General features: G+C 41.5%; 2 protein-coding genes across 2 annotated transcripts; one reads left to right on the forward strand and one right to left on the reverse strand.

The window, feature by feature from the left end:
• Positions 1-1,273: 1,273 nt before the first annotated feature.
• RBM42 (RNA binding motif protein 42) lies at positions 1,274-8,720 on the forward strand. The gene is made up of 10 exons (XM_075329104.1): positions 1,274-1,430; positions 2,014-2,143; positions 2,241-2,328; positions 4,310-4,444; positions 4,525-4,649; positions 4,913-5,038; positions 5,430-5,540; positions 5,613-5,733; positions 7,817-8,011; positions 8,268-8,720. The coding sequence occupies exons 1-10, from the start codon at positions 1,375-1,377 to the stop codon at positions 8,378-8,380; spliced, it is 1,200 nt and encodes a 399-aa protein (XP_075185219.1). The 5' UTR covers positions 1,274-1,374; the 3' UTR covers positions 8,381-8,720.
• Positions 8,721-10,558: 1,838 nt separating this feature from the next.
• LOC142257130 (Friend leukemia integration 1 transcription factor-like) lies at positions 10,559-48,038 on the reverse strand. Its single transcript, XM_075329227.1, has 9 exons — positions 47,909-48,038; positions 20,856-21,040; positions 20,207-20,364; positions 15,358-15,561; positions 15,194-15,271; positions 15,044-15,106; positions 14,889-14,933; positions 13,568-13,615; positions 10,559-11,381 (listed from the first exon to the last, which is right to left on the reverse strand). The coding sequence occupies exons 1-9, from the start codon at positions 47,924-47,926 to the stop codon at positions 10,906-10,908; spliced, it is 1,275 nt and encodes a 424-aa protein (XP_075185342.1). The 5' UTR covers positions 47,927-48,038; the 3' UTR covers positions 10,559-10,905.
• Positions 48,039-72,089: the final 24,051 nt, after the last annotated feature.

Genomic DNA, 72,089 nt, shown 5'->3' on the forward strand with positions numbered 1-72,089 from the left:
AAAGGATGAAAGCTGAACTCTTATTGGTTGCGATGTGCCTAGAGGTTTAAAGGATGAAAGCTGGACTCTAATTGGTTGCAATCTGCCCAGAGGTTCAAAGGATTAAAGCTGGACTCTTATTGGTTGTTATGTGCACAGAGATTTAAAGGATGGAAGCTGGACTCTTATTGGTTGCTATGTGCCCAGAGGTTCAAAGGATGAAAGTTGGACTTTTATTGGTTGTTATGTGCACAGAGATTTAAAGGATGGAAGCTGGACTCTTATTGGTTGCTATGTGCCCAGAGGATTAAAGGATGAAAGCTGGACTCTTATTGGTTGCTATGTGCCCAGAGGATTAAAGGATGAAAGCTGGACTCTTATTGGTTGCTATGTGCCCAGAGGATTAAAGGATGGAAGCAGGACTCTTATTGGTTGCTATGTGCCCAGAGGATTAAAGGATGAAAGCTGGACTCTTATTGGTTGCTATGTGCCCAGAGGATTAAAGGATGAAAGCTGGACTCTTATTGGTTGCTATGTGCCCAGAGGATTAAAGGATGAAAGCTGGACTCTTATTGGTTGCTATGTGCCCAGAGGATTAAAGGATGGAAGCAGGACTCTTATTGGTTGCTATGTGCCCAGAGGATTAAAGGATGAAAGCTGGACTCTTATTGGTTGCTATGTGCCCAGAGATTTAAAGGATCGAAGCAGGACTCTTATTGGTTGCTGTGTGCCCAGAGATTTAAAGGGTGGAAGCTGGACTCTTATTGGTTGCTATGTGCCCAGAGATTTAAAGGATGAAAGCTGAACTCTTATTGGTTGCGATGTGCCTAGAGGTTTAAAGGATGAAAGCTGGACTCTAATTGGTTGCAATCTGCCCAGAGGTTCAAAGGATTAAAGCTGGACTCTTATTGGTTGTTATGTGCACAGAGATTTAAAGGATGGAAGCTGGACTCTTATTGGTTGCTATGTGCCCAGAGGTTCAAAGGATGAAAGCTGGACTCTTATTGGTTGCTATGTGCCTAGAGGTTTAAAAGATGAAAGCTGAACTCTTATTGGTTGCTATGTGCCCAGAAAGCTGGATACTGATTGGTTGCTATGATGACAAGGCCCTTCTACTGTTTTAGAGAACACAACACGTTCAGTGTCAGGGCTGAATCCAGGGGTCTATTCTGTGCATTTATATTTAGAACCTCACTCAGAAAAACATGCCCTTACTTTGCCCCAAAACAAAATGGCGGCGATCTGCTCTCATCACGCATGCTCAGTAGGAACGCGCAACTACGCCTGGCCGGAAAGGGAAGTGACGCTGAAACTGTGCGCCGGGACGAAACTCAGTGTATGTTCGGGAAGAGGAGAGGAATTTCGGGACTTGTGCCTTTTCCGTGAAGCGGCGCCATGGCCGGGAAGAGCGGGGAGGAGAAGCTGAAGGCGATGGAGGCGGAGATGGCGCTGTGAGTGGTGTCCGGCGGGCTGGGGGTGACTGGTGTTGTTTTGCTGGCACTTGTAGTCCCTCAGCCATAACTGAAGTGCCTCAGTATACCGGGTTTGCCCATTTTAGGGTGACCTTTATCTTTTTAGGCCCTTTTTTTGCTTTTCTTCACACAGCTGAGGGTTTGTAGCTCTGTGAACAGCAGCAGACTGTTACAATGTGTCAGTGCGGCGTTCCAGGCTCACAGGGGATTGTCTGGGCCGGATGGGACTGAAACAAACCCTCAGCTGTGAGGAGCGCGGGGCCGGGGAGGTTTATGTCAACCATCGTATTAAGTGAAGTGTATACCTAGGGTTGGGGGTCCAGTGCGGAGATTGGGGGGCTTCACAACAGGCGTCAGGTTGAGATGCAATGTGTCATAACTGTACAAGATGGGAAACCCCTTGAAAAGCTCAGTGCTTTATATCGGGGGTCACTCAGATGGGAGAACCTGCCGATATCTTCACCGAAACGTGTCACGAGGTGCTGATCTCGGGGTACAGTTCCCCCCCCCACACCCCTGTGCGTTTCTATGTGTGTAACATCACTGGCTTTCTATTTTGTAGGTTCGAGCAGGAGGTGTTGGGCGCCCCCGTAGCTCTGCCTCCCGGGGATCCTGTTCAACTCCCCGTGCCTCTGGCCATCACGGCTGTCCCTGTCATACGCCCCGTTATTGCCACCAACACCTACAGCCAGGTAAGAAGTCATTACAGGATAAAGACGGGGCTGCACGAAAACTTCAGCGACAATCCACTGCACAGCATTCAACAACGAACGTGTTCTTACATCACAGGTGCAGCAGAGTCTGGAGGCGCGAGCAGCCGCTGCAGCAAATGTCGTCCCTCCTTTAATGGTTCCTCCTGTGCAATTTGTTGGACCAGGTTAGAAAAAAACGTTTGTCTGATAATTATACTTATAATGATCCTGAGTTACCTCCTCTATACTCCAGAGCTGCACTCACTATTCTGCTGGTGCAGTCACTGTGTACATACATTACATTACTGATCCTGAGTTACCTCCTGTATTATACTCCAGAGCTGCACTCACTATTCTGCTGGTGCAGTCACTGTGTACATACATTACTGATCCTGAGTTACCTCCTGTATTATACTCCAGAGCTGCACTCACTATTCTGCTGGTGCAGTCACTGTGTACATACATTACTGATCCTGAGTTACCTCCTGTATTATACTCCAGAGCTGCACTCACTATTCTGCTGGTGCAGTCACTGTGTACATACATTACTGATCCTGAGTTACCTCCTGTATTATACTCCAGAGCTGCACTCACTATTCTGCTGGTGCAGTCACTGTGTACATACATTACTGATCCTGAGTTACCTCCTCTATACTCCAGAGCTGCACTCACTATTCTGCTGGTGCAGTCACTGTGTACATACATTACACTACTGATCCTGAGTTACCTCCTGTATTATACTCCGGAGCTGCACTCACTATTCTGCTGGTGCAGTCACTGTGTACATACATTGCATTACTGATCCTGAGTTACCTCCTGTATTATACTCCAGAGCTGCACTCACTATTCTGCTGGTGCAGTCACTGTGTACATACATTACATTACTGATCCTGAGTTACCTCCTCTATACTCCAGAGCTGCACTCACTATTCTGCTGATGCAGTCACTGTGTACATACATTACTTATCCTGAGTTACCTCCTCTATACTCCAGAGCTGCACTCACTATTCTGCTGGTGCAGTCACTGTGTACATACATTACATTACTGATCCTGAGTTACCTCTTGTATTATGCTCCAGAGCTGCACTCACTATTCTGCTGGTGCAGTCACTGTGTACATACATTACTGATCCTGAGTTACCTCCTGTATTATACTCCAGAGCTGCACTCACTATTCTGCTGGTGCAGTCACTGTGTACATACATTACTGATCCTGAGTTACCTCCTGTATTATACTCCAGAGCTGCACTCACTATTCTGCTGGTGCAGTCACTGTGTACATACATTACTGATCCTGAGTTACCTCCTGTATTATACTCCAGAGCTGCACTCACTATTCTGCTGGTGCAGTCACTGTGTACATACATTACTGATCCTGAGTTACCTCCTCTATACTCCAGAGCTGCACTCACTATTCTCCTGGTGCAGTCACTGTGTACATACATTACACTACTGATCCTGAGTTACCTCCTGTATTATACTCCAGAGCTGCACTCACTATTCTGCTGGTGCAGTCACTGTGTACATACATTACTGATCCTGAGTTACCTCCTGTATTATACTCCAGAGCTGCACTCACTATTCTGCTGGTGCAGTCACTGTGTACATTACATTACTGATCCTGAGTTACCTCCTGTATTATACTCCGGAGCTGCACTCACTATTCTGCTGGTGCAGTCACTGTGTACATTACATTACTGATCCTGAGTTATCTCCTCTATTATACTCCGGAGCTGCACTCACTATTCTGCTCATGCAGTCACTGTGTACATACAGGATGTAACTCAGGATCAGTAATGTATTATACTCCAGAGCTGCACTCACTATTCTGCTGGTGCAGTCACTGTGTACATACATTACTGATCCTGAGTTACCTCCTGTATTATACTCCAGAGCTGCACTCACTATTCTGCTGGTGCAGTCACTGTGTACATACATTACTGATCCTGAGTTACCTCCTGTATTATACTCCAGAGCTGCACTCACTATTCTGCTGGTGCAGTCACTGTGTCCATACATTACATTACTGATCCTGAGTTACCTCCTGTATTATACTCCAGAGCTGCACTCACTATTATGCTGGTGCAGTCACTGTGTTCATACATTATATTACTATTGTTTTGCAGTCTATGGCTTTTTACTTAACTGTTTGTTGTTGTTTTTTAGCCTCGATCCCGCCCCCCAGACCCCCTCTTATGAGGCCCAGTTTCATCCCTCACGCTTTACAGAGACCAATGGAACCTCACCCTGTGATGCCGCGGCCGTCGTTCATCCCACACGTTCTGCAGCAGCAGCGGGCCAGTAAGTGTCTCCTCTTTTTACTTGTGTTTCATCTTATTATTTCACACATTTTATTCTGATTGATTTTTTTCCTTCCTCAGTGGGTCCCCGGCTCCCCGGCATGCCTCCACTGCAGCCCCTGATGGCGCATCCTATGCATGGACCCCCCCCACCGCTGATGAGTCATATGCCCCCTCCCCCTCTAAACATGAGGACCGGCCCACCGGTGAGTCTGTGGTTCTTGAGGTGCAGTGAAGTCTGAAGTGTTTCATTTTCTAGTGGTAAACAGCAGAATTATTAATGCAGCTCTGGATGTGAGTGGAGTAACTTTTTACCATTAATGAACAAGAGATGTTCTTTTTATCATCAGTTATAAAGTCCTGGGCAAACACTTTTTAGCCCCAGGGACCCCCTCTATACGTCTGTGGTGCTTGGTTCTTAACAGGTTAATTAAAGTAGTAAAATGAAGTGTCTTTTTTGCTTTTGCAGCCGGCCCCTGTCGGTCCAATGCCGCCCCCTCCTCGTTCTGTGATCCAGTCCTCCCCTAAAATCAACCCAACAGTCATTCAGGCGGCTCCCACGGTGTACACAGCGCCTCCAGTGAGGAAGGTAGAGGTGAGTCCCCGCTCATGGCCGCGGTGGCGCGCTCCGGTCCTCCTCGGCGTCGCGCTCCGGTCCTCCTCGGCGTCGCGCTCCGGTCCTCCTCGGCGTCGCGCTCCGGTCCTCCTCGGCGTCGCGCTCCGGTCCTCCTCGGCGTCGCGCTCCGGTCCTCCTCGGCGTCGCGCTCCGGTCCTCCTCGGCGTCGCGCTCCGGTCCTCCTCGGCGTCGCGCTCCGGTCCTCCGCGGCGTCGCGCTCCGGTCCTCCGCGGCGTCGCGCTCCGGTCCTCCGCGGCGTCGCGCTCCGGTCTTCCTGCAGCGGCGCGCCCCCCCTCATCCTCCGCCACGGCGCTACCCCCCCCCCCTGTCCTCCGCTGCTCTTGGCTCATCATATCACTTATGTCTTCAGGAGGAAATACCAGAAACGCCGCCCCTGACAGATGACAAGGACCTGAGCTACGATGAAACGGTGATTGGTCCCAGCATGCCGGAGTTGGAGCCCGTACAGCCCGAGGTCCATGTACGTAGCAGGTGACGATGCTGGGATTTGTAGTCCGGTCTGTCTACGTTATTTACAGCCATTATCTTCTAGGTGGTCCTGGAGCCGGTGCAGGAGGACAAAAAAAAGATGAAGCCGGAAAAGCTGAAGCGCTGTATCCGAACCGCAGCCGGGACGTCCTGGGAGGACCAGAGCCTGCTGGAGTGGGATACTGGTGAGGACTGGGCAAATGTCGCCACCACTGGCAGGAGCGGCTGTATACACTGTGAGCAGAATTATTAGGCAAATGAGTATATTGATCACATGATGCTTTTTATACACGTCGTCCTACTCCAAGCTGTATAGGTGAGAGCCAACTACCAATGAAGTAACTCCGGTGATGTGCATCTCTGTAATGAGGAGGGGTGCGGTGTAATGACACAACACCCTATATAAGGGGGGCTTAAATATTACGCAACTTCCTTTCCTTTGGCAAAATGGGTCAGAAGAGAGATGTGACGGGCTCTGAAAAGTCCATATTGTGAGAGTCTTGCAGAGGGATGCAGCAGTCTTGAAATTGCCAAACTTTTGAAGCGCGATCACCGAACAATCAAGCGTTTCATGGCAAATAGCCAACAGGGTCGCAAGAAGCGTGCTGGGCAAAAAAGGGGCAAAATAACTGCCCATGAATTGAGGAAAATCAAGCGTGAAGCTGCCAAGATGCCATTTGCCACCAGTTTGGCCATATTTCAGAGCTGCAACGTTACTGGAGTATCAAAAAGCCCAAGGTGCGCCATACTCAGGGACAGGCCAAGGTAAGGAAGGCTGAAAACCACCACCTCTGACCAAGAAACAGAAGAGAAAACGTCAAGACCGGGCCAAGACATATCTGAAGACTGATTCTTCACAGGTTTTATGGACTGATGAGATGAGAGTGACTCTTGATGGGCAGATGGATGGGCCAGAGGCTGGATCAGTAAAGGGCAGAGAGCTCCACTCCGATCAGACACCAGTAAGGTGTTGGTGGGCGCTGGTATGGGCTGGGATCAGCAAAGATCAACTTGTGGAACCTTTTCGGGTTGAGGATGGAGTGAAGCTCAACTCCCAGACCTACGGCCAGTTTCTGGAAGACAACTTCTTCAAGCAGTGGTACAGGGAGAAGTCGCTATCGTTCAAGAAACACATGATTTTCATGCAGGACAATGCTCCATCACATGCATCCAACTACTCCACAGCGTGGCTGGCCAGTAAAGGTCTAAAAGATGAAAAATAATGACATGGCCCCCTTGTTCCCCTGACCTGAACCCCATAGAGAACCTGTGGTCCCTCATAAAATGTAAGATCTGCAGGGAGGGAAAACAGTACACCTCTGGGAGCAGTGTCTGGAGGCTGTGGTGTCTGGAGGCTGTGGTGTCTGGAGGCTGTGGTGTCTGGAGGCTGTGGTGTCTGGAGGCTGTGGTGTCTGGAGGCTGTGGTGTCTGGAGGCTGTGGTGTCTGGAGGCTGTGGTGTCTGGAGGCTGTGGTGTCTGGAGGCTGTGGTGGCTGCTGCACGCAATGTGGATCGTAAACAGAACAAGCAATGACAGAATCTATGGATGGAGGCTGTGGTGGCTGGAGGCTGTGGTGGCTGGAGGCTGTGGTGGCTGGAGGCTGTGGTGGCTGGAGGCTGTGGTGGCTGGAGGCTGCACGCAATGTGGATCGTAAACAGATCAACCAATGACAGAATCTATGGATGGCGGCTGCTGAGGGTCATCAGAAAGAAAGGGGGCGATATTGGGCACTCATTTTTGGGGGGTTTGTTTTTGCATGTCAGGAGTGTTTATTTCTATATTTTGTGCAGTTATATTGGTTACCTGGTGACAATAAACAAGTGAGATGGAATATATCTGGTTTTTATTAAGTTGCCTAATAATTCTGCACAGTAATAGTCACCTGCACAAACAGATCCTCCTAAGAGCCAAATCTAAAAACCCCTCCAACTGCCAAAAATATTAACCCCTCCAACTGCCAAAATATTACGCTTTGATATTTATGAGTCTTTTGGGTGTTGATCAATAATAAAAACCAATCCTCTAAAATACAACTTGCCTAATAATTCTGCACTCAGAGTACACACAGAGGGAAAGGGGGCACTTCTGTAGCTTCTCCCAGACGCCCCTCGCTAGGGTCTTACTGAAGGGCTGGACATCCCCCCCCCCCCACCACCATGACCAGCTGACGCAGTCATATGGAAAGGGTAGCCCAATTCCAATTTTCGGTGGCTTCAGCCATTCATACGCTCCTTTGTTAGGATCTCTGTTTTGGCTTAAACCCTTCAGACGACTTCCGGATCTTCTGCGGGGACCTGGGGAACGAGGTGAACGACGACATCCTGGCCCGGGCCTTCAGCCGCTACCCCTCATTCCTGAAGGCCAAGGTCATCCGAGACAAACGCACCGGAAAAACTAAAGGCTACGGCTTCGTGAGCTTCAAAGACCCCAATGATTACGTGCGGGCGATGAGGGAGATGAACGGTGAGTGGCGCTGGGTATTTTTGGGGGGGGGGGGCGACACTTCTACCGCAATGATGGCAGATTCATGGTGGAGAAAACATCCATTCTGTGGCTATCATCATCCTATAGTGAGTAGTGTAAGATCACTGCTTGCTGTCAGTGAATATTCAGTGTGATCTTATTAGTAGAGGAGCTCTGATACACTGTAACGAATCCCGCACCTGTGAGAACGCCCGATCCGATAATTAGGGTTTATTTTTCCCCTCATCTTCTGCAGGTAAATACGTGGGCTCTCGGCCCATCAAGCTGAGGAAGAGCATGTGGAAAGACCGCAACATCGACATCGTGCGCAAGAAGCAGCGAGAGAAGAAGAAGCTGGGCCTGAGATAGCAGTAGACGCCTCGGGACGGCTGGGCGAGACCGCGCGCCAGCCTCTTCTCCTGCCGGGTCAGGCCTGTACCCACTGGTCCCTTTATTCAAGGCTGCAGAGGCCAGGTTTTGATTTGTTAATGGTTGTTTTTGGCTGATTTACTTAGTCTGGTCCCAAGATCTTCTCCAAGTCCAGGAGGTGGCAGTACCAGGAGTGGCCAGCAGGTGGCGCGCTCTGCTTTTATAACATTCCCCAGCCCTGAGATATTGCCCCTCCACATCCTTATGTATTTATATTTCCCCCTCTGTTGGGTTTTCGGCTGATGAGCAGTGTAAATAAAAGCAATGTGAATTTTTTTTTTTCTAATGTTTTGCCTCTGTGTTCTATTGTGGGAATATCATTAGCACGGCCGGACCCCAGGACTGTCGCCGTTTGCTTGTGTACCCCTATTCCGTTCTCTTTAGTACTTTGTTCCCCCCTCTACACCAGACGTTCTCTAAGCTGTAATGTGCTGAACCTTCAGACTTGTTACCAGCAGCTCTCTGCATTTTTATTTCACTGCCCCTGTTACCACATCCTATGAGTGGGGAGACCCCACCTCACTGATCCATAGTATACTAAGGTATATCTTGTGACTGGGGACCCCTTATTGCACTGCACCCCATAATTACACTTTGACTGGGGACCTACTACCTCACTGCCCCCATAACTGGACCCTATAACTCGGCATCCCCCTACCGCACTGCGCCCCATAACTCGACCTGATGATTGGGGACCCCACATTGCACTGCGCCCCATAACTAGACCTTGTGACTGGGGAACTCTTACCGCACTGCGCTCCAGGACTGCACCGTAAGACTTGGGACCCTTTACTGCGCTGCACCCTTTAACTAGACTGACTTGGGGCCCCATTTCGCACTGTGCTCCATGACTACACCTAAGACTGGAGACCCCTTACTGCACTGTGCACCATAACTAGACCCTAAGACTGGGAACCCCTTAGCGCACTGCGCCCCATAACTAAGCCTTATGACTAGGAACTTACTGCGCTGCATGACTACACCTGAAGACTGAGGACCCCTTAATGCACTGTGCCCCATAATGAGACCCTATGACTGGGAACCCCTTACCGCACTGCACCCCATGACTACACCCTAAGACTGAGGAACTCCTACCATACTGCGCCCTATAATTAGACCCAGTGACTTGGGACATTTTACGGCACTGCCCCCATAACTAGACCCTATGAATGGGGGACCCCCTGCCGTACTGTGCCCCATAACTAGACCCTAAGACTGGGGACCTCTTACTGCACTGCTCCCCATAACTAGACCTTATGACAGGGGACTCCTTACTGCACTGCACCCCATAACTAGTCCTGATAACTGGGGACCCCCAACTGCACTGCGCCCTATAATTAGACCCAGTGACTAGAGATATTTTACCGCACTGCCCCCATAACTAGACCCTATGCTTGACGATCCCCTACCCATATCTAGACTCGGGACATTTTACCGCACTGCACCCCATAACTACACCTTATGACTAGGAACCCTTTACCGCACTGCACCCCATAACTACACCTTATGACTAGGAACCCTTTACCGCACTGCCCCCATAACTAGACCCCGTGTCTCTTCCCTCTGCAGCAGTGTGGAAACGCCCTCTTACAACCCCCCCGTATTGGATGTAACACCCGTCTGCACGCTTCGCCTTCTCTGAACCCCTCTTGTATTCCTGCCATCTGGTGCACAGAACATGTGGAGAAGAAATGAAGATATTAACCCCTTCTCGTCCTCTGTGCACAGGTCGTGTCTGATCCTGCAGCCCATTGTGGGGAATGAGCTGCAATACCAGAGGCATCCTGCAGATAGAGGTGGCGCTGTTCTCAGTAGTAAAGCCTCCATCTTCTCTAATCCCGGACTCCTGTAGCTTTGTGCCCCCCGTTACATTGTGGGGGCTTGGCCACTCCATTGTCCTATTTCCTGATAAACAGGAAGGCAGCTGCGTATGTGGCGTATACAGGACGTGCCGTAATTGGCCACGGGGGGGTGTAGGGTCACACAGGATACGGGGGGTCCTGTCACTTTGTCACACAGCATATAATAGGAGGTGAGGTCTTTTGGTCCCTCTCTGCCCCCTTTCCCGTTTTTTCGGGGTGACGCTCCTATAGATTGATACAATGTAACGGTGCGAACTGATAATAAACCGGAGAATATAATTTATTATTACAGATAGGAAACAAGTGGTGACATTTACAAAACCCTGCTTAACCCATTCACTGCCAGAAGTTAACCCAGAAGCCGCCGTCCCCCTCCTCCTCCCCCGGCCTGCGGATCGTCAGCTCTTCACCAAACCAGGTCCAAGCCTAATGCATTTAATAGGTAAAATACAAAATAGATAAAAACCACGAGATTCACAGAGACCCCCCAGAAAAAGCACAAACCCCCGCAACATCTCAGTGCTGGAGTCGCCATCAGTCAGTGCGGTTGCTGCTCTCTTGGGCACAAAAAAAAAGTTCTCCTGGGTTTTGTAGTTCGCCTTTTCAGTAGTAAGCCCCCAGTTGGCCGCCATGCTGCCGGGGGTACAGTCCGCCACCAGGGGGCGAGTAGTACTGCACCGGGATGATGGTGTGCAGGCTCGAGGGCTGGTGGGGGGGTAGTTCCGCGGTTGTCTTGGCTTGCTGGGTATAATAGTTCCCCTCCTGATATTTGCACCCCGATGGGTCGTTGTTGTGGGATTGCTGGACCACCTGGATCCCCTGGAAGTCGAACCTGTAGGCGTATCTCTTGCCGTGCACTTTGCTCATGATGTTCTTGTCGTAGTAGTATCGCAGCGCCCGGCTCAGCTTGTCATAGTTCATGTTGGGTTTGCTCTTGCGCTCGCCCCAGCGTCGGGCCACCTCGTCCGGGTCCGTCATCTTGAATTCGCCATTGACTCCTTCCCAGGCGATGCAGCCGGCGTTCCCGCTGTCTGAGAGGAGCTCCAGGAGGAACTGCCAGAGCTGAATCTGGCCGCTACCTGAGGAAACAAGGAAATGTCAGTGAGCGCGGTGACCTCAATGTCAGGGGGGCGGCCCAATGAGGAGGTCAGTGACCGTAATGCCAGGGGGCCCAATGAGGAGGTCAGTGACTGCAATGCCAGGGGGCCCAATGAGGAGGTCAGTGACCGTAATGTCAGGGGGCCCAATGAGGATGGCAGTGACCGCAATGCCAGGGCGCCCAATGAGGAGGTCAGTGACCGCAATGCCAGGGGGCTCAATGAGGAGGTCAGCGACCCCAATGTCAGAGGAGCCAAAAAGGAGGTAAGTGACCCCAATGCCAGGGGAGGGGGAAGCCCAATGAGGAGGGCAGTAACCCCAATGCCAGGGGGTGGCTAATGAGGAGGTCAGGGACCGCAATGCCAGGGGGCCCAATGAGGAGGTCCGTGACCCCCGTGCCAGGGGGGCGGCCTAATGGCCTAATGAGGAGGTCAATGACCCCAAGGGCAGGGGGGCCCAATGAGGTCAGTGACCCCAATGCCAGGGGGGGCCCAATGAGGAGGTCAATGACCCCAATGCCAGGGGGGCCCAATGAGGAGGTCAGTGACCCCAATGCCAGGGGGGCCCAATGAGGAGGTCAGTGACCCCAATGCTAGGGGGGGCTCAATGAGGAGGTCAGTGACCCCAATGCTAGGGGGGGCTCAATGAGGAGGTCAGTGACCCCAATGCCAGGGGGGTGGCCCAATAAGGAGGTCAGTTATGCCATTGCCAGGGGGGCAGCCCAATGAGGAGGTCAGTGATGCCAATGGCGGCCCAATGAGGAGGGCAGTGACCCCAATGCCAGGGGGCCCAATGAGGAGGTCAGTGACCCCAATGCCAGGGGGGCCCAAGGAGGTCAGTGACCCCAATGCCAGGGGCGACCCATAGAGTAGGTCAGTGACCCCGGTGTCAGGGGGTGGCTCAATGAGGAGGTCCTAGGAAAGCTGTGGGACTTTACAACAACCAACACGTATCGCCATCATTCCAGAAATTGGGTGACATGGACTCTGATATGGCGGCACTATTATTACCGCTTATATATTGGGGGTTTTACATGCTGTTTTGTTTCCCTGAACATTCAACTTTTTATATAAATCAGCCGGGAGGAGCTCAGGAAAACTCTTCCTTCGGAGCGTCAGATGAGCTCGCTGATGGACACTCAGTTAACTCATTCTGCAACCATCTCTTTACGAAGCTATAAAAGGCAAACGGTGCAACATTTTTAATGAAACCCAATTACAAAAATGTTTTTTAGCCCTAACTTCACACATTTTAATTAAAAAAAAAAAGATGGACGGCCCCTTTAAATCCAATCAATAACATTGGGGTAAAATAAGAAGGTTCTCCCATTTCCCAGATGGAGGGTTAAAATAATTGCACCCGATTGGGGAGATCGGGCAATAGGGGCGCCGCCGTGTCTTGTATGTGCAGCTTTGCTTTAGGGATGGAGTCATTATAAGGTGATTACAGGCTCATTAATTATAAGCCGGATTATTAGGGACGGACTAATAAAAACATTTACACATTTGTACTTTTAAGCGCAAGTAATTAAAGGGCCGGCGCCCCGCAGAGAGGCGTAATCTGCTTACCCGGAGCTACAAGTGGCTGCCAGCTGAGCAGACAGCAGTAATGGATGGCAGGTGGCACGGGGTGAGGAAATGGGCAGCGACGGCCGGGGGTGAGCGGAGGAGATGTTCCCCATCCAGCATTACAACACCGCAGTGTTTACTGACACAATACACAGCAGCGTGTGGGCTATTACCAAATTCTCCGGCTTTACCCCCGGCTTACAGAGGTTGTGCAGCCTATGGAGCAATCTGATCTGCACCGGACCCCCCTCTGCTTTCTAATTAATGCGTCTCTCGCTCCAAAACACCTTTGTTAACCCCCTTAAATTCCAAAAATAAAAACTATACCCAGCAGGGGGCGACATAGAGCAAATCTCCCCCCAGCAAGGAATCCCCGCTGCATCCATGAAGGATGGGAGTGATTTCTAAGTATTATTTTGCCAAAACGTCGTCACCGTGTGACCTGGGAACAAGTCACGGATCATCTGCGGAGAGATCAACTGTGTCTGGAGTTGCCCTTTAAGAGTCATTCCTGCTGTATTTTGGGTCTATTAACGTGTTTTTGTTTTATTTTTCAGCATTTTTTTGCAAAATTCCAACTGCATGAAGCGGCGTCTCACCTGGATTAGACAAACGGCTGCTTGTCGGACCCAAAACCTGATACGGATCTGCAAAAGGAAAGGTTTCAGGCTTTAAAATCATTGATAAGGTGTTCAAAAAGTCTCAAATAAACCCATTTATAAATTTATAATGTGCTATATACTAAATATTCAATTTCTTATCACTTTGCAGAGCTCTGCTTGCTGTCAGGGAATAAAAGTAAGCATTATCTTATCCACACTTAGAGGTAAGCAGAGGCTTTGTTACAATTCTATCCGGCCAATCAGATCAGCCGCATCGCCTGAGGGTTTATTACAATGGTATCCGGCCAATCAGATCAGCAGCGTCACCTGAGGGTTTGTTACATTTCTATCCAGCCAATCAGATCAGCCGCATTTTTTGAGAGTTTGTTATAATTGTATCCAGCCAATCAGATCAGCGCATGAGGGTTTGTTACAATTGTATCCTGCCAATCAGATTAGCCGCATCGCCTGAACGTTTGCTACAATTGTATCCGGCCAATCAGATCAGCCGAATCGCCTGAGGGTTTGTTACATTTCTATCCGGCCAATCAGATCAGCCGCATCACCTGAGAGTTTGCTACAATTGTATCCGGCCAATCAGATCAGCAGCATCGCCTGAGGGTTTGTTACAATTGTATTTGGCCAATCATATCAACAGCATCGCCTGAGGGTTTGTTACATTTGTATCCGGCCAATCAGATCAGCCGCATTTTTTGAGAGTTTGTTACAATTGTATCCGGCCAATCAGATCAGCGCATGAGGGTCTGTTACAATTGTATCCGGCCAATCAGATCAGCGCATGAGGGTCTGTTACAATTGTATCCGGCCAATCAGATCAGCGCATGAGGGTCTGTTACAATTGTATCCGGCCAATCAGATCAGCCGCATTGCCTGAACGTTTGTTATAATTGTATCCGACCAATCAGATCAGCCGCATCTCCTGAGAGTTTGCTACATTTGTATCCGGCCAATCAGATCAGCAGCATTGCATGAAGGTTTGTTACATTTGTATCCAGCCAATCAGATCAGCCGCATCGCCTGAGACTTTGTTACAATTGTATCTGGCCAATCAGATCAGCCGCATCGCCTGAGAGTTTGCTGCAGTTGTATCCGGCCAATCAGATCAGCGCATGAGAGTTTGCTACAATTGTATCCGGCTAATCAGATCAGCCGCATCGCCTCTGAGTTGTTACAATTGTATCCGGTGTTTCCATTCACTGACAGCAAGAAACATTTTCCATTTTTTGAAGAATTAAATTGCACAAAATGTTACAAAGTTTTCAGACAATGAAGCACGACGTGCACAGCTCCATCTCACCTGGGGTGCTACGTACGGGGGCCGCCGGGGTGGGGGACGGGGAACCTATGGGAAAATACAAAAAACAAGTTCTGATTTCTTCCTATCAGTCCCCGGGGGTCAGTTTTGGGGCGGAGTCTCCCTTTGGACCCCGGTAGTTCAGCGCCGCTCCTCACCTCGGTGGACGGTGCTGTTGATGGCGTTCCAGCCTGTCCTCCGCACGTCCTCGTACGTCGGCTCTGCGGATACAGCGCAGGAAAGACAGTCAGGCACCGCGGAGGCAGAAGACCCCGACCGGTCACGCGAGGTCTGATCGCCCCTCCTACCTGAATTTACCGGGTTCCTTGGGGTCACAGGATGAGGCGGAGCGGCCGAGGCCACAGAATATGTGAACGTTGGGCTGTCTGTGGGAATGAATGGGAAAATATCAGTCTCTGGAAACAAAGGCGGAAAAAGATAATGACTGATACTGAATTCGGGGGGCACCTACTTTGGCGTAGAAATGATAAGTGGGAGGTGAGAATTTCGGTACTGAATGATGAGGCCATCCGTAAAAAGTCCTCCCGGGTCATCCGGCACAGCTCCTTCCCATCCACCCCTTGCATCAGCGAGGTGTTCACATCACACAGCCCGTATTCCTTCACCGCCCAATCCAGCCACTGAGAAACATGTTCCTGCGTCCACGCCAAGGGGTCTGCAGTCAGGAATAGAGTCACAGCACATCAACTATAGAGTATAACTACTATAATACTGCCCCTGTGTACAAGAATATAACTGCTATAATACTGCCCCCTGTGTACAAGAATATAACTACTATAATACTGCCCCTATGTACAAGAATATAACTACTATAATACTGCCCCTATGTACAAGAATATAACTACTATAATACTGCCCCTGTGTACAAGAATATAACTGCTATAATACTGTCCCCTATGTACAAGAATATAACTACTATAATACTGCCCCTATGTACAAGAATATAACTACTATAATACTGCCCCTATGTACAAGAATATAACTACTATAATACTGCCCCTGTATACAAGAATATAACTGCTATAATACTGCCCCCTGTGTACAAGAATATAACTGCTATAATACTGCCCCCTGTGTACAAGAATATATCTACTATAATACTGCCCTTATATACAAGAATATAACTGCTATAATACTGTCCCTAGATACAAGAATATAACTACTATAATACTGTCCCTAGATACAAGAATATAACTACTATAATACTGCCACCTATGTACAAGAATATAACTACTATAATACTGCCCCTAGATACAAGAATATATCTACTATAATACTGCCCCTAGATACAAGAATATAACTACTATAATACTGCCCCTATGTACAAGAATATAACTACTATAATACTGCCCCTAGATACAAGAATATAACTACTATAATACTGCCCCTATGTACAAGAATATAACTACTATAATACTGCCCCTAGATACAAGAATATAACTACTATAATTCTGCCCCTGTGTACAAGAATATAACTACTATAATACTGTCCCTAGATACAAGAATATAACTACTATAATACTGCCCCTAGATACAAGAATATAACTACTATAATACTGTCCCTATGTACAAGAATATAACTACTATAATACTGCCCCCTATATACAGAATATAACTACTATAATACTGCCCCTATATACAAGAATATAACTACTATAATACTGCCCCTATATACAAGAATATAACTACTATAATACTGCCCCTAGATACAAGAATATAACTACTATAATACTGTCCCTATGTACAAGAATATAACTACTATAATACTGCCCCCTATATACAGAATATAACTACTATAATACTGCCCCTATATACAAGAATATAACTACTATAATACTGCCCCTAGATACAAGAATATATCTACTATAATACTGCCCCCATATACAAGAATATAACTACTATAATACTGCCCCTGTGTACAAGAATATAACTACTATAATACTGTCCCTAGATAGAAGAATATAACTACTATAATACTGCCCCTATATACAAGAATATAACTACTATAATACTGCTCCTATGTACAAGAATATAACTACTATAATACTGCTCCTATGTACAAGAATTTAACTACTATAATACTGCCCCTGTATACAAGAATATAACTACTATAATACTGCCCCTATGTACAAGAATATAACTACTATAATACTGCCCCTATGTACAAGAATATAACTACTATAATACTGCTCCTATGTACAAGAATTTAACTACTATAATACTGCCCCTAGATACAAGAATATAACTACTATAATACTGCCCCCCATGTACAAGAATATAACTACTATTATACTGCCCCTATATACAAGAATATAACTACTATAATACTGCCCCCTATATGCAAGAATATAACTACTATAAAACTGCTCCTATATACAAGAATATAACTACTATAATACTGCCCCCTATATACAAGAATATAACTACTATAATACTGCCCCTATATACAAGAATATAACTACTATAAAACTGCTCCTATATACAAGAATATATCTACTATAATACTGCCCCTATGTACAAGAATATAACTGCTATAATACTGCCCCTATATACAAGAATATATCTACTATAATACTGCCCCTATGTACAAGAATATAACTACTATAATACTGCCCCTAGATACAAGAATATAACTACTATAATACTGCCCCCTATGTACAAGAATATAACTGCTATAATACTGCCCCTATGTACAAGAATATATCTGCTATAATACTGCCCCTATGTACAAGAATATAACTACTATAATACTGCCCCTAGATACAAGAATATATCTACTATAATACTGCCCCCTGTGTACAAGAATATAACTACTATAATACTGCCCCTATGTACAAGAATTTAACTACTATAATACTGCCCCTAGATACAAGAATATAACTACTATAATACTGCCCCCTATGTACAAGAATATATCTACTATAATACTGCCCCTGTGAGAATATAACTACTATAATACTGCCCCTATATACAAGAATATAACTACTATAATACTGCCCCCTATGTACAAGAATATAACTACTATAATACTGCCTCCTATGTACAAGAATATAACTACTATAATACTGCTCCTATGTACAAGAATATAACTACTATAATACTGCCCCCTATGTACAAGAATATAACTACTATAATACTGCCCCCTATGTACAGGAATATAACTACTATAATACTGCCCCCTATGTACAAGAATATAACTACTATAATACTGCCCCCTATGTACAGGAATATAACTACTATAATACTGCCCCTATGTACAAGAATATAACTACTATAATACTGCCCCCTATGTACAAGAATATAACTACTATAATACTGCCCCCTATGTACAGGAATATAACTACTATAATACTGCCCCTATGTACAAGAATATAACTACTATAATACTGCCCCCTATGTACAAGAATATAACTACTATAATACTGCCCCCTATGTACAGGAATATAACTACTATAATACTGCCCCCTATGTACAAGAATATAACTACTATAATACTGCCCCCTATGTACAGGAATATAACTACTATAATACTGCCCCTATGTACAAGAATATAACTACTATAATACTGCCCCCTATGTACAAGAATATAACTACTATAATACTGCCCCCTATGTACAAGAATATAACTACTATAATACTGCCCCCTATGTACAGGAATATAACTACTATAATACTGCCCCTATGTACAAGAATATAACTACTATAATACTGCCCCCTATGTACAAGAATATAACTACTATAATACTGCCCCCTATGTACAGGAATATAACTACTATAATACTGCCCCTATGTACAAGAATATAACTACTATAATACTGCCCCCTATGTACAAGAATATAACTACTATAATACTGCCCCCTATGTACAAGAATATAACTACTATAATACTGCCCCCTATGTACAGGAATATAACTACTATAATACTGCTCCTATGTACAAGAATATAACTACTATAATACTGCCCCTATATACAAGAATATAACTACTATAATACTGCCCCCTATGTACAAGAATATAACTACTATAATACTGCCTCCTATGTACAAGAATATAACTACTATAATACTGCTCCTATGTACAAGAATATAACTACTATAATACTGCCCCCTATGTACAAGAATATAACTACTATAATACTGCCCCCTATGTACAGGAATATAACTACTATAATACTGCCCCCTATGTACAAGAATATAACTACTATAATACTGCCCCCTATGTACAGGAATATAACTACTATAATACTGCCCCTATGTACAAGAATATAACTACTATAATACTGCCCCCTATGTACAAGAATATAACTACTATAATACTGCCCCCTATGTACAGGAATATAACTACTATAATACTGCCCCTATGTACAAGAATATAACTACTATAATACTGCCCCCTATGTACAAGAATATAACTACTATAATACTGCCCCCTATGTACAGGAATATAACTACTATAATACTGCCCCCTATGTACAAGAATATAACTACTATAATACTGCCCCCTATGTACAGGAATATAACTACTATAATACTGCCCCTATGTAAAAGAATATAACTACTATAATACTGCCCCCTATGTACAAGAATATAACTACTATAATACTGCCCCCTATGTACAAGAATATAACTACTATAATACTGCCCCCTATGTACAGGAATATAACTACTATAATACTGCCCCTATGTACAAGAATATAACTACTATAATACTGCCCCCTATGTACAAGAATATAACTACTATAATACTGCTCCTATGTACAAGAATATAACTACTATAATACTGCCCCCTATGTACAAGAATATAACTACTATAATACTGCCCCCTATGTACAGGAATATAACTACTATAATACTGCTCCTATGTACAAGAATATAACTACTATAATACTGCCCCTATATACAAGAATATAACTACTATAATACTGCCCTCTATATACAAGAATATAACTACTATAATACTGCCCCCTATGTACAAGAATATAACTACTATAATACTGCCCCCTATGTACAAGAATATAACTACTATAATACTGCCCCCTATGTACAAGAATATAACTACTATAATACTGCCCCCTATGTACAGGAATATAACTACTATAATACTGCTCCTATGTACAAGAATATAACTACTATAATACTGCTCCTATGTACAAGAATATAACTACTATAATACTGCCCCCTATGTACAAGAATATAACTACTATAATACTACTCCTATGTACAAGAATATAACTACTATAATACTGCCCCTATGTACAGGAATATAACTGCTATGATCCTGCTGTAGCTTGGCTTTCTCACCTGCGGGGACGATCACCCTCTTTTCCTCGTTGCCGTTGATGTGATTCGGGGACTCTCTCCCGTTGCTCGTGGTGTCAGGGTAGGTGGTCTGGTAATTTGTATGCGGGGTCTCGCTCTCTTCGTCTGTTTTATCTATAGGTGCCCCTCCATGGTTGAGTCTGAACGAGAGATCGAAAAGCGCTTTAATGCATTATACAGGTTGTATGTCATACATTAGCCTCTAGGGGTGCTGTTTCATGTGTCTCGGCCCATAGCAGAGTCCTCTTAGTGGTATGAGATTGCGTTGATCCTTCAGGGGTGAGGGGGATTCCTACAGATCTAAGACCAGATGTCTCAGTTTCCTGCGATTTAGATCTGTAACGTCTTGAGTATGAAGAGCGAATCTCCAAGGGTTGAGTTCACTGTGAGGAGTTGGTATGGCCAACCATGGACACCAAGTAGTTGGGGCTGAGGAGATGTCCCACCATAACCAAAGCCCATGCTTGATCCTCTTGAGTGGTGGCCACCATCTTCTCTGGCGATGGATGAAGCAGCAGCATTATCACAGGTGGAATCACCGCATCTTCTGGACTTCAAGATATCAAGTCTACATCTCAAGACGTCTCGATACATTCATATTTAGATATACCCAGACTCAACCATCTCTCACCGATTCAGGGATTGTTCATCAACCTCCTGCTTAATGTTCTGCTGGCGATCACTGGTGGACACCCACGCGGCCTCGGGAAGCTTCCCACCACGTTCCTTAATGCTGGGTGAATAGTCATCGGGCATCTCTGTCTTCATCAGAAGAGGAGTGAAGAACGAGTGGTCCTCACAGACCGAGAGGGCCTCCTGCAAGAGAAGAAGATACATAGTATCCAACACCTCACATGGACATCTCCTTAGAAAGAGCTACACAATCAATGGTGGCCATCATGTAGAGTCAAAGGCTTTCTCCAGGGTGGACCATCTAGGCTTCTGATGATACACTGATGTCAATGGGCACCACTCAATGAGTTAAAGGGATCCCATCCCCTGGTCAGATTAGGTCATCGATGGAAAATTTCATAAATGCTAAACCCATAAGTGCAACTGAGCCCCTTATAAAAACCCCAGAGGGGCCAAGCAAAGGTCAAGAAGACGCTAGCTCCGCCTCCCTGACTACTTCACTTCCTACCTATGTCATGTGACTTCTGATAGTTCTACTGATTGGCTGAAGAGTGTCACATAACAGATTATCCCCTTTCTATTTCTATAAAGATTCTGCCCCCCGTATTCAGCTCTCCTGGTGACCAGACCCCCGTCAAATCCATGTAAATAGTTCTCAAACTGATGTTTTCCCAGGGGAAGGGACAACAATGCAGAAACGTCAGCCAAGAAATTTCTAGAAGTTATTATCTGAATATAAATAAGTTTTATCGGACCCGCGACTCTTTGTATCTCCGGAAATTCCATGGACCTTTTTTTGTTCTTTTTTTGTTACTCCTCCACCCTTGACCTTCAGAAGTCTTCAAGGGGGTTTCTACTTAAAAAATGATTATTTTTCCCTCTTCACAGATTATTTGACTACAAGTCATTCTGGTCACATGATGTAATCACACAAATTTTGGTGCTTTCGTAATTATTGATCTTTTTTGTTTCTATGGTTACTGACATAGGATCATAAACATTCCAAAAGTTGTTACATTTTATTGACAAATCATTCCGGTGACATCACATCCAGGTCACATGATGGAATCACACAAATATTGGTGCTTTAGTAATTATTGATCCTTTACGTTTCTATGGTTACTGACAGAATCATAGACATTCCAAAGGTTGTTACATTTTATTGACAAATCATTTTGGTGACGCCACGTCCAGGTCACATGATGGAATCAAACAAATATTGGTGCTTTAGTAGTTATTGATCTTTTATGTTTCTATGGTTACTGACATAGAATCATAAAAATTCCAAACCTTGTTACATTTTATTGACAAATCATTCCGGTGACGTCACGTACAGGTCACATGATGTAATCACACAAATGTTGGTGCCTTAGTGGTTATTGATCCTTTAGTCTTACGTTGCTATGGTTACTGATATACAATCATAAACATTCCAAAAATTGTTACATTTTATAGACAAATCATTCCGGTGACGTCACGTCCAGGTCACATGATGTAATCATACAAATTTTGGTGCCTTAGTACTTTTTGACCTTTACGTTTCTATGGTTACTGACCGAATCATATACATTCCAAACGTTATTACATTTTATTGAGAAATCATTTCGGTGATGTCACGTCCACGTCACATGATGTAATCAAACAAATATTGGTGCTTTAGTACTTTTTGACCTTTACGTTTCTATGGTTACTGACATAGAATCATAAAGATTCCAAACGTTGTTACATTTTATAGACAAATCATTCCGGTGACGTCACGTCCAGGTCACATGATGGAATCGCACAAATTTTGGTGCTTTAATAATTATTGATCCTTTAGTCTTACGTTTCTATGGTTACTGATATACCATCATAAACATTCCAAAAGTTGTTACATTTTATTGACAAATCATTCCGGTGACGTCACGTCCAGGTCACATGATGAAATCACACAAATTCTGGTGCTTCAGTAGTTATTGATCTTTTAGTCTTACGTTTCTATGGTTACTGACAATCATAAACATTCCAAAAATTGTTAGATTTTATTGACAAATCATTCCGATGACGTCACGTCCGCGTCACATAATATAATCACACAAATATTGGTGCTTTACTACTTTTTGATCTTTTACGTTTCTATGGTTACTGACATAGAATCATAAACATTCCAAAAGTTGTTACATTTTATTGACAAATTCCGGTGACATAACGTCCAGGTAACATGATGTAATCACGCAAATTTTGGTGCTTTAGTACTTTTTGATCTTTTACGTTTCTATGGTTACTGACATAGAATCATAAACATTCCATAAGTTGTTACATTTTATTCACAAATAGATGACGTTTCTATAAAGCCTCAATATTTCTCGCTCTGACCCCGATTTCTCCACACTTCTGTCCTTCTCCCCAAAAACTGGTTATGGATATAAGCAACTTGTCTTCTCCGCACAATCATTCTTCCAGAACCCCCAAACAGTTTGGAGGGGCTTCATCAAAGAAATAACTTTACCCCCCCCCCATCCTCTGCAGTCAGAATATCAGTTTGTCCTTAATGGTTTTTCTTAGAATTGTCTTCTCTGCTGTCCTTCTTGACATCAGGCAACCTCCAACATCCTTCACTGTGGGTGCCGATGCACTGCCCGCTGCCATCCCTGAGCAAGCTCTGCACTGGTGTTAAACCGATCCCGTAGCTGAATCCATGTTTAGGAGTCGGTCCTGGCACTTTCTGGACCTTCTTAGACACCCTGAATACCTCTTCACACCTCTCTCTCTTTGAGTTTCTTGATGATCTGATAAGTGGTTGATTTAGGAGCAATCTTACAAGCAGCAATGTCCTTGCCTGTAAAGCCCTTTTGATGCAAGCAATGATAACTGCAGAGGTATCCTTGATTTCATTATTAAACCACCAGTCTGCTCCCATAATTCCTCAGTATTACAGAATTGTATCAGCTGCCTTGTACTCGGTATCACTTTCTCCTGAGATCATTTTGTGGCACGCCTGAAATTCAGTGGAAATATCTTTTTTTTTTAATATTGATTTTCATGGTAGAGAATGACTTAATATTTTGCAACTCATCTTCATAAGAATCCGGAGTTAATGCAAAAAAAAAAAAATGTCAGTTTCAAAACTTTTGGCCACGACTATCGGATTTCCAATAATAGTTATGTCAGGATGTTACAAGCAATGTCCCTGCCCAGAATACAACAGAGGACAACTCCTCCTGGCAGGGCGCTGCAGATATGTGTTATCTCACCGTCCTCCTCCAGATTGCTTTACCTTGTAGTATCAGCGGATATTGCCCCACTGAGCTCAGCTTACAGAAACCCGGGGTACCCCATAGATCTCCTCATAGGGGCACGGGAAAGACAGTATCACACAGGAGAGGATTAGATTCACAGCTCAGCAGACAGTATCACACATGGGATTAGATACACAGCTAAGCAGACAGTATCACACAGGATAGGATTAGATACACAGCTCAGTAGACAGTATCATACAGGAGAGGATTAGATACACGGCTCAGCAGACAGTATCACACAGGAGAGGATTAGATACACAGCTCAGCAGATAGTATCACACAGGAGAGGATTAGATACATGGCTCAGCAGACAGTATCACACAGGAGAGGATGAGATACACAGCTCAGCAGACAGTATCACACAGGAGAGGATTAGATTCACAGCTCAGCAGACAGTATCACACATGGGATTAGATACACAGCTAAGCAGACAGTATCACACAGGAGAGGATGAGATACACGGCTCAGCAGACAGTATCACACAGGAGAGGATGAGATACACAGCTCAGCAGACAGTATCACACAGGAGAGGATTAGATTCACAGCTCAGCAGACAGTATCACACATGGGATTAGATACACAGCTAAGCAGACAGTATCACACAGGAGAGGATTAGATACACAGCTCAGTAGACAGTATCATACAGGAGAGGATTAGATACATGGCTCGGCAGACAGTATCACACAGGAGAGGATTAGATACACAGCTCAGCAGACAGTATCACACAGGATAGGATTAGATACACAGCTCAGTAGACAGTATCACACAGGATAGGATTAGATACACAGCTCAGCAGACAGTATCACACAGGAGAGGATTAGATACACAGCTCAGCAGACAGTATCACACAGGAGAGGATTAGATACACAGCTCAGCAGACAGTATCACACAGGAGAGGATTAGATACACAGCTCAGCAGACAGTATCACACAGGAGAGGATTAGATACACGGCTCAGTAGACAGTATCACACAGGATAGTATTAGATACACAGCTCAGCAGACAGTATCACACAGGATAGGATTAGATACACAGCTCAGCAGACAGTATCACACAGGAGAGGATTAGATACATGGCTCAGCAGACAGTATCACACAGGAGAGGATTAGATACACAGCTCAGCAGACAGTATCACAGAGGAGAGGATTAGATACACAGCTCAGCAGACAGTATCACACAGGAGAGGATTAGATACACAGCTCAGCAGACAGTATCACACAGGAGAGGATTAGATACACAGCTCAGCACACAGTATCACACAGGAGAGGATTAGATACACAGCTCAGCAGACAGTATCACACAGGAGAGGATTAGATACACGGCTCAGTAGACAGTATCACACAGGATAGTATTAGATACACAGCTCAGCAGACAGTATCACACAGGACAGGATTAGATACACGGCTCAGCAGACAGTATCACACAGGACAGGATTAGATACACGGCTCAGCAGACAGTATCACACAGGAGAGGATTAGATACACGGCTCAGTAGACAGTATCACACAGGATAGTATTAGATACACAGCTCAGCAGACAGTATCACACAGGACAGGATTAGATACACAGCTCAGCAGACAGTATCACACAGGAGAGGATTAGATACACGGCTCAGCAGACAGTATCACACAAGAGAGGATTAGATACATGGCTCAGCAGACAGTATCACACAGGAGAGGATTAGATACACAGCTCAGCAGACAGTATCACACAGGAGAGGATTAGATACACGGCTCAGTAGACCGTATCACACAGGATAGTATTAGATACACAGCTCAGCAGACAGTATCACACAGGAGAGGATTAGATACAGCTCAGCAGACAGTATCACACAGGATAGGATTAGATACACAGCTCAGCAGACAGTATCACACAGGAGAGGATTAGATACATGGCTCAGCAGACAGTATCACACAGGAGAGGATTAGATACACAGCTCAGCAGACAGTATCACACAGGACAGGATTAGATACACAGCTCAGCAGACAGTATCACACAGGATAGGATTAGATACACAGCTGAGGAGACAGTATCACACAGGACAGGATTAGATACACAGCTCAGCAGACAGTATCACACAGGACAGGATTAGATACATGGCTCAGCAGACAGTATCACACAGGACAGGATTAGATACACAGCTGAGGAGACAGTATCACACAGGAGAGGATTAGATACACAGCTCAGGAGACAGTATCACACAGGAGAGGATTAGATACACAGCTGAGGAGACAGTATCACACAGGAGAGGATTAGATACACGGCTCAGCAGACAGTATCACACAGTAGAGGATTAGACGTCTCATCGGAAATTAATTTATCGGGAATCCTTCGTTTCATGAATTTCTGGATTTAGTTATCGATTTCACAGATTATAAATCCTTTGTCTTCGTCTTCCGGTCACAGTATAAGGTTTATCCAGTTTCTCGGTTCCTGAGAAGTGGCCGTGTCTGCCATTATATGGAATCATCATCATCGCCATCTTCCGATTTTATAATCCCCGTGTAATTTTCTTACACCTTGTAGATACTCTATTACTTTATACTCCAGAGCTGCATTCATAATTCTGCTGCTTGCTAATGGATACAATGAGCGATCCTGTTGATAGACCCATGTTAAATAGATTTTAATGGAAGGTCGTCTCTCCGCACGTTGTGATCCGGACGACATTTTTCCTAATTGCACTTTTTGGCCTCGTCCATGTTTTTCTGGTTTCTCAAAGCAGAAGCGTCGGTGTTATATTGGAGTTTCAGTATGACTGTGATGTCTATATCTGTCAGTCATCTTGTAGCAGAAGGAACATAGATTCTTCATAACGAAGAGGGAGATTTGTGCAAAACTGCATTTAGTTCCATTTCTGGCAATACAGGTGTTTTTCAAGGTTTCTTAAATCCTCTGTACTGCTGTGAACCCCACTCCTTCTATGTGTGAACTCATAGGATCAGTGCTCTCCTCTCCTGAAGTACTCTTTGCTGCTGGGACCTGCTCCTTCCTCTATGTATTTCTGTGTCCTCCTATAAGATCAGTGCTCTCCTCTCCTGAAATACTCTGTGCTGCTGGGACCTGCTCCTTCCTCTTTGTATCTCTGTGTCCTCCTATAAGATCAGCGCTCTCCTCTCCTGAAATACTCTGTGCTGCTGGGACCTGCTCCTTCCTCTATGTATCTCTGTGTCCTCCTATAAGATCAGTGTTCTCCTCTCCTGAAATACTCTGTGCTGCTGACACCTGCTTCTTCCTCTGTGTATCTCTGTGACCTCCTATAAGATCAGTGCTCTCCTCTCCTGAAATACTCTGTGCTGCTGGGACCTGCTTCTTCCTCTGTATCTCTGTGACCTCCTATAAGATCAGTGCTCTCTTCTCCTGAAATACTCTGTGCTGCTGGGTCCTGCTTCTTCCTCTATGTATCTCTGTGTCCTATAAGATCAGCGCTCTCCTCTCCTGAAATACTCTGTGCTGCTGTGACCTGCTCCTTCCTCTGTATCCTCCTATAAGATCAGCGCTCTCCTCGCCTGAAATACTCTGTGCTGCTGGGTCCTGCTCCTTCCTCTGTATCTCTGTGTCCTCCTATAAGATCAGTGGTCTCCTCTCCTGAAATACTCTGTGCTGCTGGGACCTGCTCCTTCCTCTATGTATCTCTGTGTCATCCTATAAGATCAGTGCTCTCCTCTCCTGAAATACTCTGTGCTGCTGGGACCTGCTCATTCCTCTGTATCTCTGTGTCCTCCTATAAGATCAGTGCTCTCCTCTCCTGAAATACTCTGTGCTGCTGGGACCTGCTCCTTCCTCTGTGTATCTCTGTGACCTCCTATAAGATCAGTGCTCTCCTCTCCTGAAATACTCTGTGCTGCTGTGACCTGCTCCTTCCTCTGTATCTCTGTGTCCTCCTATAAGATCAGCGCTCTCCTCTCCTGAAATACTCTGTGCTGCTGGGACCTGCTCATTCCTCTGTATCTCTGTGTCCTCCTATAAGATCAGCGCTCTCCTCTCCTGAAATACTCTGTGCTGCTGGGTCCTGATCCTTCCTCTGTATCTCTGTATCCTCCTATAAGATCAGCGCTCTCCTCTCCTGAAATACTCTGTGCTGCTGGGACCTGCTCCTTCCTCTCTGTATCTCTGTGTCCTCCTATAAGATCAGTGCTCTCCTGAAATACTCTGTGCTGCTGGGACCTGCTCCTTCCTCTATGTATCTCTGTGTCCTCCTATAAGATCAGTGCTCTCCTCTCCTGAAATACTCTGTGCTGCTGGGCCCTGCTCCTTCCTTTATGTATCTCTGTGTCCTCCTATAAGATTAGCGCTCTCCTCTCCTGAAATCCTCTGTCCTGCTGTGAGCATTTCATGGCCCGGACTCCTCAATAAATGGCGCCCCTTGTGGTGTAGACTGGTGCAGCGCTATGTTGTAGCAGCGGAGTCTCTTCGGTAACGTGGTTACTCTCAGCCCTGAGGACGCCATTGCAGCAGCCGTTTGACAGAAACCGTCATTTCCCCTCAATGTGGATGACAGCGCTGACGAAAATAGCAAGATGTGTGAAAAGAGGCGATGAGTGAACAGATAGAAGGTTCCCTGGTAAACAGGAAGCGCGCGGAGACCGCAAGTGATCAGAGCCGCGCTCCTGCCAAACCTGCGCCCCCGTGCTACAGCGCGGAGGTTACAGGTCACATATGGACGGCTTAAAGGGGCGCTCCAACATTACCAACATTTGGCTGTTTTCTTCCTAAAAACAGCACCACACCTGTCCACAGGTAGGATGTGGTATTGCAGCTCAGTCCCATTCACTTCAATGGAGCCAGAGCCAGCCAATGAATAGGCGCATTTATTACAGTGGCACCCTGCATGGTTAGTAGCTAGTACCACCCCCTTTCGCTAGTATCAGCTTGTAAACGCTTTTTGTAGCAGCCCAAGAGTCTTTCAATTCTTGTTTGAAGACATTTTCCTCCATTCTTCTTTGGAGACGTCTTCCAGTTCTGTGAGATTCCTGGCTCACCTTGCATGCACTGCTCTTACTTGGAGATGTCTTCCAGTTCTGTGAGATGTCTGGCTCGTCTTGCATGCACTGCTCTTACTTGGAGATGTCTTCCAGTTCTGTGAGATTCCTGGCTCCTCTTGCATGCACTGCTCTTCCTTGGAGACGTCTTCCAGTTGTGTGAGTTTCCTGGCTCACCTTGCATGCACTGCTCTTCCTTGGAGACGTCTTCCAGTTCTGTGAGATTCCTGGCTCACCTTGCATGCACTGCTCTTACTTGGAGATGTCTTCCAGTTCTGTGAGATGTCTGGCTCGTCTTGCATGCACTGCTCTTCCTTGGAGATGTCTTCCAGTTCTGTGAGATTCCTTGTTCTTCTTGCATGCACTGCTCTTCCTTGGAGACGTCTTCCAGTTGTGTGAGTTTCCTGGCTCGTCTTGCATGCACTTGCAGTTCCTTAGAAAACTCCTTCAGTTGTGTTTGATTCCTGGCTTGTCTTCCCGTCCTGTGAGATTCCTGGCTCATCTTGCATGCACTGCTCTTCCTTGGAGACATCTTCCGGTTCTGTGAGATTCCTGGGCCGTCTTGCATGCACTTATTGTTCCTTAAAAAACTCTTCCAGTTGTGTTTGATTTCTGGCTCGTCTTCCAGGTCTGTGAAGCTTCTCATTTTGCATGCACTGCTCTTCCTTGGAAAAGTCTTCCAGTTCTGTAAGATTCCTGGCTCGTCTTCCAGTTCTGTGAGATTCCTGGCATGTCTTTCATGCTCTGCTCCTTTCTTGGAGACATCTTCCAGTTCTGTGAGATTCCCGGCTCGTCTTGCATGCACTGCTCTTTCTTGGAGACGTCTTCCAGTTCTGTGAGATTCCTGGGCCGTCTTGCATGCACTTGCTGCTCTTTAGAAAACTCTTCCAGTTGTGTTTGATTCCTGGCTTGTCTTCCCATCCTGTGAGATTCCTGGCTCGTCTTGCATGCTCTGCTCTTTTGAGGTCTAGCTACAGATTTTCAATGATGTTCAGATCAGGGGACTGTGAGGCCATTGTAAAACCTTCATCTTGTGCCTTTTGAGGTCGTCTATTGTGGATTTTGAACTGTGTTTAGGATCATTATCCATTGTAGAAGCCATTCTCTTTTCTCTTGTTTTTCTCCTCTTTTCTCCTTTTTTCCTCTTTCCTCCTCTTTTCTCCTTCAGCTTTTTTACAGATGCTGTTAAATTTGCATCAAGAATTTGTTGAAATTTCATTGAATCCATTCTTCTCTCTACCCGTGAATTGTTCCCTGTGTTATTGGCTGCAACACAACCCCAAAGCATAATTGATCCACCCCATGCTTAATGGTTGGCGAGATGATATTTTCCTGACATTCTGTGCCCTTTCTTTCTCCACACATACCTTTGATCATTGTGGCTATAGAGTTGCATTTTAACCTCATCAGTCCACAGGACTTGTTTCCACAATGCATTAGGCTTTTTTAGATGTTCTTTTGCAGGCTTCTGATGCTGACTTTTATGGTGAGGATGCAGGAGAGGTTTTCATCTGATGACTTCTCCATGAAAGCCATAATGTGTGCAGGCATCTCTGAACAGCAGAAAAATGTACCACAAAGTCTGCTAAATCCTCCTGAAGGTCTTTTGCAGTCATGCAGGGGTTCTGATTTGCCTCTCTAGCAGCTCTCACAGACATTTTGCTTGACCTCCATTGTTCTTAGTAACTGCCATTTCTTAATTACATTTGGAAAGGGCAACTTGAAAATGCTTTGCAATCATCTTATGGTCTTTCTCCTGCTTTCTGGGCCTCCACTATTTTTATTTTCAGAGTGCTAGGCAGCTGCTTAGAAGAACCAATGGCTGCTAGTTTTTGGCACAAGGTTAGACGAGCTACGAATGTCACAGAACTGGAAGACGTCTCCAAGGAAGGTCATGATCAACTTTCTTAACTGCTCACAGTAACAGTAATTTTGACCAGGGGTGCACAGAGTTTTGCTGTATACTAGTCTATGAAGAGACTGCAGTGACGGGGACACGCGAGGACGATGGTCGGTGACTGCACTATTTTGTTGTGATAGGAAACAATCTGCCGGGGATCAGACGTCACGTGACCCGGCTACGAAATCTGAATAACCACAAGTGGCACCGCACCCGGGCCGCGCCCTGCCACCACGATAGCTGCAGATCTCGCTCCGAGCCGGGGACGGAGGCCGTCATGGCGGCAATAGACGCAGGTTCATACCTGGCACATGTACACAGTGGCGAAACATGAAGCTCACGGGCCCTAATTCAAAAGCTCCAACGGGGCCCCCAATTATTGCAGGGGTGTATTAGCATTGGTCTTTTCATATTGGCCAAAGGGACGTTTTTGGGACATTTGCGCCTCCGTGTTGCACTCGCTGTCGGTGATAGTGGATCTGTGCAGCCGGGTCCCAGGATCGGGTGTTCCTCCAGACCCCGCATTCCTCTGGGTCCAGGCCTCTCCCTGATTGTGCCGGGGGTGGGGGGGTTTGATACTCCGGATGCTGGCACGGAAATTTCCTACCGTCTGGAGCTGCAGATAAGAGCGGATTATCACAATGGACGCGCGGCTTCCTGTGCTGGAGAAGAAGTGGTGAGCGGCCTCCAGCCCTGATAACGGGGGTCACTACAAGTCCCAGCAAGCCATGGAGTCTGCGCTCCATTAAAAGGGGTTGGGAATTGTCTTCTAAGCGATTTTCTAATGTAATGTATTGGAATCTTATGAATTCCAATAAGGATGAACCAGGATCCGAAATCTCCAGACCTAACACTTCTCACAGCTGAGGGCTTGTTACAATGTCATCCTTATACATTTTATTCTGGATTTACATCTCGCCACGGATTTTTCCGTTTTTCTGACCCCATTGATATAAATTAGGTCCATCGGGTTTCCGTCGTGTCCTCCAGCTCGGATGACTGCGGCGTACTCTGCACTGATACATTGTGACCAGACTGTCAGGACAAAGTGACAAACCTTCAGCTGTGACAAGTGACCGCTCAGGATCAGATCACAAACACCAAGCAGAGAAGTAATGAAAGGGGGTAAGATCCCAAAAACCAGAAATTAACCCTGCACCCCCAGATATGAGGTAGGATAAATCACGACAATTAAGTAGGTGGAGGATCCCCAGCGCCACAGTATAGAGGAAGGAAACTGATCCAACTGGAAACAGTCAGTGAGATAAACGCCTGACTGTAGGTGATCCTGGGACAACAACTCCCATCATCTATCATTGTGTACCTAATCCTCTCCTGTGCGATACTGTCTGCTGAGCTGTGTATCTAATTCCTGTGTGATACTGTCTGCTGAGCTGTGTATCTAATCCTCTCCTGTGTGATACTGTCTGCTGAGCCGTGTATCTAATCCTATCCTGTGTGATACTGTCTGCTGAGCTGTGTATCTAATCCTATCCTGTGTGATACTGTCTGCTGAGCTGTGTATCTAATCCTCTCCTGTGTGATACTGTCTGCTGAGCTGTGTATCTAATCCTCTCCTTGTGATACTGTCTGCTGAGCTGTGTATCTAATCCTATCCTGTGTGATACTGTCTGCTGAGCTGTGTATCTAAACCTCTCCTGTGTGATACTGTCTGCTGAGCTGTGTATCTAATCCTCTCCTGTGTGATACTATCTGCTGAGCCGTGTATCTAATCCTATCCTGTGTGATACTGTCTGCTGAGCTGTGTATCTAATCCTCTCCTGTGTGATACTGTCTGCTGAGCTGTGTATCTAATCCTATCCTGTGTGATACTGTCTGCTGAGCTGTATCTAATCCTATGCGATACTGTCTGCTGAGCTGTGTATCTAATCCTCTCGTGTGTGATACCGTCTGCTGAGCTGTGTATCTAAACCTCTCCTGTGTGATACTGTCTTCTGAGCTGTGTATCTAATCCTCTCCTGTGTGATACTGTCTGCTGAGCTGTGTATCTAATCCTCTCCTGTGTGATACTGTCTGCTGAGCCATGTATCTAATCCTATCCTGTGTGATACTGTCTGCTGAGCTGTGTATCTAATCCTCTCGTGTGTGATACTGTCTGCTGAGCTGTGTATTTAATCCTATCCTGTGTGATACTGTCTGCTGAGCTGTATCTAATCCTATGCGATACTGTCTGCTGAGCTGTGTATCTAATCCTCTCGTGTGTGATACTGTCTGCTGAGCTATGTATCTAATCCTATCCTGTGTGATACTGTCTGCTGAGCTGTGTATCTAATCCTATCCAGTGTGATACTAGATGCTGAGCTGTGTATCTATTCCTATCCAGTGTGATACTGGCTGCTGTGCTGTGTATCTAATCCTATCATGTGTGATAGTGTCTGCTGAGCTGTGTATCTAATCCTCTCCTGTGTGATACTGTCTGCAGAGCTGTGTATCTAATCCTCTCCTGTGTGATACTGTCTGCTGAGCCGTGTATCTAATCCTCTCCTGTGGGATACTGTCTGCTGAGCTGTGTATCTAATCATCTCCTGTGTGATACTGTCTGCTGAGCTGTGTATCTAATCCTCTCCTGTGTGATACTGTCTGCTGAGCTGTGTATCTAATCCTATCCAGTGTGATACTAGCTGCTGAGCTGTGTATCCAATCCTCTCCTGTGGGATACTGTCTGCTGAGTCGTATATCTAATCCTCTCCTGTGTGATACTGTCTGCTGAGCTGTGTATCTAATCCTCTCCTGTGTGATACTGTCTGCTGAGCTGTGTATCTAATCCTCTCCTGTGTGATACTGGCTGCTGAGTTGTGTATCTAATCCTCTCCTGTGTGATACTGTCTGCTGAGCTGTGTATCTAATCCTCTCCTTTGTGATACTGTCTGCTGAGCTGTGTATCTAATCCTCTCCTGTGTGATTTTGTCTGCTGAGCTGTGTATCTAATCCTCCCCTGTGTGATACTGTCTGCACAGCTGTGTATCTAATCCTCTCCTGTGTGATACCGTCTACTGAGCTGTGTATCTAATCCTCTCCTGTGTGATACTGTCTGCTGAGCTGTGTATCTAATCCTCTCCTGTGTGATACTGTCTACTCTGCTGTGTATCTAATCCTCTCCTGTGTGATACTGTCTGCTGAGCTGTGTATCTAATCCTCTCCTGTGTGATGCTGTCTGCTGAGCTGTGTATCTAATCCTCTCCTGTGTGATACTGTCTGCTGAGCTGTGTATCTAATCCTCTCCTGTGTGATACTGTCTGCTGAGCTGTGTATCTAATCCTCTCCTGTGGGATACTGTCTGCTGAGCTGTGTATCTAATCATCTCCTGTGTGATACTGTCTGCTGAGCTGTGTATCTAATCCTCTCCTGTGTGATACTGTCTGCTGAGCTGTGTATCTAATCCTATCCAGTGTGATACTAGCTGCTGAGCTGTGTATCCAATCCTCTCCTGTGGGATACTGTCTGCTGAGTCGTATATCTAATCCTCTCCTGTGTGATACTGTCTGCTGAGCTGTGTATCTAATCCTCTCCTGTGTGATACTGTCTGCTGAGCTGTGTATCTAATCCTCTCCTGTGTGATACTGGCTGCTGAGTTGTGTATCTAATCCTCTCCTGTGTGATACTGTCTGCTGAGCTGTGTATCTAATCCTCTCCTTTGTGATACTGTATGCTGAGCTGTGTATCTAATCCTCTCCTGTGTGATTTTGTCTGCTGAGCTGTGTATCTAATCCTCCCCTGTGTGATACTGTCTGCACAGCTGTGTATCTAATCCTCTCCTGTGTGATACCGTCTACTGAGCTGTGTATCTAATCCTCTCCTGTGTGATACTGTCTACTGAGCTGTGTATCTAATCCTCTCCTGTGTGATACTGTCTACTCTGCTGTGTATCTAATCCTCTCCTGTGTGATACTGTCTGCTGAGCTGTGTATCTAATCCTCTCCTGTGTGATACTGTCTGCTGAGCTGTGTATATAATCCTCCCCTGTGTGATACTGTCTGCACAGCTGTGTATCTAATCCTCTCCTGTGTGATACCGTCTACTGAGCTGTGTATCTAATCCTCTCCTGTGTGATACTGTCTGCTGAGCTGTGTATCTAATCCTCTCCTGTGTGATACTGTCTACTCTGCTGTGTATCTAATCCTCTCCTGTGTGATACTGTCTGCTGAGCTGTGTATCTAATCCTCTCCTGTGTGATACTGTCTGCTGAGCTGTGTATCTAATCCTCTCGTGTGTGATACTGTCTGCTGAGCTATGTATCTAATCCTATCCTGTGTGATACTGTCTGCTGAGCTGTGTATCTAATCCTATCCAGTGTGATACTAGATGCTGAGCTGTGTATCTATTCCTATCCAGTGTGATACTGGCTGCTGTGCTGTGTATCTAATCCTATCCTGTGTGATAGTGTCTGCTGAGCTGTGTATCTAATCCTCTCCTGTGTGATACTGTCTGCAGAGCTGTGTATCTAATCCTCTCCTGTGTGATACTGTCTGCTGAGCCGTGTATCTAATCCTCTCCTGTGGGATACTGTCTGCTGAGCTGTGTATCTAATCATCTCCTGTGTGATACTGTCTGCTGAGCTGTGTATCTAATCCTCTCCTGTGTGATACTGTCTGCTGAGCTGTGTATCTAATCCTATCCAGTGTGATACTAGCTGCTGAGCTGTGTATCCAATCCTCTCCTGTGGGATACTGTCTGCTGAGTCGTATATCTAATCCTCTCCTGTGTGATACTGTCTGCTGAGCTGTGTATCTAATCCTCTCCTGTGTGATACTGTCTGCTGAGCTGTGTATCTAATCCTCTCCTGTGTGATACTGGCTGCTGAGTTGTGTATCTAATCCTCTCCTGTGTGATACTGTCTGCTGAGCTGTGTATCTAATCCTCTCCTTTGTGATACTGTCTGCTGAGCTGTGTATCTAATCCTCTCCTGTGTGATTTTGTCTGCTGAGCTGTGTATCTAATCCTCCCCTGTGTGATACTGTTTGCACAGCTGTGTATCTAATCCTCTCCTGTGTGATACCGTCTACTGAGCTGTGTATCTAATCCTCTCCTGTGTGATACTGTCTGCTGAGCTGTGTATCTAATCCTCTCCTGTGTGATACTGTCTACTCTGCTGTGTATCTAATCCTCTCCTGTGTGATACTGTCTGCTGAGCTGTGTATCTAATCCTCTCCTGTGTGATGCTGTCTGCTGAGCTGTGTATCTAATCCTCTCCTGTGTGATACTGTCTGCTGAGCTGTGTATCTAATCCTCTCCTGTGTGATACTGTCTGCTGAGCCGTGTATCTAATCCTCTCCTGTGGGATACTGTCTGCTGAGCTGTGTATCTAATCATCTCCTGTGTGATACTGTCTGCTGAGCTGTGAATCTAATCCTCTCCTGTGTGATACTGTCTGCTGAGCTGTGTATCTAATCCTATCCAGTGTGATACTAGCTGCTGAGCTGTGTATCCAATCCTCTCCTGTGGGATACTGTCTGCTGAGTCGTATATCTAATCCTCTCCTGTGTGATACTGTCTGCTGAGCTGTGTATCTAATCCTCTCCTGTGTGATACTGTCTGCTGAGCTGTGTATCTAATCCTCTCCTGTGTGATACTGGCTGCTGAGTTGTGTATCTAATCCTCTCCTGTGTGATACTGTCTGCTGAGCTGTGTATCTAATCCTCTCCTTTGTGATACTGTATGCTGAGCTGTGTATCTAATCCTCTCCTGTGTGATTTTGTCTGCTGAGCTGTGTATCTAATCCTCCCCTGTGTGATACTGTCTGCACAGCTGTGTATCTAATCCTCTCCTGTGTGATACCGTCTACTGAGCTGTGTATCTAATCCTCTCCTGTGTGATACTGTCTGCTGAGCTGTGTATCTAATCCTCTCCTGTGTGATACTGTCTGCTGAGCTGTGTATCTAATCCTCTCCTGTGTGATACTGGCTGCTGAGCTGTGTATATAATCCTCCCCTGTGTGATACTGTCTGCACAGCTGTGTATCTAATCCTCTCCTGTGTGATACCGTCTACTGAGCTGTGTATCTAATCCTCTCCTGTGTGATACTGTCTGCTGAGCTGTGTATCTAATCCTCTCCTGTGTGATACTGTCTACTATGCTGTGTATCTAATCCTCTCCTGTGTGATACTGTCTGCTGAGCTGTGTATCTAATCCTCTCCTGTGTGATACTGTCTGCTGAGCTGTGTATCTAATCCTCTCCTGTGTGATACTGTCTGCTGAGCTGTTTCAGGATGGATAATAATCAGACGTTTGGAGAATTTTCCTTTTCTATTTATCACATTTTCTCCCTCACGTCTTTCATTGTTCGGCTGTTTTCCTGAATAGCTTTTAGCTCCGCCCCCGAGGAGCCATCAGATATCAAAGAGCAGATCAGAAGGAGAAATCTTAAAGGATATGTCCTTAATAAAGGCTGAAAATCTGCAATGATGTAAGCGTCTCACTGCAGAGGGGCTGTTACAGTTGTATCCAGTTTAGACAAGTCTCTGATCTTCAAACTTGATACATTGTAACAAACTATCATCTGCAGAAACGGACTTTTATTCCCATATGATAATTAGGCTGCTCGGTGCACCTGGGTGTGGCCAGGTGTGTCAGTGCACTGCTCCGCCCACTATATTTGCATGTCCACACCCTCCCTGGGACTCAAACCAACAGAGCTCCAATATTTCAGCAGGAGCCCTCGCTTTTGAGCCCCAGACTCTGGTGATGTCACAGGGAGGATTTTCTATCCTTGAAGCTGCAGTGCGGCCTCTGACGCCACAGCATATTACACAGGACATAGAACTCCAATGTACACAGCAGCGTCTCTATGTCTTGTGTTCTAGAGACCGAGGAAAAGAGTTTTGTTTCTTGTGTTAAAATTACTAAAAAAAAATAAATAAAATAAAATAGAATAATTACATTGTAATGCACTTTTTTAAAAAAGTTAAAATAAATAATAATAATAAACATCACAAATCAGCAAATAACATGGACATATTTGGTGTCCCTGTAATCGTAACGACCCGAACAACGCAGCGATCAGATTATTGATGGGGATCGATAAAGGGCATAAAAACAGTGCATATGATATCCCTGTGTGTATAATATCCCTGTTTATGATATCCCTGTTTATGATATCCCTGTTTATGATATCCCTGTGTGTATGATGTGTCTATGTGTATGATATCACAGTATGTATGATGTATATATAGACCCTTCTGTGTGTATGATCTGCCTATGTGCATGATGTCACTGTACACCGTGTGCAGAATTCTTAGGCAAGTTATATTTTAGAGGATTATTTTTGTTATTGATCAACAACTATGTTCTCAATCACCCAAAAGACTCATAAATATCAGAGCTTAATATTTTTGGCAGTTGGAGGGGTTTTAGATTTGGCTTCTTAGGAGGATCTGTTTGTGCAGGTGACTATTACTGTGCAGAATTATTAGGCAACTTAATAAAAACCAAATCTATTCCCATCTCACTTGTTTATTGTCACCAGGAAACCAATATAACTGCACAACATTTAGAAATAAACATTTCTGACATGCAAAAACAAACCCCCCAAAAAATGAGTGCCCAATATCGCCCCCTTTCTTTCTGATGACACTCAGCAGCCGACCATCCATATCTGTTTACCATCAACATTGCGTGCAGCAGCCACCACAGCCTCCAGGCACCACAGCCTCCAGCCACCACAGCCTCCAGACACCACAGCCTCCAGACACCACAGCCTCCAGACACTGCTCCCAGAGGGGGACTGTTTTCCCTCCCTGTAGATCTCACATTTTATGAGGGTCCACGGGTTCTCTATGGGGTTCAGATCAGGGGAACAAGGGGGTGATGTCATTATTTTTTCCTCTTTTAGACCTTTGCTGGCCAGCCACGCTGTGGAGTAGTTGGATGCATGTGATGGAGCATTGTCCTGCAGGAAAATCATGTTTTTCTTGAACGATAGCGACTTCTTCCTGTACCACTGCTTGAAGAAGTTGTCTTCCAGAAACTGGCAGTAGATCTGGGAGTTGAGCTTCACTCCATCCTCAACCCGAAAATGTCCCACAAGTTGATCTTTGCTGATCCCAGCCCATACCAGTGCCCACCTCCACCTTGCTGGCGTCTGAGTCGGAGTGGAGCTCTCTGCCCTTTACTGATCCAGCCTCTGGCCCATCCATCTGCCCATCAAGAGTCACTCTCATTTCATCAGTCTATAAAACCTGTGAAGAATCAGTCTTCAGATATTTCTTGGCCCAGTCTTGAGGTTTTATCTTGTTTCTTGTTCAGAGGTGGTGGTTTTCAGCCTTCCTTACCTTGGCCTGTCCCGGAGTATGGCACACCTTGTGCTTTTTGATACTCCAGTAACGTTGCAGCTCTGAAATATGGCCAAACTGGTGGCAAATGGCATCTTGGCAGCGTCACGCTTGATTTTCCTCAATTCATGAGCAGTTATTTTGCGCCTTTTTTGCCCAGCACGCTTCTTGCGACCCTTTTGTGCTATTTGCTATGAAACGCTTGATTGTTCGGTGATCACGCTTCAAAAGTTTGGCAATTTCCAGACTGCTGCGTCCCTCTGCAAGACATCTCACAATATGGACTTTTCAGAGCCCGTCACATCTCTCTTCTGACCCATTTTGCCAAAGGAAAGGAAGTTGCCTAATAATTAAGCACACCTTATATAGGGTGTTGTGTCATTACACCGCACCCCTCCTCATTACAGAGAGGCACATCACCGGATTTACTTCATTGGTAGTTGGCTCTCAGCCTATACAGCTTGGAGTAGGACGACGTGTATAACAAGTATCATGTGATCAAAATACTCATTGCCTAATAATTCTGCACACAGTGTATATGATGTATATGTGGACCCTTCTGTGTGTATGATGTAACTGTATGATGTCACTGTGTGTATGATGTCACTGTATGATGTCACTGTGTGTATGATGTCACTGTATGATGTCACTGTGTGTATGAGGTCACTGTATGATGTCACTGTGTGTATGAGGTCACTGTATGATGTCACTGTGTGTATGATGTCACTGTGTATGAGGTCACTGTATGATGTCACTGTGTGTATGAGGTCACTGTATGATGTCACTGTGTGTATGATGTCACTGTATGATGTCACTGTGTGTATGAGGTCACTGTATGATGTCACTGTGTGTATGAGGTCACTGTATGATGTCACTGTGTGTATGATGTCACTGTGTATGAGGTCACTGTATGATGTCACTGTGTGTATGAGGTCACTGTATGATGTCACTGTGTGTATGAGGTCACTGTATGATGTCACTGTGTGTATGATGTCACTGTGTATGAGGTCACTGTATGATGTCACTGTGTGTATGAGGTCACTGTATGATGTCACTGTGTGTATGATGTCACTGTGTATGAGGTCACTGTATGATGTCACTGTGTGTATGATGTCACTGTGTGTATGATGTTACAGTATGATGTCACTGTGTGTATGATGTCACTGTGTGTATGATGTCACTGTGTGTATGATGTTACAGTATGATGTCACTGTGTGTATGATGTCACTGTGTGTATGATGTCACTGTGTGTATGATGTCACTGTGTGTATGATGTTACTGTATGATGTCACTGTGTGTATGATGTTACTGTATGATGTCACTATGTGTATGTCACTGTGGGTATGATGTCACTATGTGTATGATGTCACTGTGGGTATGATGTCACTATGTGTATGATGTCACCATGTGTATGATGTCACTATGTGTATGATGTCACTGTGGGTATGATGTCACTATGTGTATGATGTCACTGTGGGTATGATGTCACTATGTGTATGATGTCACTGTGGGTATGATGTCACCATGTGTATGATGTCACTGTGGGTATGATGTCACTATGTGTATGATGTCACTGTGGGTATGATGTCACCATGTGTATGATGTCACTGTGGGTATGATGTCACTATGTGTATGATGTCACTGTGGGTATGATGTCACTATGTGTATGATGTCACTGTGGGTATGATGTCACTATGTGTATGATGTCACTGTGGGTATGATGTCACCATGTGTATGATGTCACTGTGGGTATGATGTCACTATGTGTATGATGTCACTGTGGGTATGATGTCACTATGTGTATGAGGTCACTATGTATGATGTCACTATGTGTATGAGGTCACTATGTATGATGTCACAGTATGATATATATAGAGACTCCCCTGTGTTATCTTCTAAATATTTATGGGTAATTTATCATTTTTCGGGCTGTCGCCCCTGTGCTTTGGTCCTGTCTTGCCTCCTTTATGAAGGTGTTAGGTTGGGTTTTTGGCCCCGTGGATGGGTGTGATTTATGACCTATTACGTTCCAATGGACGGTGTATCTGCAGAGCACAGGATCCTGAGGGGCCCCGGAGATCCAGCAGATCTCCCCATACACATGCAGTGCAGCAGGGGAAGGGTTAACAGCGCAGTCTTGTGTAAGTGGTTTTCAGTAACTGGGAGGAGGCGTGCGATGGTGGAGCTGAGGTTACTCAACATCTGGGGCCAGCAACGATGGCGGCCGCCGCAGGGACGAAACTGGATCATGGGGGGCATCTGCACCTAATCTACAGGTGGAGCAGAGCCGAGCGTGTCATTTTACACTGCAGAAATCAGCATTATTAATGTGAACGCCTTTAGAAGGATGGATTCACATGTGCTCTTCCTCCATTAATACCTGATCTAGCGATGTAGCAGAGCTGAGCGTGTCATTAGACACAACTATATTCTCTGCTGTGATAGTTGCATTTGTATCTATTGTGTTTTCTATATCACACACTCAGCGCTGCTACATCTCTAGCTCTGACACAATTCCCCCCACAAGGGGTTAACGAGACTTCACTGAATCTGCTTCACTTTGCGGAAACAGCAGCTTCCTCATATACAAAACCCTCCAAAACTGTCACTAAGAAGCAAGGTCTATAACACAGCAAAGACCCAAGAAAGTGGGCAGTGTATGACAATGTATCCGCATGTATCTGCATGGATGAGAATGTATCCGCATGTATCTGCATGGATGAGAATGTATCCGAATGTATGAGAATGTATCTGCATGTATCTGCATGGATGAGAATGTATCCAAATGTATGAGAATGTATCTGCATGTATGAAAATGTATCCGCATGTATGAGAATGTATCCGCATGTATGACAATGTATCCGCATGTATGAGAATGTATCCGCATGTATCTGCATGTATGAGAATGTATCTGCATGGATGAGAATGTATCCGCATGTATCTGCATGTATGAGAATGTATCTGCATGGATGAGAATGTATCCGCATGTATGAGAATGTATCTGCATGGATGAGAATGTATCCGCATGTATGAGAATGTATCTGCATGTATGAGAATGTATCCGCATGTATCTGCATGTATGAGAATGTATCTGCATGGATGAGAATGTATCCGCATGTATGAGAATGTATCTGCATGTATGAGAATGTATCCGCATGTATCTGCATGTATGAGAATGTATCTGCATGGATGAGAATGTATCTGCATGGATGAGAATGTATCTGCATGGATGAGAATGTATCCGCATGTATGAGAATGTATCCACATGGATGAGAATGTATCCGCATGTATGAGAATGTATCTGCATGTATGAGAATGTATCCGCATGTATGAGAATGTATCTGCATGTATGAAAATGTATCCGAATGTATGAGAATGTATCCGCATGTATGAGAATGTATCCGCATGGATGAGAATGTATCTGCATGTATGAGAATGTATCCGCATGTATGAGAATGTATCCGCATGTATGAGAATGTATCCGCATGTATGAGAATGTATCTGCATGTATGAGAATGTATCCGCATGTATCTGCATGTATGAGAATGTATCTGCATGGATGAGAATGTATCTGCATGGATGAGAATGTATCTGCATGGATGAGAATGTATCCGCATGTATGAGAATGTATCCACATGGATGAGAATGTATCCGCATGTATGAGAATGTATCTGCATGTATGAGAATGTATCCGCATGTATGAGAATGTATCTGCATGTATGAAAATGTATCCGAATGTATGAGAATGTATCCGCATGTATGAGAATGTATCCGCATGGATGAGAATGTATCTGCATGTATGAGAATGTATCCGCATGTATGAGAATGTATCTGCATGTATGAGAATGTATCCGCATGTATGAGAATGTATCCGCATGTATCTGCATGTATGAGAATGTATCTGCATGGATGAGAATGTATCCGCATGTATCTGCATGTATGAGAATGTATCCGCATGTATGAGAATGTATCCGCATGGATGAGAATGTATCCGCATGGATGAGAATGTATCTGCATGTATGAGAATGTATCCGCATGGATGAGAATGTATCTGCATGTATGAGAATGTATCCGCATGTATGACAATGTATCTGCATGTATGAGAATGTATCCGCATGTATGAGAATGTATCTGCATGTATGACAATGTATCTGCATGTATGAAAATGTATCCGAATGTATGAGAATGTATCTGCATGTATGAGAATGTATCTGCATGTATGACAATGTATCTGCATGTATGAGAATGTATCTGCATGTATGACAATGTATCCGCATGTATGAGAATGTATCCGCATGTATGAGAATGTATCTGCATGTATGAGAATGTATCTGCATGTATGACAATGTATCTGCATGTATGACAATGTATCCGCATGTATGAGAATGTATCCGCATGTATGAGAATGTATCTGCATGTATGAGAATGTATCTGCATGTATGACAATGTATCTGCATGTATGACAATGTATCCGCATGTATGAGAATGTATCCGCATGTATGAGAATGTATCTGCATGTATGAGAATGTATCTGCATGTATGAGAATGTATCTGCATGTATGACAATGTATCTGCATGTATGACAATGTATCCGCATGTATGAGAATGTATCCGCATGTATGAGAATGTATCCGCATGTATGAGAATGTATCCGCATGTATGAGAATGTATCTGCATGTATGAAAATGTATCCGAATGTATGAGAATGTATCTGCATGTATGACAATGTATCTGCATGTATGACAATGTATCCGCATGTATGAGAATGTATCTGCATGTATGAGAATGTATCTGCATGTATGACAATGTATCTGCATGTATGAGAATGTATCCGCATGTATGAGAATGTATCCGCATGTATGAGAATGTATCTGCATGTATGACAATGTATCTGCATGTATGACAATGTATCCGCATGTATGAGAATGTATCCGCATGTATGAGAATGTATCCGCATGTATGAGAATGTATCTGAAGGTATCTGGATATATGTAGATGTATCTGGATGTATCTAAATGTATCTGACTGTATCTGAATGTATCCATTATGTTTCCTTATCTCTTACAATTTGTTATATACAACTGATATCTACGTCATTACTGTATCAGTATATAATATATAGTCTCCAAGCAGTGGCGGAGAGAACGGACTACAACTCCCAGCATGCCTTCTGCTGTGTGGACATGCTGGGACTTATAGTTAGACTCCTGGGTGTGAAGAACCAAACTATGGAAATTTGTGTATAAATCAGGACAATTTGAAATATAGATAGAAAATTAAAAAAAAAAAAAAATAATAATAAAATATATATAATAAAATGAGAACTAAAAAAAATGAATACAAAAATCTGAAATAATGAAACAAATTCTAATTAAAAATGAAATTATTATGAAACAAAAACTTCTAAATAAAAGAAATGCAAAAATAACTGCCTTGTTATATATATATATGTATTTATATTATTGTTGTCATTATTATTGCATTATTATTATTATTATTATATTCCTTATCTTATAATTTATCTTTACTATTTCTAAATTTTTATGAACACTGTGAATGCAATGATGACTTTTCTATAACACTTCTATATATTTGTTGCTATTCCCTATTATTTCTGTGGTGCTTTGCATGTGTTCAGGTAATTTCTTCGTTGTTTTCTGCATTTATTTGGTTTATTTAGAAGTTTTAGTCTTGCGTTTACCTATTTTTATGTCTGTATTCTTTGTCTTATATATAGTTTTATTAGAAATGTATTATTATTATTAGTAGTAGTAGTTTTTTTTATATATATATATATATATATATATATATACAAAATAAAAACTTCTAATAAAACTAATAAAATGTCTTAATTTAATTATATATAGAATTAAGACGAAGAATACAAACATAAAAGGCAATAGTTCTAAAACTAAATCTTTTATATTTGCATTTCTTTCTTTCTTTTATTTTTTTATTTAAAAACCTCTAATAAAAAGAAATACAAATATAAAAGTTTACGTTTTCATTTTCTTTTATATCTGTATTCTTTATTTTAATTATATATATATATATATATATATATATATATATATATATATATATATATACATATATATAGTAGATATATAAATTAAATTAAAATGAGAACAAAGAATACAGAGATAAAAGGAAATAAATACAAAACTAAAACTTTTATATTTGCATTTCCTTTTATTAGAAGTTTTATTTCGTATTTATCTCCTTTTATGTTTGTATTCTTTGTGGTAATTATGTATGTGTTACTATAGATATATATATATATATACACAGAATATGACAAAGAATACAGGCATAAAAAGAAATAATACAGAATAAATACTTCTAACTAAATGAAAGAAATGCAAATATACATGTTGTCGTTTTATTTTTATTTCCATTTCTGTCTGTATTCTTTGTATTAATCATATACAGTATATATGTATAGATTTATTTATATATACATATATTTATATACATATATATGTATGTATGACAAAGAATACAGACAAAAAGAAATAAATACAAAATAAACACTTTTACTGTATGTCTGCACTCTTTGTGTTAATTTCTCATATATATATATATATATATATATATATATATAAAAATATTTGTGTTAATTTCTCATATATATATAATTAAGACAAAGAATACAGGCACACAAATAAGTAAATACAAAATTAAACCTTCTAAATAAATGCAAAAATAATAAAGAAAGAACCTAAATACATGTAAAGAATACAGATATAAAAGGCTATGACAACAGTAAAATGAAAAAAAGGGAATAACAACAAATACAGTATATGAAAGTGATATAGAAAAGTAATCATTGCATTCACATTGTTCATAAAAATTCAAAAATACCATAAAGATCAATAAGTAAAAAACATTATTAATCAAATGCTCTTGATTCTGATAAAGAATTTTACTTGTAGTCGCCCCCAACCTGACACTACAACCCCCATCATCATCATCATCATCATCATTTCATTCCCGCCCAGATCCTTTTCTTTCATCTTTTTATCTTTACTGATGAACTATAATTATTCTGGAGCTTTAGCTGCAGTTTTATAATAAATTAATCCATGAACCCTCCTGTACTGAAGAAGAATGATAAAAAACGCGCAAATATCATTCAGAATTCATTAAGAAAACAAGAATGTAAAATGTAAGAGGGGAAAAAAGTTACAGAAAGGAGAAGAGATAAAAATAAATAAATACATCTTGCAACAATGTATCAAGGAAGAAACTTAGGATGGGCAATACATATATATATATATATATATATATATATATATATATGCTCATAATACATATAGTAGTCATATAGTCTTCATGTATCATACATACACATTTATATTATATACATTTTTATATATATATATATATATTTTTATATATATATATCTGTATATATATATATATATATATATATATATATATACACACCGTATATATGGACATATAATACATAATGTAAAACCATTCCAAAAGTAATATAATAGGATGTAGGACAGTGTGTATATATATATATATATATATATATATATATATATATATAGATATATATAGATATATATATATATATATATATAATTTATTTATGCATATATAAATTTATATATATATAAATGTATATATATTACATAATGTAAAACCATTCCAAATATAATATATATATTTATATATATATATATATATATATATATTGTAGCACACATGCAGATTATTATAGTACTGAATCAATATATTTATAACTATATGATATAAATAATGACTTTATAATATTATTTCACATTTTTTTTTCTAGTTTATATTATTATCACTTATTATCAGCATTTTTCTAAACAATTGTAAAGATTTTTAAACAAATTAATGCAATATTTTAAGCAACAATGAACCAATAAATATATATACAGTTATAGCTAATAACACTCAGTGATACTGGATGAAGCTCCCTGGGGCCATCACTGCATGTTTCCATGTCTGGGTGGAGGTCTCCCGGGTGGAGGTCTCCCGGGTGGAGGTCTCCTGAGTGGAGGTCTCCTGGGTGGAGGTCTCCTGAGTTGAGGGCTCCTGGGTGGAGGTCTCCTGAGTGGAGGTCTCCTGGGTGGAGGTCTCCTGAGTGGAGGTCTCCTGGGTTGGGGTCTCCTGAGTTGAGGTCTTCTGGGTAGTACCCCCCCACCTGCTGTATTTTGGGGGTCCCATCCTCATCACCCACCTGTTCACCCCCAGGGTCCTGGGCACCAGGCGCAGCTCCTCCCTTCTGGTCCGCAGACTGCAGGTGGTGGCCGCAGCCCCCCAGGCTTGCTGAGCCCCCCAGGGGTCTGCAGTGGGTGCCCCATGCCGGGTGCTGCTGACTCCCTCCCCAGGTCCCAGCTCTCAGCTCTAGAACTGGAGGGTTTTTTTGGTTGTTGTTATTTAAGCTGAGACATGAACCACTAAAGGAAGAGGAAATCTGGTACCAAAAGGAAAGAGTGGGGGCTTCGGAATAACCGCCCCAGGGCTGAGTGTCACAGGGGAAGAAGGAAGGGGTGGCTGCAGCCCTGGTGTCCAGGGGCCCTGCTCCAGCTCCTGGGCTCCCCGCGGCTCCAGCATCACCTACCTTGATGGTGCAGTCCATGTCACCTGGAGAGGAGCTCAGGAGCAGGTGCAGCAGGAGCCTCAGGAGGAGGCCATGTCCAGGTGAGGTTCTGCAGCAGAGCCGGCTGTGTGTGACTCCGCGCTGCTCTCTCGCTCTGGGTCCCCTCTTTTTGGGGAAGTGATGTCACTTTGGTTTCCTTTTTGGTGACAGATGTGCAAGAAAAAAATGAAACTTTAACTTCACTCCTGAACTTACTGCTGAGAAGAAACCTGGGGAAGGGTCTAATAGTGTGCACCCTCTAGCAGGTGCCAGAGACCACCGGAGATGGGAACGGGGAGTATGAAGGGGGAGAGGTGGTGGATATGGGGGTCCTGAGCCAAAAACTCCTCCCCCCCTCATCATCAGAAAAGGGGCTGCAGGTGTAGGGAAGGATCGGACCCATTATTCCAGGAGGGTGGTCTGCAGAATGGGGGGATGTAACGGGTCAGCAGAGTAATAATGTATATGTGTATTATTATTACTGATACTGCTGTATATACATGCTATTATTGATACTGCTGTATATACATACTATTACTGATACTGCTGTATATACATACTATTACTGATACTGCTGTATACTCATACTATTACTGATACTGCTGTATATACATACTTTTACTGATACTCCTGTATATACATACTATTACTGATACTGCTGTATATACATACTATTACTGATACTGCTGTATACTAATACTATTACTGATACTGCTGTATATACATACTATTACTAATACTGCTGTATACTCATACTATTACTGATACTGCTGTATACTCATACTATTACTGATACTGCTGTATATACATACTATTATTGATACCTGCTATATATACCTCCTATTACTGATACTGCTGTATATACATACTATTATTGATACTGCTGTATATACATACTATTACTGATACTGGTGTATATACATACTATTACTGATACTGCTGTATACTCATACTATTACTGATACTGCTGTATATACATACTATTACTGATACTGCTGTATATACATACTATTATTGATACTGCTATATATACCTCCTATTACTGATACTGCTGTATATACATACTATTACTGATACTGCTGTATATACATACTATTACTGATACTGCTGTATATACATACTATTACTGATACTGCTTTATACTCATACTATTACTGATACTGCTGTATACTCATACTATTACTGATACTGCTATATATACATACTATTACTGATACTGCTTTATACTCATACTATTACTGATACTGCTGTATACTCATACTATTACTGATACTGCTGTATATACATACTATTACTGATACTGCTGTATACTCATACTGTTACTGATACTGCTGTATACTCATACTATTACTGATACTGCTATATATACATACTATTACTGATACTGCTGTATACTCATACTATTACTGATACTGCTGTATATACATACTATTACTGACACTGCTGTATATACATACTATTACTGATACTGCTGTATATATACACATACTATTACTGATACTGCTGTATACTCACACTATTACTGATACTGCTGTATATACATACTATTACTGATACTGCTGTATATACATACTATTACTGATACTGCTGTATATACATACTATTACTGATACTGTTGTATATTCATACTATTACTGATACTGCTGTATACTCATACTATTACTGATGCTGTTGTATACACATACTATTACTGATACTGCTGTATACTCATACTATTACTGATACTACTGTATATACATACTATTACTGATACTGCTGTATATACATACTATTACTGATAATGTTGTATATTCATACTATTACTGATGCTGCTGTATAAACATACTATTACTGATACTACTGTATATACATACTATTAGGATACTACTGTATGTACATACTATTACTGATACTGCTGTATACTCAGACTATTACTGATACTGCTGTATACTCATACTATTACTGATACTACTGTATATACATACTATTACTGATACTGCTGTATATACATACTATTACTGATACTACTGTATATACATACTATTACTGATACTGCTGTATATACATACTATTACTGATACTGCTGTATATACATACATACTATTACTGATACTGCTGTATATACATACTATTACTGATACTACTGTATATACATACATATTATTACTGATACTGCTGTATATACATACTATTACTGATACTGCTGTATATACATACTATTACTGATACTACTGTATATACATACATATTATTACAGATACTGCTGTATATACATACTATTACTGATACTACTGTATATACATACATATTATTACAGATACTGCTGTATATACATACTATTACTGATACTACTGTATATACATACATACTATTACTGATACTGCTGTATATATATACTATTACTGATACTACTGTATATACATACATACTATTAGTGATACTGTTGTATATACATACTATTACTGATACTACTGTATATACATACATACTATTACTGATACTGCTGTATATACATACTATTACTGATACTACTGTATATACATACATATTATTACTGATACTGCTGTATATACATACTATTACTGATACTGCTGTATATACATACTATATACATACTATGTCCTCACCTATTGTACCATTGTACCATCACCCATTCCCTGTAGACTGTGAGCCCTAGCGGGCAGGGTCCTCTCTCCTCCTATACCAGTCTGTCTTGTACTGTTAATGATTGTTGTACGTATACCCTCTTTCACTTGTAAAGCGCCATGGAATAAATGGCGCTATAATAATAAATAATAATAATAATAATACTATTACTGATACTACTGTATATACATACATACATACTATTGCTGATACTGCTATATATACATACTATTACTGATACTGCTGTATATACATACTATTACTGATACTGCTGTATATACATACTATTACTGATACTACTGTATATACATACTATTACTGATACTACTGTATATACATACATACTATTACTGATACTGCTGTATATACATACTATTACTGATACTGCTGTATATACATACTATTACTGATACTGCTGTATATACATACTATTACTAGTACTACTGTATATACATACTATTACTGGTACTACTGTATATACATACTATTACTGATACTACTGTATATACATACTATTACTGATACTACTGTATATACATACTATTACTGATACTGCTGTATATACATACTATTACTGATACTGCTATATATACATACTATTACTGATACTGCTGTATATACATACTATTACTGATACTGCTGTATACTCATACTATTACTGATACTACATACTATTACTGATACTGCTGTATATACATACTATTACTGATACTGCTGTATATACATACTATTACTGATACTGCTGTATATACATACTATTGCTGATACTGCTGTATATACATACTATTACTGATACTGCTGTATATACATACTATTACTGATACTGCTGTATATACATACTATTACTGATACTGCTGTATATACATACTATTGCTGATACTGCTGTATATACATACTAGACTGTGGAGACCCGTATGTTTGAAGCGGTGCCCTCCCCTCTTCCCCCCAGTCCCCAAATGAAAACACGGGCAGGCCTAGATGGGGTGAAAACAGGTCGGTCACAGTTTATTAAGTTCATAGGTAGAGAAGGGGCCTTCCATGTCATTACGAGCTCGTCGCCGCAACCTTGTCTGCGACCGACCGGCGTGCAGCCAACGAGCTGTTACGACCTTGGCCCCCTCTCCGCCTTTTTCCGCTGTGACGTAATTTCAAATACAAGGGTTGCATCTATATTCATATATTCAGTTAACACACAATTATTCTGGTAAAAAAACAATAAAACTAATAAGAGGGTGCTGAGCATATAAGGGAGGGAGGGTGGGACAAAAGCTTCTAGAGGGGCAGCCAGAGGGAAAGAGGAAATCGCTGACCCCGGGCACTGAATTTAACCCCTGTAGGTGTGGCTGGACCCCCCTTTCCCTTGCGATCCTGTTGGTCAGCTGGGCATCCCAATTAGTGGCTCACCTAGGGAATGGTGGAAAGAGGGGATATGGGCACGACCCTTGCTTCCTTTAGGATTGGTCAGGGGGGCTCCACAGTCAGAGACACGTTCCTTAAGCAGTATCGTGCCTGCCATTACTGATACTGCTGTATATACATACTATTACTGATACTGCTGTATATACATACTATTACTGATACTGCTGTATATACTCATACTATTACTGATACTACTATATATACATACTATTACTACCTCTTGAAGCTCATCAAGAGAATGCCAAGAGTGTGCAAAGCAGTAATCAAAGCAAAAGGTGGCTACTTTGAAGAACCTGGAATATGAGACATATTTTCAGTTGTTTCACACTTTTTTAGTAAGTATTTCATTCCACATGAGATAATTCATAGTTTTGATGCCTTCAATGTGAATCTACAATTTTCAGAGTCATGAAAATAAAGAAAACTCTTTTAATGAGAAGGTGTGTCCAAACATTTGGTCACACATATTACGCTCATTAGTGTCCCCCGTCAGCTGCAATGCACATCTGGCCTCTGCACAGCATACTGTATCTTGCTGCAATGCACATCTGGCCTCTGCACAGCATACTGTATCTTGCTGCAATGCACATCTGGCCTCTGCACAGCATACTGTATCTTGCTGCAATGCACATCTGGCCTCTGCACAGCATACTGTATCTGGCTGCAATGCACATCTGGCCTCTGCACAGCATACTGTATCTTGCTGCAATGCACATCTGGCCTCTGCACAGCATACTGTATCTTGCTCAATGCACATCTGGCCTCTGCACAGCATACTGTATCTGGCTGCAATGCACATCTGGCCTCTGCACAGCATACTGTATCTTGCTGCAATGCACATCTGGACTCTGCACAGCATACTGTATCTGGCTGCAATGCACATCTGGCCTCTGCACAGCATACTGTATCTTGCTGCAATGCACATCTGGCCTCTGCACAGCATACTGTATCTTGCTGCAATGCACATCTGGCCTCTGCACAGCATACTGTATCTGGCTGCAGTGCACATCTGGCCTCTGCACAGCATACTGTATCTTGCTGCAATGCACATCTGGCCTCTGCACAGCATACTGTATCTGGCTGCAATGCACATCTGGCCTCTGCACAGCATACTGTATCTTGCTGCAATGCACATCTGGCCTCTGCACAGCATACTGTATCTGGCTGCAATGCACATCTGGACTCTGCACAGCATTCTGTATCTTGCTGCAATGCACATCTGGCCTCTGCACAGCATACTGTATCTTGCTGCAATGCACATCTGGCCTCTGCACAGCATACTGTATCTTGCTGCAATGTACATCTGGCCTCTGCACAGCATACTGTATCTTGCTGCAATGCACATCTGGCCTCTGCACAGCATACTGTATCTTGCTGCAATGCACATCTGTCCTCTGCACAGCATACTGTATCTTGCTGCAATGTACATCTGTCCTCTGCACAGCATACTGTATCTTGCTGCAATGCACATCTGGCCTCTGCACAGCATACTGTATCTTGCTGCAATGCACATCTGTCCTCTGCACAGCATACTGTATCTGGCTGCAGTGCCCATCTGGCCTCTGCACAGCATACTGTATCTGGCTGCAATGCACATCTGGCCTCTGCACAGCATACTGTATCTTGCTGCAATGTACATCTGGCCTCTGCACAGCATACTGTATCTTGCTGCAATGCACATCTGGACTCTGCACAGCATACTGTATCTTGCTGCAATGCACATCTGGACTCTGCACAGCATACTGTATCTCGCTGTACACTGTGCAATATGGTAGGTGACACGTTTGCACAAGCCTCTGTGATACGTGGTCTTAGGTCCTGCAATGTTGGTGGAGGGGTCGCATACACCTGCTGTTTGATGTGACCTCACAACAAGGAGTCCAGTGGGGTAAGGTCAGGTGAGTGGAGGCCACTGCACGCAGCCTCCATACCCAATGACTTGTAGGAAGGTCTCCATGAGGTATCGCTTCACGTCCGCAGCCTTGTGAGTGTTACACCTTCTAATCATAGCATTTCTGTATGCAAGGTGTCAATTCCTATTGAATTGATGATGACCTGCAACTTTGTAATTCACTTTTTTTCTCTATCTCGCTCCGTTTTCGAGATAAAAATGCTAACTCCGTTGTTTTCCACCAGGTGGCGCTATAGGAGGTTTCATTGTGCAGCGCATGGCTACTTTACTATACCTAGACACCACTTCTATGCCTATAGCTGCCGCCGTTCTCAAGTTAATGGCGATGGACAGGATATGGGTGGACACACTGTATAAATATACCACATCTATATATACACAGCACCTATATATATATATATATATATATTTATATATATATATATATACACCGCACCTATATATACACCGCAGCGATACAGTATAATTGCTGTCACTGCTATTCCGGAGCTAATGTACAGAGGTACACAGCAGTGCATCCCCCTATCTGGGTGTACGGTGACGGGGGGCTCTGACGCTGCGCCGCCTCGGTTTGGGGGTGACTCATACTTTCCATGGTTTGATGACATTTGCTTCATAGATGAAGATAAGTCCCTTTCTTGCTACAACCGCTATATCTAATGCTGCAGCTAAAGCCACAACCCCTGCAATCTATAGAGCACCGGAGGGGGGGGCACAAGGGTCACCCCCCCAATATCACACTCCAATGGGGGCTCTGCAATTCTGGTCCTGAATCAGGAAAACTGTCCTCCATCTGCAGGTGATAAAGATACAAATGCATGTCAGTGGAGTGAGTGGCCACTAGGGGCGCTGTCCTTCTAGACTTTATTATGGAGGCCAAACGCAGATCGGGGTCCGGGATTCACAATGATAAAAATAACCAGGAAGAGCAAACACTGACACCAATACACGAAAATATCCAAATCCATGAAAGCCGGGTATCTAACACAATGAACCACACCTGATGGGATTAGATACATGGCGCCAGTGGTCAATTGTCCTTGGTGATTACTAAACATCACTGAAAACTAAGACAAATTGTGTTTTGGACAAAACTACTATAATACTGCCCCTATGTACAAGAATATAACTACTATAATACTGCCCCTATGTACAAGAATATAACTACTATAATACTGCCCCTATATACAAGAATATAACTACTATAATACTGCCCCTATGTACAAGAATATAACTACTATAATACTGCCCCTATATACAAGAATATAACTACTATAATACTGCCCCTATGTACAAGAATATAACTACTATAATACTGCCCCTATATACAAGAATATAACTACTATAATACTGCCCCTATATACAAGAATATAACTACTATAATACTGCCCCTATGTACAAGAATTTAGCTACTATAATACTGCCCCCTATGTACAAGAATATAGCTACTATAATACTACCCCCTATGTACAAGAATATAGCTACTATAATACTGCCCCCTATGTACAAGAATATAGCTACTATAATACAGCCCCCTATGTACAAGAATATAACTACTATAATACTGCACCCTATGTACAAGAATATAACTACTATAATACTGCTCCTATGTACAAGAATATAACTACTATAATACTGCCCCCCTATGTACAAGAATATAACTACTATAATACTGCTCCTATGTACAAGAATATAACTACTATAATACTGCCCCCTATGTACAAGAATATAACTACTATACTACTGCCCCTATGTACGAGAATATAACTACTATACTACTGCCCCTATGTACGAGAATATAACTACTATAATACTGCCCCCTATGTACAAGAATATAACTACCATAATACTGACCCTATGTATAAGAATATAACTACCATAATACTGACCCTATGTATAAGAATATAACTACTATAATACTGCCCCTATGTACAAGAATATAACTACTATAATACTGCCCCCTATGTACAAGAATATAACTACCATAATACTGACCCTATGTATAAGAATATAACTACCATAATACTGACCCTATGTATAAGAATATAACTACTATAATACTGCCCCTATGTACAAGAATATAACTACTATAATACTGCCCCTATGTACAAGAATATAACTACTATAATACTGCCCTCTATGTACAAGAATATAACTACTATAATACTTCCCCTATGTACAAGAATATAACTACTATAATACTGCCCTCTATGTACAAGAATATAACTACTATAATACTGCCCTCTATGTACAAGAATATAACTACTATAATACTGCCCCCTATATACAAAAATATAACTACTATAATACTGCCCCTATGTACAAGAATATGACTACTATAATACTGCCCCTATGTACAAGAATATAACTACTATAATACTTCCCCTATATACAAGAATATAACTACTATAATACTTCCCCTATGTACAAGAATATAACTACTATAATACTTCCCCTATGTACAAGAATATAACTACTATAATACTGCCCCCTATGTACAAGAATATAGCTACTATAATACAGCCCCCTATGTACAAGAATATAACTACTATAATACTGCACCCTATGTACAAGAATATAACTACTATAATACTGCTCCTATGTACAAGAATATAACTACTATAATACTGCCCCCCTATGTACAAGAATATAACTACTATAATACTGCTCCTATGTACAAGAATATAACTACTATAATACTGCCCCCTATGTACAAGAATATAACTACTATACTACTGCCCCTATGTACGAGAATATAACTACTATACTACTGCCCCTATGTACGAGAATATAACTACTATAATACTGCCCCCTATGTACAAGAATATAACTACCATAATACTGACCCTATGTATAAGAATATAACTACCATAATACTGACCCTATGTATAAGAATATAACTACTATAATACTGCCCCTATGTACAAGAATATAACTACTATAATACTGCCCCTATGTACAAGAATATAACTACTATAATACTGCCCCCTATGTACAAGAATATAACTACCATAATACTGACCCTATGTATAAGAATATAACTACCATAATACTGACCCTATGTATAAGAATATAACTACTATAATACTGCCCCTATGTACAAGAATATAACTACTATAATACTGCCCCTATGTACAAGAATATAACTACTATAATACTGTCCCTATGTACAAGAATATAACTACTATAATACTGCCCTCTATGTACAAGAATATAACTACTATAATACTTCCCCTATGTACAAGAATATAACTACTATAATACTGCCCCCTATATACAAGAATATATCTACTATAATACTGCCCTCTATGTACAAGAATATAACTACTATAATACTGCCCCCTATATACAAGAATATAACTACTATAATACTGCCCCTATGTACAAGAATATAACTACTATAATACTGCCCATATATACAAGAATATAACTACTATAATACTGCCCTCTATGTACAAGAATATAACTACTATAATACTTCCCCTATGTACAAGAATATAACTACTATAATACTGCCCTCTATGTACAAGAATATAACTACTATAATACTGCCCTCTATGTACAAGAATATAACTACTATAATACTGCCCCCTATATACAAAAATATAACTACTATAATACTGCCCCTATGTACAAGAATATGACTACTATAATACTGCCCCTATGTACAAGAATATAACTACTATAATACTTCCCCTATATACAAGAATATAACTACTATAATACTTCCCCTATGTACAAGAATATAACTACTATAATACTTCCCCTATGTACAAGAATATAACTACTATAATACTTCCCCTATGTACAAGAATATAACTACTATAATACTGCCCCCTATATACAAGAATATAATTACTATAATACTGCCCCTATGTACAAGAATATAACTACTATAATACTTCCCCTATATACAAGAATATAACTACTATAATACTGCCCCTATGTACAAGAATATAACTACTATAATACTGCCCCCTATATACAAGAATATAACTACTATAATACTTCCCCTATGTACAAGAATATAACTACTATAATACTGCCCTCTATGTACAAGAATATAACTACTATAATACTGCCCCCTATATACAAGAATATAACTACTATAATACTGCCCCTATATACAAGAATATAACTACTATAATACTGCCCCCTATGTACAAGAATATAACTACTATAATACTGCCCCTATGTACAAGAATATAACTACTATAATACTGCCCTCTATGTACAAGAATATAAGTACTATAATACTGCCCCCTATATACAAGAATATAACTACTATAATACTGCCCCTATATACAAGAATATAACTACTATAATACTGCCCCCTATGTACAAGAATATAACTACTATAATACTGCCCCTATATACAAGAATATAACTACTATAATACTGCCCCCTATATGCAAGAATATATCTACTATAATACTGCCTCCTATGTACAAGAATATAACTACTATAATACTGCCTCCTATGTACAAGAATATAACTACTATAATACTGCCCCTATATACAAGAATATAACTACTATAATACTGCCCTCTATGTACAAGAATATAACTACTATAATACTGCCCCCTATATACAAGAATATAACTACTATAATACTGCCCCTATATACAAGAATATAACTACTATAATACTGCCCCCTATGTACAAGAATATAACTACTATAATACTGCCCCTATATACAAGAATATAACTACTATAATACTGCCCCCTATGTACAAGAATATAACTACTATAATACTGCCCCTATATACAAGAATATAACTACTATAATACTGCCCTCTATGTACAAGAATATAACTACTATAATACTGCCCCCTATATACAAGAATATAACTACTATAATACTGCCCCTATATACAAGAATATAACTACTATAATACTGCCCCCTATGTACAAGAATATAACTACTATAATACTGCCCCTATGTACAAGAATATAACTACTATAATACTGCCCTCTATGTACAAGAATATAACTACTATAATACTGCCCCCTATATACAAGAATATAATTACTATAATACTGCCCCTATGTACAAGAATATAACTACTATAATACTTCCCCTATATACAAGAATATAACTACTATAATACTTCCCCTATGTACAAGAATATAACTACTATAATACTGCCCTCTATGTACAAGAATATAACTACTATAATACTGCCCCCTATATACAAGAATATAACTACTATAATACTGCCCCTATATACAAGAATATAACTACTATAATACTGCCCCCTATGTACAAAAATATAACTACTATAATACTGCCCCTATGTACAAGAATATAACTACTATAATACTGCCCTCTATGTACAAGAATATAAGTACTATAATACTGCCCCATATATACAAGAATATAACTACTATAATACTGCCCCATATATACAAGAATATAACTACTATAATACTGCCCCTATGTACAAGAATATAACTACTATAATACTGCCCCTATATACAAGAATATAACTACTATAATACTGCCCTCTATGTACAAGAATATAACTACTATAATACTACCCCTATATACAAGAATATAACTACTATAATACTGCCCTCTATGTACAAGAATATAACTACTATAATACTTCCCCTATGTACAAGAATATAACTACTATAATACTGCCCCTATGTACAAGAATATAACTACTATAATACTGCCCTCTATGTACAAGAATATAACTACTATAATACTGCCCCCTATATACAAAAATATAACTACTATAATTCTGCCCCTATGTCCTTGAATATGACTACTATAATACTGCCCCTATGTACAAGAATATAACTACTATAATACTTCCCCTATGTACAAGAATATAACTACTATAATACTTCCCCTATGTACAAGAATATAACTACTATAATACTGCCCTCTATATACAAGAATATAATTACTATAATACTGCCCCTATGTACAAGAATATAACTACTATAATACTTCCCCTATGTACAAGAATATAACTACTATAATACTGCCCCTATGTACAAGAATATAACTACTATAATACTGCCCCTATGTACAAGAATATAAATACTATAATACTTCCCCTATGTACAAGAATATAACTACTATAATACTGCCCCTATGTACAAGAATATAAATACTATAATACTTCCCCTATGTACAAGAATATTACTACTATAATACTGCCCCCTATATACAAGAATATAACTACTATAATACTGCCCCCTATGTACAAGAATATAAATACTATAATACTGCCCCTATATACAAGAATATAACTACTATAATACTGCCCCCTATATGCAAGAATATAACTACTATAATACTGCCCCTATGTACAAGAATATAACTACTATAATACTGCCCCTATGTACAAGAATATAACTACTATAATACTGCTCCTATGTACAAGAATATAACTACTATAATACTGCCCCTATATACAAGAATATAACTACTATAATACTGCCCCCTATATGCAAGAATATATCTACTATAATACTGCCTCCTATGTACAAGAATATAACTACTATAATACTGCCTCCTATGTACAAGAATATAACTACTATAATACTGCCCCCTATGTACAGGAATATAACTACTATAATACTGCCCCCTATGTACAAGAATATAGCTACTATAATACTGCCCCTATATACAAGAATATAACTACTATAATACTGCCCTCTATGTACAAGAATATAACTACTATAATACTGCCCCCTATATACAAGAATATAACTACTATAATACTGCCCCCTATATTCAAGAATATAACTACTATAATACTGCCCCCTATATACAAGAATATAACTACTATAATACTGCCCCTATATACAAGAATATAACTACTATAATACTGCCCCCTATATGCAAGAATATAACTACTATAATACTGCCCCTATGTACAAGAATATAAATACTATAATACTTCCCCTATGTACAAGAATATTACTACTATAATACTGCCCCCTATATACAAGAATATAACTACTATAATACTGCCCCCTATGTACAAGAATATAACTACTATAATACTGCACCTATGTACAAGAATATAACTACTATAATACTGCCCCTATATACAAGAATATAACTACTATAATCCTGCCCCCTATATGTAAGAATATAACTACTATAATACTGCCCCTATGTACAATAATATAACTACTATAATACTGCTCCTATGTTAAAGAATATAACTACTAGAATACTGCCCCTATATACAAGAATATAACTACTATAATACTGCCCCCTATATGCAAGAATATATCTACTATAATACTGCCTCCTATGTACAAGAATATAACTACTATAATACTGCCTCCTATGTACAAGAATATAACTACTATAATACTGCCCCCTATGTACAGGAATATAACTACTATAATACTGCCCCCTATGTACAAGAATATAGCTACTATAATACTGCCCCTATATACAAGAATATAACTACTATAATACTGCCCTCTATGTACAAGAATATAACTACTATAATGCTGCCCCTATATACAAGAATATAACTACTATAATACTGCCCCCTATGTTCAAGAATATAACTACTATAATACTGCCCCCTATGTACAAGAATATAACTACTATATTACTGCCCTCTATGTATAAAAATATAACTACTATAATACGGCCCCTATGTACAAGAATATAACTACTATAATACTGCCCCCTATATGCAAGAATATAACTACTATAATACTGCCCCCTATATACAAGAATATAACTACTATAATACTGCCCCCTATATGCAAGAATATAACTACTATAATACTGCCCCCTATATGCAAGAATATAACTACTATAATACTGCCCCCTATATGCAAGAATATAACTACTATAATACTGCCCCTATGTACAAGAATATAACTACTATAATACTGCCTCCTATGTACAAGAATATAACTACTATAATACTGCCCCTATATACAAGAATATAACTACTATAATACTGCCTCCTATGTTCAAGAATATAACTACTATAATACTGCCTCCTATGTACAAGAATATAACTACTATAATACTGCCCTCTATGTACAAGAATATAACTACTATAATACTGCCCCCTATGTACAAGAATATAACTACTATAATACTGCCCCCTATATACAAAAATATAACTACTATAATTCTGCCCCTATGTCCTTGAATATGACTACTATAATACTGCCCCTATGTACAAGAATATAACTACTATAATACTTCCCCTATGTACAAGAATATAACTACTATAATACTTCCCCTATGTACAAGAATATAACTACTATAATACTGCCCTCTATATACAAGAATATAATTACTATAATACTGCCCCTATGTACAAGAATATAACTACTATAATACTTCCCCTATGTACAAGAATATAACTACTATAATACTGCCCCTATGTACAAGAATATAACTACTATAATACTGCCCCTATGTACAAGAATATAACTACTATAATACTGCCCCTATGTACAAGAATATAAATACTATAATACTTCCCCTATGTACAAGAATATTACTACTATAATACTGCCCCCTATATACAAGAATATAACTACTATAATACTGCCCCCTATGTACAAGAATATAAATACTATAATACTGCCCCTATATACAAGAATATAACTACTATAATACTGCCCCCTATATGCAAGAATATAACTACTATAATACTGCCCCTATGTACAAGAATATAACTACTATAATACTGCCCCTATGTACAAGAATATAACTACTATAATACTGCTCCTATGTACAAGAATATAACTACTATAATACTGCCCCTATATACAAGAATATAACTACTATAATACTGCCTCCTATGTACAAGAATATAACTACTATAATACTGCCTCCTATGTACAAGAATATAACTACTATAATACTGCCCCCTATGTACAGGAATATAACTACTATAATACTGCCCCCTATGTACAAGAATATAGCTACTATAATACTGCCCCTATATACAAGAATATAACTACTATAATACTGCCCTCTATGTACAAGAATATAACTACTATAATACTGCCCCCTATATACAAGAATATAACTACTATAATACTGCCCCCTATATTCAAGAATATAACTACTATAATACTGCCCCCTATATACAAGAATATAACTACTATAATACTGCCCCTATATACAAGAATATAACTACTATAATACTGCCCCCTATATGCAAGAATATAACTACTATAATACTGCCCCTATGTACAAGAATATAAATACTATAATACTTCCCCTATGTACAAGAATATTACTACTATAATACTGCCCCCTATATACAAGAATATAACTACTATAATACTGCCCCCTATGTACAAGAATATAACTACTATAATACTGCCCCTATGTACAAGAATATAACTACTATAATACTGCCCCTATGTACAAGAATATAACTACTATAATACTGCCCCTATATACAAGAATATAACTACTATAATCCTGCCCCCTATATGTAAGAATATAACTACTATAATACTGCCCCTATATACAAGAATATAACTACTATAATACTGCCCCTATGTTAAAGAATATAACTATTAGAATACTGCCCCTATATACAAGAATATAACTACTATAATACTGCCCCCTATATGCAAGAATATATCTACTATAATACTGCCTCCTATGTACAAGAATATAACTACTATAATACTGCCTCCTATGTACAAGAATATAACTACTATAATACTGCCCCCTATGTACAGGAATATAACTACTATAATACTGCCCCCTATGTACAAGAATATAGCTACTATAATACTGCCCCTATATACAAGAATATAACTACTATAATGCTGCCCCTATATACAAGAATATAACTACTATAATACTGCCCCCTATGTTCAAGAATATAACTACTATAATACTGCCCCCTATGTACAAGAATATAACTACTATATTACTGCCCTCTATGTATAAAAATATAACTACTATAATACGGCCCCTATGTACAAGAATATAACTACTATAATACTGCCCCCTATATGCAAGAATATAACTACTATAATACTGCCCCCTATATACAAGAATATAACTACTATAATACTGCCCCTATATACAAGAATATAACTACTATAATACTGCCTCCTATGTTCAAGAATATAACTACTCTAATACTGCCTCCTATGTACAAGAATATAACTACTATATTACTGCCCCCTATGTACAAGAATATAACTACTATAATACTGCCCCTATGTACAAGAATATAGCTACTATAATACTGCCCCTATGTACAAGAATATAACTACTATAATACTGCCCTCTATGTACAAGAATATAACTACTATAATACTGCCCCCTATATACAAGAATATAACTACTATAATACTGCCCCCTATATTCAAGAATATAACTACTATAATACTGCCCCCTATATACAAGAATATAACTACTATATTACTGCCCCCTATATACAAGAATATAACTACTATAATACTGCCTCCTATGTACAAGAATATAACTACTATAATACTGACCCCTATGTACAAGAATATAACTACTATAATACTGCCCCCTATATACAAGAATATAACTACTATAATACTGCCTCTACATACAAGAATATAACTACTATAATACTGCCCCCTATGTACAAGAATATAACTACTATATTACTGCCCCCTATGTACAAGAATATAACTACTATAATACTGCCCCTATATACAAGAATATAACTACTATAATACTGCTCCCTATGTACAAGAATATAACAACTATAATACTGCCCCCTATGTACAAGAATATAACTACTATAATACTGCCTCCTATGTACAAGAATATAACTACTATAATACTGCCCCTTATGTACAAGAATATAACTACTATAATACTGCTCCCTATGTACAAGAATATAACTACTATAATACTGCCCCCTATGTACAAGAATATAACTACTATAATACTGCCCCCTATGTACAAGAATATAACTACTATAATACTGCCCCTATGTACAACAATATAACTACTATAATACTGCCCCGTATGTACAACAATATAACTACTATAATACTGCTCCCTATGTACAACAATATAACTACTATAATACTGCCCCTATGTACAAGAATATAACTACTATAATACTGCTCCTATGTACAAGAATATAACTACTATAATACTGCCCCCTATGTACAAGAATATAACTACTATACTACTGCCCCTATGTACGAGAATATAACTTCTATACTACTGCCCCTATGTACGAGAATATAACTACTATAATACTGCCCCCTATGTACAAGAATATAACTACTATAATACTGCCCCTATATACAAGAATATAACTACTATAATACTGCCCCTATATACAAGAATATAACTACTATAATCCTGCCCCCTATATGTAAGAATATAACTACTATAATACTGCCCCTATGTACAATAATATAACTACTATAATACTGCTCCTATGTTAAAGAATATAACTACTAGAATACTGCCCCTATGTACAAGAATATAACTACTATAATACTACCCCCTATGTACAAGAATATAACTACTATAATACTGCTCCTATGTACAAGAATATAACTACTATAATACTGCCCCTATGTAGAAGAATATAACTACTATAATACTGCCCCTATATACAAGAATATAACTACTATAATACTGTCCCCTATGTACAAGAATATAACTACTATAATACTGCCCCCTATGTACAAGAATATAACTACTATAATACTGCCCCTATGTACAAGAATATAACTACTATAATACTGCCTCTATGTACAGGAATATAACTACTATAATACTGCCCCTATGTAGAAGAATATAACTACTATAATACTGCCCCTATGTACAAGAATATAACTACTATAATACTGCCCCTATGTACAAGAATATAACTACTATAATACTGCCCCTATGTAGAAGAATATAACTACTATAATACTGCTCCTATGTACAAGAATATAACTACTATAATACTGCCCCTATGTAGAAGAATATAACTACTATAATACTGCTCCCTATATACAAGAATATAACTACTATAATACTGCCCCTATGTACAAGAATATAACTTTTATAATACTGCCCCTATATACAAGAATATAACTACTATAATAATGCTCCTATGTACAAGAATATAACTACTATAATACTGCTCCCTATGTACAAGAATATAACTACTATAATACTGCTCCCTATGTACAAGAATATAACTACTATAATACTGCTCCTATGTACAGGAATATACTATAATACTGCCCCTTGTGAACGTTGCGCCCTGCAACGTGGGGGTTTCACTCGCTTGCAGCGGTGTGCGGTAGCTTCAGCAACACACGTACACAGTCTCTTCATAGAAATTCTGGCAGTTTATTAAAAACACTCAGCATAAACTGCCCTCAAACATAAACAATAAGTCCATAATGGAAGTTTAGCAACTTCCCCACTCTCTGGCTCCTGCCAGCGTACAACTCTAGCCAAGGTTCCTTCCAGCACCCAGGGCCCTCTGCAGACCCCTGTCTGTCTCTCCTCCTGGAGAGATTCGGCCCTACAGCCCTGGCTGCACTCACCTCAGACTCAATATCAGAGCCTTGTGATCAGCCTCCGCACAGGCTGCTACACCCAGAGCTCCCGGCTCTGCTCTCACTTGTTTCCAGCACACACACTGGACATCTAGAGCCAGTCTCTCTAGACTGCCCTAGACACACTTCATGCAGAACTCTCGGCTCTGCTCTCACTCTCTCCCAGCATACACGCTGGACGTCTGGAGCTAGTCTCTCTCTAGACTGCCCTAGACACACTCCACCTAGGTTCAGAGACAGGATTGCTTTAACCCCTGGAGCTACACCCACAGGTGGTAAGGAGTGTGTAATCAGCATCACACACCCTTCCATGGCTCTGCATGTAATGCAATCCTGTGGAACCACAGGTCCCAGCCAGCTTCACATTGCAGAGCACCCACGCTTCTGCAAAACATACCGGCCCTTTGTAATACAGCCGGTTGATACCTCACACCCTATATACAAGAATATAACTACTATAATACTGCTCCTATGTACAAGAATATAACTACTATAATACTGCCCCTATGTACAAGAATATAACTAGTATAATACTGCCCCCTATGTACAGGAATATAACTACTATAATACTGCCTCTTATGTACAACAATATAACTACTATAATACTGCTCCTATGTACAAAAATATAACTACTATAATACTGACCCTATATACAAGACTATAACTACTATAATACTGCCCCCTATGTTCAAGAATATAACTACTATAATACTGCCCCCTATGTACAAGAATATAACTACTATAATTCTGCTCCTATGTACAAGAATATAACTACTATAATACTGCTCCTATGTACAAGAATATAACTACTATAATACTGCCCCTATATACAAGAATATAACTACTATAATACTGCCTCCTGTGTACAAGAATATAACTAGTATAATACTGCCCCTATGTACAAGAATATAACTACTATAATACTGCTCCTATGTACAAGAATATAACTACTATAATACTGCCCTTATGTACAAGAACATAACTACTATAATACTGCCCCCTATGTACAAGAATATAACTACTATAATACTGCCCTTATGTACAAGAACATTACTATAATACTGCCCCCTATGTATAAGAATATAACTGCTATAATGCTGCCCCTATGTACAAGAATATAACTACTATAATACTGCCCCTATGTACAAGATTATAACTACTATAATACTGCCCCCTATGTACAAGAATATAACTACTATAATACTGCCCCTATGTAAAAGAATATAACTACTATAATACTGCCCTTATATACAAGAATATAACTACTATAATACTGCTCCTATGTACAAAAATATAACTACTATAATACTGCCCCTATATACAAGACTATAACTACTATAATACTGCTCCCTATGTTCAAGAATATAACTACTATAATACTGCCCCCTATGTACAAGAATATAACTACTCTACTATAATACTGCTCCTATGTACAAGAATATAACTACTATAATACTGCCCCTATATACAATAATATAACTACTATAATACTGCCTCCTATGTACAAGAATATAACTACTATAATACTGCCCCTATGTACAAGAATATAACTACTATAATACTGCCCCTATGTACAAGAATATAACTACTATAATACTGCCCCTATGTACAAGAATATAACTACTATAATACTGCTCCTATGTACAAGAATATAACTACTATAATACTGCCCCTATGTACAAGAACATAACTACTATAATACTGCCCCCTATGTACAAGAATATAACTACTATAATACTGCCCTCTATGTACAAGAATATAACTACTATAATACTGCTCCTATGTACAAGAATATAACTACTATAATACTGCCCCTATGTACAAGAACATAACTACTATAATACTGCCCCCTATGTACAAGAACATAACTACTATAATACTGCCCCTATGTACAAGAATATAACTATTATAATGATGCCCCTATGTACAAGAATATAACTACTATAATACTGCACCCTGTGTACAGTGATATATAACTGCTATAATGCTGCCCCTATGTACAGTAATAGACCTCTATACTGCTGGCTGGTCGCGGGGTTGTGTAAGGCGCAGCTGCAGGTCTGGGCTGTGCTTTGTGGAGGGTGCGAGTGTGTTGCTGCTTGTGGTTTGGCAGCTGTGGTAACGGCTGATGTGCTTGTGCCATCTTTGTGCAATGAGCTGAGTTCTCTTGTGATATATGATCTGTCGTCTCAGCTGATTTACGCTTTTTAAAGACCATTTCCGACAGTAAATATAAATCCTTACGGTTTTCTTTGTTTTTGTTACTATTGAAGTATCACACGCAGCGTCGTTATAGTTGTGCTTTACCAATCGATTTAATATTAATTCACAAGCTGCCTGGTTTATCTATCAATTGTAAGAAGTGGAAAACCCCTTTAACAATGCCATATTGTGCATATATCTATATATCATACCGCTACATAGCACCTGTATACTCCTGACTTTCAATGCCAAGATTAAATGCCCTCAGTGCCTCCTTAATGCTGCCATTTTACTCTACAATGACTCAAAAACGCTTCCTTATAGTTTTATATAATGCTGCCATGGTAGTACACATATAATACTGCCCTGTAGTTCTAATATTGTGCACCCTGCCTGCTAAGCCGTGCCCATATAATACTGCCCTGTAGTGTGGTTCATATTGCCCTGCACATCTGCATAATTCTGCTATACCGTGCATCATACATAATGTACTAGTGATTTACATTGGAATTATACCGCTATATCATGTGCCAAATGATGCCACTTCACAATGGCTATAACAGCACAGTGGGCAGATGAAGAGCAGGACGCCCCTCCTGTGGATAGTTGGGTGTTGGAGGCCGTGGGACATTTCTTTTCTTGCCCAAGTAATAATGTGTATGCTCAGTGTGTGGTGCCAACATTGCCCTGTGTCCACCCCCTCCCATGTATGCTCTGTGCATGGTGCCCACCACCTCTGTGTATGCTCTGTGCATGGTGCCCACCACCCGTGTGTATGCTCTGTGCATGGTGCCCACCACCCCTGTGTATGCTCTGTGCATGGTGCCCACCACCCCTGTGTATGCTCTGTGCATGGTGCCCACCACCCCTGTGTATGCTCTGTGCATGGTGCCCACCACCCCTGTGTGTGCTCTGTGCATGGTGCCCACCACCCCTGTGTATGCTGTGTGCATGGTGCCCACCACCCCTGTGTATGCTGTGTGCATGGTGCCCACCACCCCTGTGTATGCTCTGTGCATGGTGCCCACCACCCCTGTGTATGCTCTGTGCATGGTGCCCACCACCCCTGTGTATGCTCTGTGCATGGTCCCCACCACCCCTGTGTATGCTCTGTGCATTGTGCCCACCACCCCTGTGTATGCTCTGTGCATGGTGCCCACCACCCCTATGTATACTCTGTGCATGGTGCCCACCACCCCTGTGTATGCTCTGTGCATGGTGGCCACCACCCCTGTGTGTGCTCTATGCATGGTGCCCACCACCCCTGTGTATGCTCTGTGCATGGTGGCCACCACCCCTGTGTGTGCTCTATGCATGGTGCCCACCACCCCTGTGTATGCTCTGTGCATGGTCCCCACCACCCCTGTGTATGCTCTGTGCATTGTGCCCACCACCCCTGTGTATGCTCTGTGCATGGTGCCCACCACCCCTATGTATACTCTGTGCATGGTGCCCACCACCCCTGTGTATGCTCTGTGCATGGTGGCCACCACCCCTGTGTGTGCTCTATGCATGGTGCCCACCACCCCTGTGTATGCTCTGTGCATGGTGGCCACCACCCCTGTGTGTGCTCTATGCATGGTGCCCACCACCCCTGTCCCCCTGCAGCCATTGTGTGTGGATGATGGGTCTTCAGGAGCACAGATCTAGCAATCTACAAAGTGCCGTCAGTGACTTCCTCCCCGCTGTCATAACACCGCGGCCTGAGAGCCACTTCCTGCGTGGCCCTTGCCCCCACGTCCTGCATTAAGCCGTGCCCCCTCTGTCATGTACTATTGGCATTGTCCTCCGATATCCTCCATGTGCATCTGGTCCTCCATAGTGATAACATAAGCAAGAGCTGGGAGAATCTGGAGCCCCCCTTCCTCCTTGGGACCAAAAACACCACTAATCTTCGCCCCCTAAGTCCATATGCCCGCCTATTTCTCATGTTTTATTTTGTAAAAATTCAGTGAAAACAAAACCTTTTCTAGGCTCCGAAAAAGCCGATCGAATCCCAACATATCTTCACACTATGGTTGTAACCATTAGACTTGTCCAATCCAAAATCTCCAATACCTTGTACAAACCCCCTTTTTATAATTATTGATACAACCCAAATGTATCAACATTCTATAAATATTTACAACGTTCTTTCAGCTGCAGCTGATGTATCAATTTGTATCTTTTTGACCAATCCAAAATCTCCAATACCTTGTACGAACACCCCCCCCCCTTTTTAATTATTGGTACGACCCAAATGTATCAACATTCTATAAATATTTAGAACATTCTTTCAGCTGCAGCTGATGTATCAATTTGTATCTTTTGGTCCAATCCAAACTCTGCAGAGCTTGCACCAACCCCCTTTTCTTAATTATTGGTACGACCCAAATGTATCAACATTCTATAAATATTTGGAACATTCTTTCAGCTGCAGCTGATGTATCAATTTGTATCTTTTGGTCCAATCCAAAATCTCCAATACCTCGTATGAACCCCTCTTTTATAATTATTGGTACGACCCTAATGTATCAACATTCTATAAATCTTTACAACATTCTTTCAGCTGCAGCTGATGTATCAATTTGTATCTTTTTGCACTTCTCCCCCTTCCTGGGGTCATTTTCCCCTTCACTGATCGTCTCTCCCTCCGCACGTCACGCACAGAGACGGTGGAGGTTGTAGTGCAGGGTGGGAGGTGATGGGGGTCCCCATTAGTGGAGAGGTATAAGGTGTCTCAGTAAGTGATGGAGGAGGTAGAGGGTGGGGGGCGTCTCGGTGACCAATTTTCCAACTTCTTCCCTTAATGTTATTTCAGCCAAAAGTTTCCAAATCAGTGAGGTCTTATCTTAGGGTCCCAGGTCGTCCCTGCAGACCCCTCTGGGGGCTTAGAAGTTCAAACAACAGAGCTTAAAATAGCCACAGACAGAGGGGACAAGGGGAGGGGGGGAGGAAGCAGGTTCGATGCCTTCACTTTGCTGTTATTTTATAAGGTACCGCTGATTGATGTGACGGCCGCTAACCTGTCCCCCTCCTGCCCCTGCACCCGGGGTAACTGGATCTGCCAACTTGTTAAACAACTTGTAAAGTTTCAGCTACCAGAGATGCAGGAAGCGGTTAACCCCTTCATGTTCGCTGACCTCTGCGGGGCGCTGGGGCGAATCCGCAGACCTGGCACGGTGTCACCTCAATTTTTTATAATGAACCAAACCCAACTCCTCCAAAATATTCCATTACTAGCTGTATTACCCGACTTCGCCTGGGTTAATAACTGCTGTTAACAAAATAGAATGTATTAACAGAAATGTGTTCTGCACACAAACACCACAAAACAAATAGAAATGTAATTATTAAAAGGCAAAAACTAAGCTAATAGAAGCATTTCACGACATATATTTCAACACCACAGATATTCCACACAGATTTAACTAAATTGGCCAAGTAATGTGCTCTGTCTGTCTCTATCCAGGTCTGTCTCTTTCCCCGTCT

Source organism: Anomaloglossus baeobatrachus, chromosome 11 (genome assembly GCF_048569485.1).
Source record: "Anomaloglossus baeobatrachus isolate aAnoBae1 chromosome 11, aAnoBae1.hap1, whole genome shotgun sequence".
Classification (NCBI taxonomy): domain Eukaryota; kingdom Metazoa; phylum Chordata; class Amphibia; order Anura; family Aromobatidae; genus Anomaloglossus; species Anomaloglossus baeobatrachus.

What these genes read in the sequence shown, in the direction of transcription:
- RBM42 (XM_075329104.1), top strand. Translation starts at nt 1,375, where the DNA reads ATGGCCGGGAAGAGCGGGGAGGAGAAGCTGAAGGCGATGGAGGCGGAG. An exon ending in ATGGAGGCGGAGATGGCGCT is followed by an intron (nt 1,431 to 2,013) that starts GTGAGTGGTGTC and finishes TCTATTTTGTAG; the next exon opens with GTTCGAGCAGGAGGTGTTGG. An exon ending in GGCGATGAGGGAGATGAACG is followed by an intron (nt 8,012 to 8,267) that starts GTGAGTGGCGCT and finishes CATCTTCTGCAG; the next exon opens with GTAAATACGTGGGCTCTCGG.
- LOC142257130 (XM_075329227.1), bottom strand. An exon ending in GATGAACAATCCCTGAATCG is followed by an intron (nt 20,365 to 20,855) that starts GTGAGAGATGGT and finishes TCTCTCGTTCAG; the next exon opens with ACTCAACCATGGAGGGGCAC. An exon ending in CAGCCGTTTGTCTAATCCAG is followed by an intron (nt 11,382 to 13,567) that starts GTGAGACGCCGC and finishes TTGTTTCCTCAG; the next exon opens with GTAGCGGCCAGATTCAGCTC.